Here is a 72,089-nt window from a genome sequence, read left to right as displayed (position 1 = left end):
TTAACATAGACTGTAGAGGTCTCTATGAATAGGAATTCCTAAGAATTTGATACCCTGTGAGGGCCAGGCAAAGGGAAAGTTGGACTGGATGGAATCCTGTATGGATTTGGGGAGGGAGACATCCAGGGCCTCAGACTTCGCTGTATTGATTTTAAAATTTGACCATGTAACAAAGTGATCTATTTCAGCCATAACAGCCTGCTGATGGATATATGTGATTGACATCATCAGCAAATGCAGAGCACTTGTACTCGGTGCCTCCCACCTCAATCCACCTAATATTGGGGTTATGGCGAATTGATGAGAGCAGGTGCTCCGTCACTAGGATGTATAAGAGAGGGGACAGAGGACATCCCTACCTTGTCCCATTGGTGATTATGAAAGGTGATGAAAATGTTCTGACGCCCCCCATGGGCCTTGGGACACCCGGATCCAGACCCTTTTTGGTGGATGCTGGTGGCTGTAGTCTCCGTGGCGGCGACCCGGTTCCATGGATCAGGGCGGTCAAACCAGTGGCGGAACTATTTATGTGGTTTTGATGTTTAAACGTCCGACTACGCCACCCGTGGATTGCGGTCAGAGTGAACCGCCGCTGCAGGGCAGACCGCTGAGGCTGGTGTTGTGGGTGCAGCAAAGTGTAGCATAACTCCCAACGGGAGGAGTATAGCCTCAGGGCAGTGTATGTGGAGGGTGGGGGTGATGGTGCAGGGCAGCAGCAGTAACGACACGGAGTCAGTGATGCAGTCCAGGGCCTTTACTCACAGTTCTTATTATCCAGACCACTTCTGCAGGTAACGGCTGCCCACGTCGTACTGTGCTCACCAGGTGAGGGGCTCAGACAACTCCCAGATAAATTTGGAGTGCTTCACAGGAACCCCTTTGTGTGTCCTTTGTCTGGCCTTTCTTACCAACCCTTCTGTCCGGCTGCCTCGGGCCTCCTCTTGGTAAACTTGGCGCCAGTTTCCCTGACCCTATGTGCTGCCCTCCTAGCGGGTGTAGCGAGGGGCTGCGCCTCATAAAATGTCACAGCCTCCGATTTCTAGCTGAGGGTCGTTTCCCGCCTCCACTAGTTTCGGGGACCTGTCTCCCCCTTTGGCCTGACCCCTGCACGCAGGTGGATTCGGGCGTGCGGTGGCGTCTCGACTGTCCACACCCCTGAGATCCCTTCATTCCTCGTTCCTGGAGCCTTCTTTGCTCCTCTTCCTTCCTTCTCCCTCTTCCAGGCCTGGGCCTCTGTTACTAGGCCCGCCTCTGGAGCAGAGCTCATGCAGAGCCCCTGCTCCCTGGCACTTCTGCTCAGACTTCTCTGCACTGAACTAAGATGGTGCCCACCTTTTATACTCCCTTCTCAATGCACCCAGGAACTGCTTCCTCCCTGCTCCTGCACTACAGGGTTCCCCTTCCTCAGTGTTCCCTCCCCCCACTCCAGCCAGGGACAGGGACTGTCGTGCCCATCTCAGGGGCATATTGGTCGCCCTGCCCCACGGCAATGTGGTGTAATGCATGCAGGTGTCGGGGTCCTAACCCACACTCCATCCTTACCTGAGAGTGAGATATCACACCTCTGGGTGAGGTGCAATACCTCTGCAGCAACCGAGCCCTCAGGGTGCTACAGTTCCATTTATCTTCAGCCTAGGTGACGCATTGCGATACAGGGCCGTGATTTTGGCTATAAAAGGGTCCCCTAGACCCCTACCCCAAGCTATTTAAGAGAATAATATATGGCATGCCAGGAGACTCTATGGAATGTTTTCTCAGCATCCAACAAGTGTATCTAATTACAAATTTTTAACTGCATCTAGCCAAGGAAATACTTTGTGCCTAGTAGCAGTGTCTGCTAGTCAGCGGATTATCCCGGCTGTTAAGCAAGCTACACCACCTGTAGTTTGGACACTTAATTTTTTCAAAGGAAATGCTTCGGGACCACGGGATACTCAGTGAAGAGCATCAGGAGGCACCCCAAGGCATAGGGGCTGGGACTGGCGGTAGGACACCTTGCGGTGGACAGCCGAGCTTGATCCTTATAAAAGCTTTTTAACTGCAGCAGCTTTAGTGGACGCTACTGGAGCTGGAATTACTCGTCTGCTGGCATGAGACTTACCCTTCAATAGTTCCTTGTAAAAGGATTTAAAGTGTATTCATTCAAATTTGAGAGACAATATAAATTATAAAGCTTAGAGCTGCCTCCACCACAGGGGGGCTCGCTCGACCCACCAGCGGACAGGCACCAGTATTGGGAGAGGGGGGCTGGCCGTCAGGGTCCACCGCGGCTCTGGCACAAACGGAGGTGGCAGGGGCAGGAACGGATTGGCCGTGTTGGCTTCTCACTTTTTGGATTTTGGAAGGGCATGACATGCCTATATCTGTGTCTCCCCCTCCTTTTACTCCTCCACCTCTTTTCTTTTCGCATGACTATATGTACTTGTCACTTTTCCATGTGTTAGTTATGTCTTCTGAGAAGTTTGTCAGCTTTTGGACTCCTTTGAAGGTGTTTTCTATGTGTTTCTATGTGTTTTTGTTTGCCTGCCATTGGTTTTAACGGTGTTCGAAGGTGTTCGATGAACAGTTCGACGAACAGTTCGGCGAACACAAGGGTGTTCGACGAACCGAACCGAACTCGAACACTACGGGGGTGGCTCAACACTAGTTAGGAGGTGTGCAGGATCTCTTCTGCGCAGTTAGAAAGCTTGTGGCATGACCAGACAGGCTTTGGATGCAGGTGGAGGACCGAGAGGATGTTGAGGAGGCAGAAGCAGTGGAGGAACTTTGACATAAAGAGGATTGACGCACAACTCGTGGGGACAGCAAGACTTGGACAGCAGCCCCTTGTCCTGCTGTCACCATAGTTACCCAGTGCCCAGTCAGTGACATGTAACGCCCCTGTCCATGCCTACTCGTCCAAGTGTCTGTGGTGAAATGCACCCTGTCACACACAGAGTTTCTCAAAGAAACGGTGAAGTTGTGTGCGACATGCTGGTGGAGCGCATGCACACCTTTCTTTGAGAAGTAGTGCCGACTGGGCATCTGGTACTGGGGCACTGCGACGGACATAAGGTCTCGAAAATCCTCTGTGTCCACCAGGCGGAAAGGCAGCATTTCTGTAGCCTAGAGCTTGCAGATGGTGAAATTCAACCTCTTAGCTTTCTCATGGCTAGGAGGAAATGGTCTTTTACTTGTCCACATCTGAGGGACTGAGGGCTGGCTGTTTTGCTTAGACGGGGTTGATAAGGGTGTCCCCGGCAAACTGCCGGTCTGTGAGGAAGATGAAGGCGGACATGTTAGGTTGCCTTGATCCAAAGGTGGTGCTATCAATGTCGGACAGCACTCAACACCAGCTGGTGTTACCACCTCCAAAGAAAATGATGACCTGCCAATCACGCTGGCTGTTGCGGGTAAAGAGGTGGCAGGTCTGCGTCCCAAAACAGTTGTGACTGCTGTCCCCCCAGCCACCGAGGATGAAGAATCCGCAGATGCACAAGATGGGGCAGACGGTGGTTGGCCTGGCCGGCTAGGCCGCATTGTAGCACAGTGAGCTTCCCACTGCAACTTATGCTTCATGTCCATGTGCCGGTTCATGCATGAAGTACTCAAACTATGTATTTTTTGGCCTCTACTTAGCTTTTGTTGACAAATGTTACAGATAACACGAGTTGGGTCATCTTTATCAATCTGAAAAAATGCCCAGGCTATGCAAGGCTTAGCACCCATGCGACCTGAAGAGCCACCACGACTTGTGGTCAGAGGCAGAGTTGTGTATGAGGATGCAGTTGTTGACGTGCTTCCAGTACTACGTCTCTGTCCAGGAAGGCGCAACCTGACCTCGTCGTCACTAGAGATGAGCGTTGTTCTACTCGAACTGTTCGCCAATCTCAAATTCGAGCTGTTTTGGGCGGTGTTCGAGCCGTTCGGCGAACACGAACAATTTGAGAAAAATTCGGCTGTTCGAGGTTATGTTCGATAACTGTTCGTGCACCAAAATCATAACTGGATTTTTTCTCAGTAATGATGAAAATTAATGTTAATACGCAGTTTGAGTGTACAGCGGGGTGGGGGGAGGGGCAGGGGATGGATCTCTGCAGGAACAATGAAGATCTCCATTTTTTTTTCTCTTTCCCGCATTAACAGTGGGGAGGTGCAATCTGTCAGCCTATCAGCAGCGCACACACGGAGCGAAGTGCTTTTTTTCACACAAGCAAGGGCATGTGTCATTGGCAGTGTATGTCACATGTCCTTGCCCTATAAGACCAAGCCATTTTCCCCGTCGCCACCATTTTCTCACTGCTGCAGCTGCTTGTTAGACGGCACCGCTGTTGCTGTGTGCGCTATACCTTGTTAATTTCAAGCCAATTTTCGCACAAATATACAGATAGCTTGGGAGTAGGAAATAGTTGTGATTGCAGTCCTTTTAAGGACTAGGTTACAGCATTTCCTACGACTTTTATCAGGGAGGTCTGTGCTCTTAAATAGATAGGTTGTGGGAGTAAAGACTAATTGTAATTGGAGTCCTTTTCAGGACTAGGTTACATGAGTTCCTATCAGTTTTTGCCAGGCAGGTCTGTGCCAGTGCTGTGTAAGTTTTTTTCACAGCATTTGGCTGAATCTAGCAAAGCTAATCCTTTTTGGCCTATTGCAGAGTGTGTTAGTCAGTGGAGTAGCCTATCTGTGTTGCAAGATATACCACCTGTGTATAGAAAACCAATTTTTTTACTGCACCTAGTGAAGTAAAATCTTTTGGGCATAGCATCATTCTATTAGTCCATCTATACTGACCTCCATCAGGTTGCAAATTAAAACTAATTTTTATCTGCATCTACAGTACCTCTGAAAAAATATTTGGGCTTCTAGCAGTGTGTGGGACTTGTTCTATTAGTCCATCTATACTGACCTCCATCAGGTTGCAAACTGAATATATTTTTTTCTGCATCTACCTCTGAAAAAATATTGGGCTTCTAGCTGTGTGTGGGTCTTGTTCTATTAATCCATCTATACTGACCTCCATCAGGTTGCAAACTGAATATAATTTTTTTCTGCATCTAGCTCTGAAAAAATATTTGGCCTTCTAGTAGTGTGTCGGACTTTCTCTATTAGTCCATCTATACTGACCTCCATCAGGTTGCAAATTAAAACTAATTTTTATCTGCATTTACAGTACCTCTGAAAAAATATTTGGGCTTCTAGCAGTGTGTGGGACTTGTTCTATTAGTCCATCTATACTGACCTCCATCAGGTTGCAAACTGAATATATTTTTTTCTGCATCTACCTCTGAAAAAATATTTGGCCTTCTAGTAGTGGGTCGGACTTTCTCTATTAGTCCATCTATACTGACCTCCATCAGGTTGCAAATTAAAAGTAATTTTTATCTGCATCTACAGTACCTCTGAAAAAATATTTGGGCTTCTAGCAGTGTGTGGGACTTGTTCTATTAGTCCATCTATACTGACCTCCATCAGGTTGCAAACTGAATATAGTTTTTTCTGCATCTACCTCTGAAAAAATATTGGGCTTCTAGCTGTGTGTGGGTCTTGTTCTATTAATCCATCTATATTGACCTCCATCAGGTTGCAAACTGAATATATTTTTTTCTGCATCTACCTCTGAAAAAATATTTGGCCTTCTAGTAGTGTGTCGGACTTTCACTATTAGTCCATCTATACTGACCTCCATCAGGTTGCAAATTAAAACTAATTTTTATCTGCATCTACAGTACCTCTGAAAAAATATTTGGGCTTCTAGCTGTGTGCGGGACTTGTTTATTAGTCCATCTATACTGACCTCCATCAGGTTGCAAACTGAATATATTTTTTTCTGCATCTACCTCTGAAAAAATATTTGGCCTTCTAGTAGTGTGTCGGACTTTCTCTATTAGTCCATCTATACTGACCTCCATCAGGTTGCAAATTAAAACTAATTTTTATCTGCATCTACAGTACCTCTGAAAAAATATTTGGGCTTCTAGCAGTGTGTGGGACTTGTTCTATTAGTCCATCTATACTGACCTCCATCAGGTTGAAAACTGAATATATTTTTTTCTGCATCTACCTCTGAAAAAATATTTGGCCTTCTAGTAGTGTGTCGGACTTTCTCTATTAGTCCATCTATACTGACCTCCATCAGGTTGCAAATTAAAACTAATTTTTATCTGCATCTACAGTACCTCTGAAAAAATATTTGGGCTTCTAGCAGTGTGTGGGACTTGTTCTATTAGTCCATCTATACTGACCTCCATCAGGTTGCAAACTGAATATATTTTTTTCTGCATCTACCTCTGAAAAAATATTTGGCCTTCTAGTAGTGTGTCGGACTTTCTCTATTAGTCCATCTATACTGACCTCCATCAGGTTGCAAATTAAAAGTAATTTTTATCTGCATCTACAGTACCTCTGAAAAAATATTTGGACTTCTAGCAGTGTGTGGGACTTGTTCTATTAGTCCATCTATACTGACCTCCATCAGGTTGCAAACTGAATATAGTTTTTTCTGCATCTACCTCTGAAAAAATATTGGGCTTCTAGCTGTGTGTGGGTCTTGTTCTATTAATCCATCTATATTGACCTCCATCAGGTTGCAAACTGAATATATTTTTTTCTGCATCTACCTCTGAAAAAATATTTGGCCTTCTAGTAGTGTGTCGGACTTTCTCTATTAGTCCATCTATACTGACCTCCATCAGGTTGCAAATTAAAACTAATTTTTATCTGCATCTACAGTACCTCTGAAAAAATATTTGGGCTTCTAGCAGTGTGTGGGACTTGTTCTATTAGTCCATCTATACTGACCTCCATCAGGTTGAAAACTGAATATATTTTTTTCTGCATCTACCTCTGAAAAAATATTTGGCCTTCTAGTAGTGTGTCGGACTTTCTCTATTAGTCCATCTATACTGACCTCCATCAGGTTGCAAATTAAAACTAATTTTTATCTGCATCTACAGTACCTCTGAAAAAATATTTGGGCTTCTAGCAGTGTGTGGGACTTGTTCTATTAGTCCATCTATACTGACCTCCATCAGGTTGCAAACTGAATATATTTTTTTCTGCATCTACCTCTGAAAATATATTGGGCTTCTAGCTGTGTGTGGGTCTTGTTCTATTAATCCATCTATACTGACCTCCAACAGGTTGCAAACTGAATATATTTTTTTCTGCATCTACCTCTGAAAAAATATTTGGCCTTCTAGTAGTGTGTCGGACTTTCTCTATTAGTCCATCTATACTGACCTCCATCAGGTTGCAAATTAAAACTAATTTTTATCTGCATCTACAGTACCTCTGAAAAAATATTTGGGCTTCTAGCAGTGTGTGGGACTTGTTCTATTAGTCCATCTATACTGACCTCCATCAGGTTGCAAACTGAATATAGTTTTTTCTGCATCTACCTCTGAAAAAATATTGGGCTTCTAGCTGTGTGTGGGTCTTGTTCTATTAATCCATCTATACTGACCTCCATCAGGTTGCAAACTGAAAATATTTTTTTCTGCATCTACCTCAGAAAAAATATTTGGCCTTCTAGTAGTGTGTCGGACTTTCTCTATTAGTCCATCTATACTGACCTCCATCAGGTTGCAAATTAAAACTAATTTTTATCTGCATCTACAGTACCTCTGAAAAAATATTTGGGCTTCTAGCTGTGTGCGGGACTTGTTGTATTAGTCCATCTATACTGACCTCCATCAGGTTGCAAACTGAATATATTTTTTTCTGCATCTACCTCTGAAAAAATATTTGGCCTTCTAGTAGTGTGTCGGACTTTCTCTATTAGTCCATCTATACTGACCTCCATCAGGTTGCAAATTAAAACTAATTTTTATCTGCATCTACAGTACCACTGAAAAAATATTTGGGCTTCTAGCAGTGTGTGGGACTTGTTCTATTAGTCCATCTATACTGACCTCCATCAGGTTGCAAACTGAATATATTTTTTTCTGCATCTACCTCTGAAAAAATATTTGGCCTTCTAGTAGTGTGTCGGACTTTCTCTATTAGTCCATCTATACTGACCTCCATCAGGTTGCAAATTAAAACTAATTTTTATCTGCATCTACAGTACCTCTGAAAAAATATTTGGGCTTCTAGCAGTGTGTGGGACTTGTTCTATTAGTCCATCTATACTGACCTCCATCAGGTTGCAAACTGAATATATTTTTTTCTGCATCTACCTCTGAAAAAATATTGGGCTTCTCGCTGTGTGTGGGTCTTGTTCTATTAATCCATCTATACTGACCTCCATCAGGTTGCAAACTGAATATAATTTTTTTCTGCATCTAGCTCTGAAAAAATATTTGGCCTTCCAGTAGTGTGTCGGACTTTCTCTATTAGTCCATCTATACTGACCTCCATCAGGTTGCAAATTAAAACTAATTTTTATCTGCATCTACAGTACCTCTGAAAAAATATTTGGGCTTCTAGCTGTGTGTGGGACTTGTTGTATTAGTCCATCTATACTGACCTCCATCAGGTTGCAAACTGAATATATTTTTTTCTGCATCTACCTCTGAAAAAATATTTGGCCTTCTAGTAGTGTGTCGGACTTTCTCTATTAGTCCATCTATACTGACCTCCATCAGGTTGCAAATTAAAAATAATTTTTATCTGCATCTACAGTACCTCTGAAAAAATATTTGGGCTTCTAGCTGTGTGCGGGACTTGTTGTATTAGTCCATCTATACTGACCTCCATCAGGTTGCAAACTGAATATATTTTTTTCTGCATCTACCTCTGAAAAAATATTTGGCCTTCTAGTAGTGTGTCGGAGTTTCTCTATTAGTCCATCTATACTGACCTCCATCAGGTTGCAAATTAAAACTAATTTTTATCTGCATCTACAGTACCTCTGAAGAAATATTTGGGCTTCTAGCAGTGTGTGGGACTTGTTCTATTAGTCCATCTATACTGACCTCCATCAGGTTGCAAACTGAATATATTTTTTTCTGCATCTACCTCTGAAAAAATATTTGGCCTTCTAGTAGTGTGTCGGACTTTCTCTATTAGTCCATCTATACTGATCTCCATCAGGTTGCAAATTAAAACTAATTTTTATCTGCATCTACAGTACCTCTGAAAAAATATTTGGGCTTCTAGCAGTGTGTGGGACTTGTTCTATTAGTCCATCTATACTGACCTCCATCAGGTTGCAAACTGAATATATTTTTTTCTGCATCTACCTCTGAAAAAATATTTGGCCTTCTAGTAGTGTGTCGGACTTTCTCTATTAGTCCATCTATACTGACCTCCATCAGGTTGCAAATTAAAACTAATTTTTATCTGCATCTACAGTACCTCTGAAAAATATTTGGGCTTCTAGCAGTGTTTGGGACTTGTTCTATTAGTCCATCTATACTGACCTCCATCAGGTTGCAAACTGAATATATTTTTTTCTGCATCTACCTCTGAAAAAATATTTGGCCTTCTAGTAGTGTGTCGGACTTTCTCTATTAGTCCATCTATACTGACCTCCATCAGGTTGCAAATTAAAACTAATTTTTATCTGCATCTACAGTACCTCTGAAAAAATATTTGGGCTTCTAGCAGTGTGTGGGACTTGTTCTATTAGTCCATCTATACTGACCTCCATCAGGTTGCAAACTGAATATATTTTTTTCTGCATCTACCTCTGAAAAAATATTGGGCTTCTCGCTGTGTGTGGGTCTTGTTCTATTAATCCATCTATACTGACCTCCATCAGGTTGCAAACTGAATATAATTTTTTTCTGCATCTAGCTCTGAAAAAATATTTGGCCTTCTAGTAGTGTGTCGGACTTTCTCTATTAGTCCATCTATACTGACCTCCATCAGGTTGCAAATTAAAACTAATTTTTATCTGCATCTACAGTACCTCTGAAAAAATATTTGGGCTTCTAGCTGTGTGTGGGACTTGTTGTATTAGTCCATCTATACTGACCTCCATCAGGTTGCAAACTGAATATATTTTTTTCTGCATCTACCTCTGAAAAAATATTTGGCCTTCTAGTAGTGTGTCGGACTTTCTCTATTAGTCCATCTATACTGACCTCCATCAGGTTGCAAATTAAAAATAATTTTTATCTGCATCTACAGTACCTCTGAAAAAATATTTGGGCTTCTAGCTGTGTGTGGGACTTGTTGTATTAGTCCATCTATACTGACCTCCATCAGGTTGCAAACTGAATATATTTTTTTCTGCATCTACCTCTGAAAAAATATTTGGCCTTCTAGTAGTGTGTCGGACTTTCTCTATTAGTCCATCTATACTGACCTCCATCAGGTTGCAAATTAAAAATAATTTTTATCTGCATCTACAGTACCTCTGAAAAAATATTTGGGCTTCTAGCTGTGTGCGGGACTTGTTGTATTAGTCCATCTATACTGATCTCCATCAGGTTGCAAACTGAATATATTTTTTTCTGCATCTACCTCTGAAAAAATATTTGGCCTTCTAGTAGTGTGTCGGAGTTTCTCTATTAGTCCATCTATACTGACCTCCATCAGGTTGCAAATTAAAACTAATTTTTATCTGCATCTACAGTACCTCTGAAAAAATATTTGGGCTTCTAGCAGTGTGTGGGACTTGTTCTATTAGTCCATCTATACTGACCTCCATCAGGTTGCAAACTGAATATATTTTTTTCTGCATCTACCTCTGAAAAAATATTTGGCCTTCTAGTAGTGTGTCGGACTTTCTCTATTAGTCCATCTATACTGACCTCCATCAGGTTGCAAATTAAAACTAATTTTTATCTGCATCTACAGTACCTCTGAAAAAATATTTGGGCTTCTAGCACTGTGTGGGACTTGTTCTATTAGTCCATCTATACTGACCTCCATCAGGTTGCAAACTGAATATATTTTTTTCTGCATCTACCTCTGAAAAAATATTGGGCTTCTCGCTGTGTGGGTCTTGTTCTATTAATCCATCTATACTGACCTCCATCAGGTTGCAAACTGAATATATTTTTTTCTGCATCTACCTCTGAAAAAATATTTGGCCTTCTAGTAGTGTGTCGGACTTTCTCTATTAGTCCATCTATACTGACCTCCATCAGGTTGCAAATTAAAAATAATTTTTATCTGCATCTACAGTACCTCTGAAAAAATATTTGGGCTTCTAGCTGTGTGCGGGACTTGTTGTATTAGTCCATCTATACTGACCTCCATCAGGTTGCAAACTGAATATATTTTTTTCTGCATCTACCTCTGAAAAAATATTTGGCCTTCTAGTAGTGTGTCGGAGTTTCTCTATTAGTCCATCTATACTGACCTCCATCAGGTTGCAAATTAAAACTAATTTTTATCTGCATCTACAGTACCTCTGAAAAAATATTTGGGCTTCTAGCAGTGTGTGGGACTTGTTCTATTAGTCCATCTATACTGACCTCCATCAGGTTGAAAACTGAATATATTTTTTTCTGCATCTACCTCTGAAAAAATATTTGGCCTTCTAGTAGTGTGTCGGACTTTCTCTATTAGTCCATCTATACTGACCTCCATCAGGTTGCAAATTAAAACTAATTTTTATCTGCATCTACAGTACCTCTGAAAAAATATTTGGGCTTCTAGCAGTGTGTGGGACTTGTTCTATTAGTCCATCTATACTGACCTCCATCAGGTTGCAAACTGAATATATTTTTTTCTGCATCTACCTCTGAAAATATATTGGGCTTCTAGCTGTGTGTGGGTCTTGTTCTATTAATCCATCTATACTGACCTCCAACAGGTTGCAAACTGAATATATTTTTTTCTGCATCTACCTCTGAAAAAATATTTGGCCTTCTAGTAGTGTGTCGGACTTTCTCTATTAGTCCATCTATACTGACCTCCATCAGGTTGCAAATTAAAACTAATTTTTATCTGCATCTACAGTACCTCTGAAAAAATATTTGGGCTTCTAGCAGTGTGTGGGACTTGTTCTATTAGTCCATCTATACTGACCTCCATCAGGTTGCAAACTGAATATAGTTTTTTCTGCATCTACCTCTGAAAAAATATTGGGCTTCTAGCTGTGTGTGGGTCTTGTTCTATTAATCCATCTATACTGACCTCCATCAGGTTGCAAACTGAAAATATTTTTTTCTGCATCTACCTCAGAAAAAATATTTGGCCTTCTAGTAGTGTGTCGGACTTTCTCTATTAGTCCATCTATACTGACCTCCATCAGGTTGCAAATTAAAACTAATTTTTATCTGCATCTACAGTACCTCTGAAAAAATATTTGGGCTTCTAGCTGTGTGCGGGACTTGTTGTATTAGTCCATCTATACTGACCTCCATCAGGTTGCAAACTGAATATATTTTTTTCTGCATCTACCTCTGAAAAAATATTTGGCCTTCTAGTAGTGTGTCGGACTTTCTCTATTAGTCCATCTATACTGACCTCCATCAGGTTGCAAATTAAAACTAATTTTTATCTGCATCTACAGTACCACTGAAAAAATATTTGGGCTTCTAGCAGTGTGTGGGACTTGTTCTATTAGTCCATCTATACTGACCTCCATCAGGTTGCAAACTGAATATATTTTTTTCTGCATCTACCTCTGAAAAAATATTTGGCCTTCTAGTAGTGTGTCGGACTTTCTCTATTAGTCCATCTATACTGACCTCCATCAGGTTGCAAATTAAAACTAATTTTTATCTGCATCTACAGTACCTCTGAAAAAATATTTGGGCTTCTAGCAGTGTGTGGGACTTGTTCTATTAGTCCATCTATACTGACCTCCATCAGGTTGCAAACTGAATATATTTTTTTCTGCATCTACCTCTGAAAAAATATTGGGCTTCTCGCTGTGTGTGGGTCTTGTTCTATTAATCCATCTATACTGACCTCCATCAGGTTGCAAACTGAATATAATTTTTTTCTGCATCTAGCTCTGAAAAAATATTTGGCCTTCCAGTAGTGTGTCGGACTTTCTCTATTAGTCCATCTATACTGACCTCCATCAGGTTGCAAATTAAAACTAATTTTTATCTGCATCTACAGTACCTCTGAAAAAATATTTGGGCTTCTAGCTGTGTGTGGGACTTGTTGTATTAGTCCATCTATACTGACCTCCATCAGGTTGCAAACTGAATATATTTTTTTCTGCATCTACCTCTGAAAAAATATTTGGCCTTCTAGTAGTGTGTCGGACTTTCTCTATTAGTCCATCTATACTGACCTCCATCAGGTTGCAAATTAAAAATAATTTTTATCTGCATCTACAGTACCTCTGAAAAAATATTTGGGCTTCTAGCTGTGTGCGGGACTTGTTGTATTAGTCCATCTATACTGACCTCCATCAGGTTGCAAACTGAATATATTTTTTTCTGCATCTACCTCTGAAAAAATATTTGGCCTTCTAGTAGTGTGTCGGAGTTTCTCTATTAGTCCATCTATACTGACCTCCATCAGGTTGCAAATTAAAACTAATTTTTATCTGCATCTACAGTACCTCTGAAGAAATATTTGGGCTTCTAGCAGTGTGTGGGACTTGTTCTATTAGTCCATCTATACTGACCTCCATCAGGTTGCAAACTGAATATATTTTTTTCTGCATCTACCTCTGAAAAAATATTTGGCCTTCTAGTAGTGTGTCGGACTTTCTCTATTAGTCCATCTATACTGATCTCCATCAGGTTGCAAATTAAAACTAATTTTTATCTGCATCTACAGTACCTCTGAAAAAATATTTGGGCTTCTAGCAGTGTGTGGGACTTGTTCTATTAGTCCATCTATACTGACCTCCATCAGGTTGCAAACTGAATATATTTTTTTCTGCATCTACCTCTGAAAAAATATTTGGCCTTCTAGTAGTGTGTCGGACTTTCTCTATTAGTCCATCTATACTGACCTCCATCAGGTTGCAAATTAAAACTAATTTTTATCTGCATCTACAGTACCTCTGAAAAATATTTGGGCTTCTAGCAGTGTTTGGGACTTGTTCTATTAGTCCATCTATACTGACCTCCATCAGGTTGCAAACTGAATATATTTTTTTCTGCATCTACCTCTGAAAAAATATTTGGCCTTCTAGTAGTGTGTCGGACTTTCTCTATTAGTCCATCTATACTGACCTCCATCAGGTTGCAAATTAAAACTAATTTTTATCTGCATCTACAGTACCTCTGAAAAAATATTTGGGCTTCTAGCAGTGTGTGGGACTTGTTCTATTAGTCCATCTATACTGACCTCCATCAGGTTGCAAACTGAATATATTTTTTTCTGCATCTACCTCTGAAAAAATATTGGGCTTCTCGCTGTGTGTGGGTCTTGTTCTATTAATCCATCTATACTGACCTCCATCAGGTTGCAAACTGAATATAATTTTTTTCTGCATCTAGCTCTGAAAAAATATTTGGCCTTCTAGTAGTGTGTCGGACTTTCTCTATTAGTCCATCTATACTGACCTCCATCAGGTTGCAAATTAAAACTAATTTTTATCTGCATCTACAGTACCTCTGAAAAAATATTTGGGCTTCTAGCTGTGTGTGGGACTTGTTGTATTAGTCCATCTATACTGACCTCCATCAGGTTGCAAACTGAATATATTTTTTTCTGCATCTACCTCTGAAAAAATATTTGGCCTTCTAGTAGTGTGTCGGACTTTCTCTATTAGTCCATCTATACTGACCTCCATCAGGTTGCAAATTAAAAATAATTTTTATCTGCATCTACAGTACCTCTGAAAAAATATTTGGGCTTCTAGCTGTGTGTGGGACTTGTTGTATTAGTCCATCTATACTGACCTCCATCAGGTTGCAAACTGAATATATTTTTTTCTGCATCTACCTCTGAAAAAATATTTGGCCTTCTAGTAGTGTGTCGGACTTTCTCTATTAGTCCATCTATACTGACCTCCATCAGGTTGCAAATTAAAAATAATTTTTATCTGCATCTACAGTACCTCTGAAAAAATATTTGGGCTTCTAGCTGTGTGCGGGACTTGTTGTATTAGTCCATCTATACTGATCTCCATCAGGTTGCAAACTGAATATATTTTTTTCTGCATCTACCTCTGAAAAAATATTTGGCCTTCTAGTAGTGTGTCGGAGTTTCTCTATTAGTCCATCTATACTGACCTCCATCAGGTTGCAAATTAAAACTAATTTTTATCTGCATCTACAGTACCTCTGAAAAAATATTTGGGCTTCTAGCAGTGTGTGGGACTTGTTCTATTAGTCCATCTATACTGACCTCCATCAGGTTGCAAACTGAATATATTTTTTTCTGCATCTACCTCTGAAAAAATATTTGGCCTTCTAGTAGTGTGTCGGACTTTCTCTATTAGTCCATCTATACTGACCTCCATCAGGTTGCAAATTAAAACTAATTTTTATCTGCATCTACAGTACCTCTGAAAAAATATTTGGGCTTCTAGCACTGTGTGGGACTTGTTCTATTAGTCCATCTATACTGACCTCCATCAGGTTGCAAACTGAATATATTTTTTTCTGCATCTACCTCTGAAAAAATATTGGGCTTCTCGCTGTGTGGGTCTTGTTCTATTAATCCATCTATACTGACCTCCATCAGGTTGCAAACTGAATATATTTTTTTCTGCATCTACCTCTGAAAAAATATTTGGCCTTCTAGTAGTGTGTCGGACTTTCTCTATTAGTCCATCTATACTGACCTCCATCAGGTTGCAAATTAAAAATAATTTTTATCTGCATCTACAGTACCTCTGAAAAAATATTTGGGCTTCTAGCTGTGTGCGGGACTTGTTGTATTAGTCCATCTATACTGACCTCCATCAGGTTGCAAACTGAATATATTTTTTTCTGCATCTACCTCTGAAAAAATATTTGGCCTTCTAGTAGTGTGTCGGAGTTTCTCTATTAGTCCATCTATACTGACCTCCATCAGGTTGCAAATTAAAACTAATTTTTATCTGCATCTACAGTACCTCTGAAAAAATATTTGGGCTTCTAGCAGTGTGTGGGACTTGTTCTATTAGTCCATCTATACTGACCTCCATCAGGTTGCAAACTGAATATATTTTTTTCTGCATCTACCTCTGAAAAAATATTTGGCCTTCTAGTAGTGTGTCGGACTTTCTCTATTAGTCCATCTATACTGACCTCCATCAGGTTGCAAATTAAAACTAATTTTTATCTGCATCTACAGTACCTCTGAAAAAATATTTGGGCTTCTAGCAGTGTGTGGGACTTGTTCTATTAGTCCATCTATACTGACCTCCATCAGGTTGCAAACTGAATATATTTTTTTCTGCATCTACCTCTGAAAAAATATTTGGCCTTCTAGTAGTGTGTCGGACTTTCTCTATTAGTCCATCTATACTGACCTCCATCAGGTTGCAAATTAAAACTAATTTTTATCTGCATCTACAGTACCTCTGAAAAAATATTTGGGCTTCTAGCAGTGTTTGGGACTTGTTCTATTAGTCCATCTATACTGACCTCCATCAGGTTGCAAACTGAATATATTTTTTTCTGCATCTACCTCTGAAAAAATATTTGGCCTTCTAGTAGTGTGTCGGACTTTCTCTATTAGTCCATCTATACTGACCTCCATCAGGTTGCAAATTAAAACTAATTTTTATCTGCATCTACAGTACCTCTGAAAAAATATTTGGGCTTCTAGCAGTGTGTGGGACTTGTTCTATTAGTCCATCTATACTGACCTCCATCAGGTTGCAAACTGAATATATTTTTTTCTGCATCTACCTCTGAAAAAATATTGGGCTTCTCGCTGTGTGTGGGTCTTGTTCTATTAATCCATCTATACTGACCTCCATCAGGTTGCAAACTGAATATAATTTTTTTCTGCATCTAGCTCTGAAAAAATATTTGGCCTTCTAGTAGTGTGTCGGACTTTCTCTATTAGTCCATCTATACTGACCTCCATCAGGTTGCAAATTAAAACTAATTTTTATCTGCATCTACAGTACCTCTGAAAAAATATTTGGGCTTCTAGCTGTGTGTGGGACTTGTTGTATTAGTCCATCTATACTGACCTCCATCAGGTTGCAAACTGAATATATTTTTTTCTGCATCTACCTCTGAAAAAATATTTGGCCTTCTAGTAGTGTGTCGGACTTTCTCTATTAGTCCATCTATACTGACCTCCATCAGGTTGCAAATTAAAAATAATTTTTATCTGCATCTACAGTACCTCTGAAAAAATATTTGGGCTTCTAGCTGTGTGCGGGACTTGTTGTATTAGTCCATCTATACTGATCTCCATCAGGTTGCAAACTGAATATATTTTTTTCTGCATCTACCTCTGAAAAAATATTTGGCCTTCTAGTAGTGTGTCGGAGTTTCTCTATTAGTCCATCTATACTGACCTCCATCAGGTTGCAAATTAAAACTAATTTTTATCTGCATCTACAGTACCTCTGAAAAAATATTTGGGCTTCTAGCAGTGTGTGGGACTTGTTCTATTAGTCCATCTATACTGACCTCCATCAGGTTGCAAACTGAATATATTTTTTTCTGCATCTACCTCTGAAAAAATATTGGGCTTCTCGCTGTGTGTGGGTCTTGTTCTATTAGTCCATCTATACTGACCTCCATCAGGTTGCAAATTAAAACTAATTTTTATCTGCATCTACAGTACCTCTGAAAAAATATTTGGGCTTCTAGCAGTGTGTGGGACTTGTTCTATTAGTCCATCTATACTGACCTCCATCAGGTTGCAAACTGAATATATTTTTTTCTGCATCTACCTCTGAAAAAATATTTGGCCTTCTAGTAGTGTGTCGGACTTTCTCTATTAGTCCATCTATACTGACCTCCATCAGGTTGCAAATTAAAACTAATTTTTATCTGCATCTACAGTACCTCTGAAAAAATATTTGGGCTTCTAGCACTGTGTGGGACTTGTTCTATTAGTCCATCTATACTGACCTCCATCAGGTTGCAAACTGAATATATTTTTTTCTGCATCTACCTCTGAAAAAATATTGGGCTTCTCGCTGTGTGGGTCTTGTTCTATTAATCCATCTATACTAACCTCCATCAGGTTACAAACTGAATATATTTTTTTCTGCATCTACCTCTGAAAAAATATTTGGCCTTCTAGTAGTGTGTCGGACTTTCTCTATTAGTCCATCTATACTGACCTCCATCAGGTTGCAAATTAAAACTAATTTTTATCTGCATCTACAGTACCTCTGAAAAAATATTTGGGCTTCTAGCTGTGTGTGGGACTTGTTCTATTAGTCCATCTATACTGACCTCCATCAGGTTGCAAGCTGAATATATTTTTTTCTGCATCTACCTCTGAAAAAGTATTGGGCTTCTAGCTGTGTGTGGGTCTTGTTCTATTAATCCATCTATACTGACCTCCATCAGGTTGCAAACTGAATATATTTTTTTCTGCATCTACCTCTGAAAAAATATTTGGCCTTCTAGTAGTGTGTCGGACTTTCTCTATTAGTCCATCTATACTGACCTCCATCAGGTTGCAAATTAAAACTAATTTTTATCTGCATCTACAGTACCTCTGAAAAAATATTTGGGCTTCTAGCAGTGTGTGAGACTTGTTCTATTAGTCCATCTATACTGACCTCCATCAGGTTGCAAACTGAATATAGTTTTTTCTGCATCTACCTCTGAAAAAATATTGGGCTTCTAGCTGTGTGTGGGTCTTGTTCTATTAATCCATCTATACTGACCTCCATCAGGTTGCAAACTGAATATATTTTTTTCTGCATCTACCTCTGAAAAAATATTTGGCCTTCTAGTAGTGTGTCGGACTTTCTCTATTAGTCCATCTATACTGACCTCCATCAGGTTGCAAATTAAAACTAATTTTTATCTGCATCTACAGTACCTCTGAAAAAATATTTGGGCTTCTAGCAGTGTGTGGGACTTGTTCTATTAGTCCATCTATACTGACCTCCATCAGGTTGCAAACTGAATATATTTTTTTCTGCATCTACCTCTGAAAAAATATTTGGCCTTCTAGTAGTGTGTCGGACTTTCTCTATTAGTCCATCTATACTGACCTCCATCAGGTTGCAAATTAAAACTAATTTTTATCTGCATCTACAGTACCTCTGAAAAAATATTTGGGCTTCTAGCAGTGTGTGGGACTTGTTCTATTAGTCCATCTATACTGACCTCCATCAGGTTGCAAACTGAATATATTTTTTTCTGCATCTACCTCTGAAAAAATATTGGGCTTCTAGCTGTGTGTGGGTCTTGTTCTATTAATCCATCTATACTGACCTCCATCAGGTTGCAAACTGAATATATTTTTTTCTGCATCTACCTCTGAAAAAATATTTGGCCTTCTAGTAGTGTGTCGGACTTTCTCTATTAGTCCATCTATACTGACCTCCATCAGGTTGCAAATTAAAACTAATTTTTATCTGCATCTACAGTACCTCTGAAAAAATATTTGAGCTTCTAGCAGTGTGTGGGACTTGTTCTATTAGTCCATCTATACTGACCTCCATCAGGTTGCAAACTGAATATATTTTTTTCTGCATCTACCTCTGAAAAAATATTTGGCCTTCTAGTAGTGTGTCGGACTTTCTCTATTAGTCCATCTATACTGACCTCCATCAGGTTGCAAATTAAAACTAATTTTTATCTGCATCTACAGTACCTCTGAAAAAATATTTGGGCTTCTAGCTGTGTGTGGGACTTGTTGTATTAGTCCATCTATACTGACCTCCATCAGGTTGCAAACTGAATATATTTTTTTCTGCATCTACCTCTGAAAAAATATTTGGCCTTCTAGTAGTGTGTCGGACTTTCTCTATTAGTCCATCTATACTGACCTCCATCAGGTTGCAAATTAAAAATAATTTTTATCTGCATCTACAGTACCTCTGAAAAAATATTTGGGCTTCTAGCTGTGTGCGGGACTTGTTGTATTAGTCCATCTATACTGACCTCCATCAGGTTGCAAACTGAATATATTTTTTTCTGCATCTACCTCTGAAAAAATATTTGGCCTTCTAGTAGTGTGTCGGACTTTCTCTATTAGTCCATCTATACTGACCTCCATCAGGTTGCAAATTCAAAATAATTTTTTTCTGCATCTAACCCAGCCAATAGTTTTGGCCTAATACCACAGTTTGGCCACTCAGCTCTGCTCGGTTACCATCCATTGTTTTTTTGTGCAAACAACTCCAGAGTTGTGAATTAGTTAACCACCAAAATGAGTGGAAAAAGGCCTGCTGCTGGTGGAAAGGGGAATAGGCGTGTTGGGAAGGGGAAAAAAGGTTGTGTCCGTGGGGTAGGTGTTAAAGCAACAGTAACATCTGCAGAAGAAAGACCATCTTCCAGCCAAACTAAAATGTCTACTTCTTTTAGCGGACAATGTGATAAGATCCCTTTCTTACGGCCACGCCAATCGCTACAAATTCCAGATGAGGCACAAAAACAGCAGGTGCTTCAACGGATATCAAGTGCTCCTTTAAGTGGGCTCTCCTCCACATCAACTTCAACATCACAAATACTCCAGTCCTCAAAGGTGTCACCCAAATCGCACTTGCTTCCTCACAGCTCCCAAATCTCCAGCTGCCCGTCTGAGTATGAGGTAGAACAGATGGTTGAGTCTGCAGAGCTGTTTACTCATACTATAGCCTGGGAATCAGAGGTCGACTCCAGCGCTTCTGTGAATCCAGACGAGGAAATGATCTGCACTGATGCCCAGAATCTTTATGAGTCGGATCCAGGACCAGACGCAGAAGGTTCTGACCATAATGTAGACCCTCATTCCCAAACTGTAACTCCTGTTGGTGGAGACAATGAGGAAGACGATGATAAGACTCAAATACCTGATTGGAGCGACAACTTTAGTTTTTTGTCAGGGCAGGAACAGGTTGGCTCTGAGGACGACGGGTGTGATAACGCACAGGGTGATGATGATGAGGTCGGAGATCCCACTTACTGTCAACCCACAGTCAGCCAAGAGATGAGGTCAGCAGAGGAGGTGGAGGAAGATGCTAGTGACGACGAGGTCAGGTTGCGCCTTCCTGGACAGAGACGTAGTACTGGAAGCACGTCAACAACTGCATCCTCAAACACAACTCTGCCTCTCACCACAAGTCGTGGTGGCTCTTCAGGTCGCATGGGTGCTAAGCCTTGCATAGCCTGGGCATTTTTTCAGATCGATAAAGATGACCCAACTCGTGTTATCTGTAACATTTGTCAGCAAAAGCTAAGTAGAGGCCAAAAAATACATAGTTTGAGTACTTCATGCATGAACCGGCACATGGACATGAAGCATAAGTTGCAGTGGGAAGCTCAGTGTGCTACAATGTGGCCTAGCCAGCCGGGCCAACCACCGTCTGCCATATCTTGTGCATCCGCGGCCTCTTCATCCTCTGTGACTGGGGGGACAGCAGTCACACCTGTTTTGGGGCGCAGACCTGCCACCTCTTTACCCGCAACAGCCAGCGTGATTGGCAGGTCATCATTTTCTTTGGAGGTGGTAACACCAGCTGGTGTTGAGCGCTGTCCGACATCGATAGCACCACCTTTGGATGAAGGCAACCTAACATGTCCGCCTGCATCTTCCTCACAGACCGGCAGTTTGCCGGGGACACCCTTATCAACCCCGTCTAAGCACAATAGCCAGCCCTCGGTCCCTCAGATGTGGACAAGTAAAAGACCATTTCCTCCTAGCCATGAGAAAGCTAAGAGGTTGAATTTCACCATCTGCAAGCTCTTGGCTACAGAAATGCTGCCTTTCCGCCTGGTGGACACAGAGGATTTTCGAGACCTTATGTCCGTCGCAGTGCCCCAGTACCAGATGCCCAGTCGGCACTACTTCTCAAAGAAAGGTGTGCCTGCGCTCCACCAGCATGTCGCACACAACATCACCGCTTCTTTGAGAAACTCTGTGTGTGACAGGGTGCATTTCACCACAGACACTTGGACGAGTAGGCATGGACAGGGGCGTTACATGTCGCTGACTGGGCACTGGGTAACTATGGTGACAGCAGGACAAGGGGCTGCTGTCCAAGTCTTGCCGTCCCCACGAGTTGTGCGTCAATCCTCTTTATGTCAAAGTTCCTCCACTGCTTCTGCCTCCTCAACCTCCTCTCGGTCTTCCACCTGCACCCAAAGCCTGTCTGGTCATGCCACAAGCTTTCTAACTGCGCAGAAGGGATCCTGCACACCTCCTTACTATGCTGGCAGTAGGGCTCAACGTCATCAGGCGGTTTTTACATTGAAAGGTCTGGGAAATGTGAGTCACACAGCTGAGGAGTTGTGGTCAGCTCTGGAGAACCAATTTCATGAATGGTTGTCTCCACTGGACCTGAAACCAGGGAAGGCCGTGTGCGACAATGCTGCAAACCTGGGTGCGGCCCTTCGCCGGGGCAATGTCACACACGTGCCTTGTATGGCTCACGTGTTGAACCTGGTTGTCCAGCAATTTTTAGCCCACTATCCTAGACTAGATGGCCTTCTGCAGAGGGCACGGTCGCTGTGTGCTCACTTCCGCCGTTCGCATCCCGCAGCTCAGCGACTTACATCTCTACAGAAGTCGTTGGGCCTGCCACTTCACCGGCTAAAATGCGATGTGCCTACCCGGTGGAATTCAACTCTGCACATGTTGCAGCGACTGTGGCAGCACCGACAAGCCCTGGTGCAATACGTTTTGACGTATAGCCTGGGCCAACGAGATTCAGAGGTGGGGCAAATCACGCTGGAGGAGTGGTCTCAGATCAGGGACCTATGCACCCTTCTGCACAGTTTTGAAATGGCGACGAAGATGTTTAGTGCTGACGATGCCATTATCAGCATGACTATTCCGGTGATTTACATGCTGGAGCACATGTTAAACAGAATTCGGAGTCAGGTGGTGGCACAAGAGGAGGTGGAGGAAGTAGAGGAGGAGGAGTTTTATGCGGAAGGGCTAACATCTGCAAGGTCCAGAAGGTCGGCAGCACCAAGGCGGCAGGCATGTGAGGGTGGGGGAGATGGTTTTACCAGGGCGCATGGTAGAAGCCAAACTAGTGAGGAAGGTGCAGGAGCCCAGGAAGAAGTGGAGGACGAACTGATGGAAGACTCATCAGATGAGGGAGACCTTGATCACATTTCTGTTGTGCGAGGTTGGGGGGAGAGGACAGAGGAAGGAAGCATGATTGTTACCTCGCCATCAACACAACAGGGACTTGGTGCTCCTGGATGCGCAACACACATGAGTGCCTTCTTGCTGCACTACCTGCAACATGACCCTCGAATTGTGAGAATTAGAAATAATCCTGACTACTGGGTTGCCACACTGTTAGATCCCCGGTACAAAAGTAAATTTGCAGAAATTATTCCTGCCATAGAAAGGGATGCACGCATGCAGGAGTATCAGCAGAGACTGTTGCAGAATCTTACATGTGCTTTTCCACAAAATACCAGTGGTGCACGTAGTGAATCTCACAGTTCCAACTTGCCAACCGTGGGACCGTCAAGTGTTCAGCACTCAAACCGTAACAGAACCACAGTATCTGCTGGTAACATCAATTTTGCGGAATCATTTCACCACTTTTTTAGCCCATCCTTTGCAAGGCCACAGGAGACAAGAAGTCTGACACATAGTCAACGCCTAGAGACGATGGTACAGGAGTATCTCCAAGTAAACATTGAAGCCACGACTGTGTCACTGGACCCTTGCTCTTTTTGGGCTTCCAATCTGGATAAATGGCCGGAGCTAGCCACTTACGCCTTGGAGATCTTGTCATGCCCCGCAGCCAGCGTTCTGTCTGAACGTGTGTTCAGCGCTGCTGGTGGTGTGCTGACAGATAAGCGCACGCGGCTCTCCACTGATAATGTAGACAGACTCACGTTTATAAACATGAACAAATCATGGATCCGAAACGACTTTTCTACCCCTGTGTCATCCTGGGGAGAGTAAAAGCTTGATGATTGGTTAAAATCACCCTACCAAACGTTTTAAGCTTTCAAATTACTAATCATGTTTATCTGTATCTTGACTGGAAAATAATTTGGGCTTTGTAGCAGTGTGCAGCACTGATCCTATTAGGCCATCTATAATAAGCTCCACCAGATTTAAAATTAAAAATAATTTTTAGCTGCATCTAGCCCGGAAAATAATTTTGGGGCTCCGAGATGCGCAAGACACATAAGTGCCTTCTTGCTGCACTACCTGCAGCATGACCTTCATATTGTCAGAATTCGAAGTAATCATGACTACTGGGTTGCCACACTCTTAGATCCCCCAAACTTTTCGATCAACCTTTTCATTTTAATAAAGACCAAAAAAATGGTCATTTTTGAAATTATAAGCATTAGCAGGTTGTTAGAAACTGAAATCAAACAGTTTTCAACTCAAAACTTTATTCTAGGTGATGTTACATTTTCACATAGGACCCCTTGTTCGAAAGGAGCTTCTGAACTCTCTCGTCCATTGAATTTGTCAGGTTTTGGATGGTTTCTGCTTCAATTGTTGTGCATGAGGACAGAATACCCTCCCAGAGCTGTTGCTTAGATGTGAACTGCCTCCCGCCATCATAGACACTCCTTTTAATGATGCTCCAAAGGTTCTGAATGGGGTAGAGGTCAGGGGAGCATGGGGGTCACACCATAAGTTTGTCCCCTTTTATGCCCATATCAGCCAGAGATGCAGATGTTTTATGTGCAGCATGAGATGGTGCATTATCATGCAGAAAAATGATCTTGCTGTGAAATACACGGTTCTTCTTCTTGAACCATGGCAGGAAGTGCTGTTTGAGAAAATCCACATACATTATGGAGTTCATCTTTAGCGCCTTCAGGGATCCTAAAGGGGCCGACAATCTCTCTCCCCATGATTCCAGCCCAAAACATTACTCCACCTCCTCCTTGTTGGCGCTGTAGCCGTGTTTGCGTGGGGTGTCCATCAACCAGCCATCCTCCACTCCATCCATCTGGACCATCGAGCGCTGCACGGCACTCATCCGTGAACAAAACAGTTTTGAAATCAGTCTTCATGTAATGTTTGGCCCACTGGAGCCGTTTCTGCTTGTGTGAAGTGGATATAGGAGGTCGACAGGATGGCGTATGCACAGCTGCAAACCTCTGAAGGACCCTGCATCTTGTTGTTCGGGGGACGTTGGAGGCACAAGCAGCTTCAAAAACTTGTCTGCTGCTATGACAAGGCTTTTTTGCCGCTGCTCTTTCAACCTGACGTAATTGCCTGTAGGAAAGAGTCCTCAATTTGCCCTTATCAGCACGCACACGTGTGTACTGTGAATCAGCTACATACTTCTTGATTGCCAAGACACTTCATCCTGATCATCGCACAATGTTGATTGTAGTCATGCCTTGACCTAAACACTCCACAATTTGTTGCTTCTCAGCAGCCGACACATCCTTTTTCTTTCCCATTTTGGCAGAAAATGTAGGCTGCTTAATAATGTGAGAGAGCCTTCTTAAGTAGTCTTGCCTTTCATTGGACACACCTGCCAAACTAATTAGCACAGGTGTCTGCAATTGCTTACAGTGATATAAAGAGCCCTGACACACATCACCATCAATGAGTTTAACTGACAAACAAACAAATTCTTCCCTTATCACTCCTAAACACTTTTTGCATATTAATTTGGAACGCGGTGTACATGTGCTTTTCCACAAAACACCAGCGGTTCACGTAGTGAATCTTACAGTTCTAACTTGCCAACCGTGGTCTGTATGGAATTGTTCAATAAAGGGCCCAAAATTAAGATAACATAGATGGGAGAGGTCTCTATGAATAGGAATTCCTAAGTATTTGATACCCTGTGAGGGCCAGGCAAAGGGAAAGTTGGACTGGATGGAATCCTATATGGATTTGGGGAGGGAGACATCGAGGGCCTCAGACTTCGCTGCATTGATTTTAAAATTTTACCATGTAACAAAGTGATCTATTTCAGCCATAACAGCATGGATGGATATATGTGATTGAGTGATATATACTAGGACATCATCAGCAAATAGAGAGCACTTGTACTCGGTGCCTCCCACCTCAATCCACCTAATATTGGGGTTATGGCGAATTGATGAGAGCAGGTGCTCCGTCACTAGGATGTATAAGAGAGGGGACAGAGGACATCCCTGCCTTGTCGTTTTGGTGATTGTGAAAGGTGATGAAAATGTTCTGACGCACCCCCTGGGCCTTGGGACACCCGGAGCCGGACCCTTTTTGGTGGATGCTGGTGGTTGTAGTCTTCGTGGCGGCGACCCGGTTCCGTGGCTCAGGGCGGTCAAACCAGTGGCGGAACTATTTATGTGGTTTTGATGTTTAAATGTCCGACTACGCCACCCGTGGATTGCGGTCAGAGTGAACCGCCGCTACAGGGCAGACCGCTGAGGCTGGTGTTGTGGGTGCAGCAGAGCGTAGCATAACTCCCCACGGGAGGAGTATAGCCTCAGGGCAGTGTATGCGGAGGATGGGGGTGATGGTGCAGGGCAGCAGCAGTAACGACACGGAGTCAGTGATGCAGTCCAGGGCCTTTACTCACAGTTCTTATTATCCAGACCACGTCTGCAGGTAACGGCTGCCCACGTCGTACTGTGCTCACCAGGTGAGGGGCTCAGACAACTCCCAGATAACTTTGGAGCACTTCACAGGACCCCCTTTGTGTGTCCTTTGTCTGGCCTTTCTTACCAACACTTCTGTCCGGCTGCCTCGGGCCTCCTCTTGGTAAACTTGGCGCCAGTTTCCCTGACCCTATGTGGTGCCTTCCTAGCGGGTGTAGCGAGGGGCTGCGCCACATAAAATGTCAGAGCCTCCGGTTTCTAGCTGAGGGTCGTTTCCTGCCTCCACTAGTTCGGGGACCGGTCTCCCCCTTTGGCCTGACCCCTGCACGCAGGTGGATTCGGGCGTGCGGTGGCGACTCGCCCGTCCGCACCCCTGGGATCCCTTCATTCCTCGTTCCTGGAGCCTTCTCCGCTCCTCTTCCTTCCTTCTCCCTCTTCCAGGCCTGGGCCTCTGTTACTAGGCCCGCCTCCGGAGCAGAGCTCATGCAGAGCCCCTGCTCCCTGCCACTTCTGCTCAGACTTCTCTGCACTGAACTAAGATTGTGCCCACCTTTTATACTCCCTTCTCAATGCACCCAGGAACTGCTTCCTCCCTGCTCCTGCACTACAGGGTTCCCCTTCCTCAGTGTTCCCTCCCCCCACTCCAGCCAGGGACAGGGACTGTCGTGCCCATCTCAGGGGCATATTGGTCGCCCTGCCCCACGGCAATGTGGTGTAATGTATGCAGGTGTCGGGTCCTGATCCACACTCCATCCTTACCTGAGAGTGAGATATCACACCTCTGGGTGAGGTGCAATACGTCTGTAGCAACCGAGCCCTCAGGGTGCTACAGTTCCATTTATCTTCAGCCTAGGTGACGTATTGCGATACAGGGCCGTGATTTTGGCTATAAAAGGGTCCCCTAGACCCCTACCCCAAGCTTTTTAAGAGAATCATATATGGCGTGCCAGGAGACTCTATGGAATGCTTTCTCAGCATCCAACGAGAGTATCTAATTACAAATTTTTAACTGCATCTAGCCCAGGAAATACTTTGTGCCTAGTAGCAGTGTCTGCTAGTCAGCGGATTATCCCGGCTGTTAAGCAAGCTACACCACCTGTAGTTTAGACACTTAATTTTTTCAAAGGAAATGCTTCGGGACCATGGGATACTCAGTGAAGAGCATCAGGAGGCACCCCAAGGCATAGGGGATGGGACTGGCAGTAGGATGCCTTGCGGTGGACAGCCGAGCTCGATCCTTATAAAAGCTTTTTAACTGCAGCAGCTTTAGTGGACGCTACTGGAGCTGGAATTACGCAGCTGCTGGCATGAGACTTGCCCTCCAATAGATCCTTGTAAATGGATTTAAAGTGTATTCATTCAAATTAGAGAGACAATTTAAATTAAAAAGCTTAGAGCTGCCTCCACCACAGGGGGGCTCGCTCGACCCACCAGCGGACAGGCACCAGTATTGGGAGAGGGGGGCTGGCCATCAGGGTTCACCGCGGCTCTGGCACAAACCCGGCGACACGGAGGTGGCACGAGCAGGAGCGGACTGGCCGTGTCGGCTTCTCACTTTTTGGATTTTAGAAGGGCATGACATGCCTATATCTGTGTCTCCCCCTCCTTTTACTCCTCCACCTCTTTTATTTTCGCATGACTATATGTACTTGTCACTTTTCCATGTGTTAGTTGTGTCTTCTGAGCAGTTTGTCAGCTTTTGGACACCTTTGAAGGTGTTTTCTATGTGTTTCTATGTGTTTTTGTTTGCCTGCCATTGGTTTTAACGGTGTTCGAAGGTGTTCGACGAACAGTTCGACGAACAGTTCGGCGAACACACGGGTGTTCGACGAACCGAACCGAACTCGAACACTACGGGGGTGGCTCAACACTAGTCGTCACTAGCATCCTCCTCCACCTCCTCTGCTGACCTCATCTCTTGGCTGACTGTGGGTTGACAGTAAGTGGGATCTCCAACCTCATCATCATCACCCTATGTGTTATCACACCCGTCGTCCTCAGAGCCAACCTGTTCCTGCCCTGACAAATAACTAAAGTTGTCGCTCCAATCAGGTATTTGAGCCTCATCATCATCTTCCTCATTGTCTCCACCAACAGGAGTTACAGTTTGGGAATGAGGGTCTACATTATGGTCAGAACCTTCTGCGTCTGGTCCTGGATCCGACTCATAAAGATTCTGGCCATCAGTGCAGATCATTTCCTCGTCTGGATTCACAGAATCTCTGGAGCCGACCTCTGATTCCCAGGCTATAGTATGAGTTAACAGCTCTGCAGACTCAACCATCTGTTCTACCTCATACTCAGATGTGCAGCTGGCGATTTGGGAGCTGTGAGGAAGCAAGTGCGATTGGGGTGACACCTCTGAGGACTGGAGTATTTGTGATGTTGAAGTTGATGTGGAGGAGAGCCCACTTAAAGGAGCACTTGATTTTCGCTGAAGCACCTGCTGTTTTTGTGCCTCATATGGAATTTGTAGCGATTGACGTGACCGTATGAAAGGGATCTTATCACATTGTCCGCTAAAAGAAGTACACATTTTAGTTTTGCTGGAAGATGGTCTTTCTTCTGCAGATTTTACTGTTGCTTTAACACCTACTCCACGGACACAACCTTTTTTCCCCTTCCCAACACGCCTATTCCCATTTCCACCAGCAGCAGGCCTTTTTCCACTCATTTTGGTGGTTAACTAATTCACAACTCTGAAGTTGTTTGCACAAAAAAACAATGGATGGGAACCGAGCAGAGTTGAGTGGCCAAACTGTGGTGTTAGGCCAAAACTATTGTCTGGGTTAGATGCAGAAAAAAATTATATTCAGTTTGCAACCTGATGGAGGCCAGTATAGATGGACTAATAGAACAAGTCCCACACACTGCTAGAAGCCCAAATATTTTTTCAGAGGTAGATGCTGAAAAAAATTATATTCAATTTGCAACCTGATGGAGGTCAGTATAGATGGACTAATAGAACAAGTCCCACACACTGCTAGAAGGCCAAATATTTTTTCAGAGCTAGATGCAGAAAAAAATGATATTCAATTTGCAACCTGATGGAGGTCAGTATAGATGGACTAATAGAACAAGTCCCACACACTGCTAGAAGGCCAAATATATTTTCAGAGCTAGATGCAGATAAAAATTATTTTGAATTTGCAACCTGATGGAGGTCAGTATAGATGGACTAATAGAACAAGTCCCACACACTGCTAGAAGGCCAAATATTTTTTCAGAGGTAGATGCAGAAAAAAAATTATATTCAGTTTGCAACCTGATGGAGGTCAGTGTAGATGGACTAATAGAACAAGTCCCACACACTGCTAGAAGCCCAAATATTTTTTCAGAGGTAGATGCTGAAAAAAATTATATTCAGTTTCCAAACTGATGGAGGTCAGTATAGATGGACTAATAGAACAAGTCCCACACACTGCTAGAAGCCCAAATATTTTTTCAGAGCTAGATGCAGAAAAAAATTATATTCAATTTGCAACCTGATGGAGGTCAGTATAGATGGACTAATAGATCAAGTCCCACACACGGCTAGAATGCCAAATATTTTTTCAGAGCTAGATGCAGATAAAAATTATTTTGAATTTGCAACCTGATGGAGGTCAGTATACATGGACTAATAGAACAAGTCCCACACACTGCTAGAAGGCCAAATATTTTTTCAGAGCTAGATGCAGAAAAAAATTATATTCAATTTGCAACGTGATGTAGGTCAGTATAGATGGACTAATAGAACAAGTCCCACACACAGCTAGAAGCCCAAATATTTTTTCAGAGGTAGATGCAGAAAAAAAATATATTCAGTTTGCAACCTGATGGAGGTCAGTATAGATGGACAAATAGAAAAAGTCCCTCACAATGCTAGAAGGCCAAATATTTTTTCAGAGCTAGATGCAGAAAAAAATTATATTCAATTTGCAACCTGATGGAGGTCAGTATAGATGGACTAATAGATCAAGTCCCACACACTGCTAGAAGGCCAAACATTTTTTCAGAGCTAGATGCAGAAACAAATTATATTCAGTTTGCAACCTGATGGAGATCAGTATAGATGGACTAATAGAATAAGTCCCAAGCACTGCTAGAAGCCCAAATATTTTTTCAGAGGTAGATGCAGAAAAAAATTATATTCAGTTTGTAACCTGATGGAGGTCAGTATAGATGGACTAATAGAACAAGTCCCACACACTGCTAGAAGCCCAAATATTTTTTCAGAGCTAGATCACTGCAAGAAGCCCAAATATTTTTTCAGATCTAGACGCAGAAAAAAATTATATTCAATTTGCAACCTGATGGAGGTCAGTATAGATCGACTAATAGAACAAGTCCCACACACTGCTAGAAGGCCAAATATTTTTTCAGAGCTAGATGCAGAAAAATATTATATTCAATTTGCATCGTGATGGAGGTCAGTATAGATGGACTAATAGAACAAGTCCCACACACTGCTAGAAGCCCAAATATTTTTTCAGAGCTAGATGCAGAAAAAAATTATATTCAATTTGCAACCTGATGGAGGTCAGTATAGATCGACTAATAGAACAAGTCCCACACACTGCTAGAAGCCCAAATATTTTTTCAGAGCTAGATGCAGAAAAAAATTATATTCAATTTGCAACCTGATGGAGGTCAGTATAGTTTGACTAATAGAACAAGTCCCACACACTGCTAGAAGGCCAAATATTTTTTCAGAGCTAGATGCAGAAAAATATTATATTCAATTTGCATCGTGATGGAGGTCAGTATAGATGGACTAATAGAACAAGTCCCACACACTGCTAGAAGCCCAAATATTTTTTCAGAGCTAGATGCAGAAAAAAATTATATTCAATTTGCAACCTGATGGAGGTCAGTATAGATGGACTAATAGAACAAGTCCCACACACGCCTAGAAGGCCAAATATTTTTTCAGAGCTAGATGCAGATAAAAATTATTTTGAATTTGCAACCTGATGGAGGTCAGTATAGATGGACTAATAGAACAAGTCCCACACACTGCTAGAAGGCCAAATATTTTTTCAGAGCTAGATGCAGAAAAAAATATATTCAATTTGAAACATGATGGAGCTCAGTATAGGTGGACTAATAGAACAAGTCCCACACATAGCTAGAAGCCCAAATATTTTTTCAGAGGTAGATGCAGAAAAAAATTATATTCAGTTTGCAACCTGATGGAGGTCAGTATAGATGGACTAATAGAACAAGTCCCACACACAGCTAGAAGGCCAAATATTTTTTCAGAGGTAGATGCAGAAAAAAATTATATTCAATTTGCAACCTTATGGAGGTCATTATAGATGGACTAATAGAATGATGCTATGCCCAAAAGGTTTTACTTCACTAGGTGCAGTAAAACAATTGGTATTCTATACACAAGTGGTGTAGCTTGCAAAACAGATAGGCTACTCCACTGACTAACACACTCTGCAATAGGCCAAAAAGGATTAGCTTTTCTAGATTTAGCCAAATGCTGTGAAAAAAACTTGCACAGCACTGGCACAGACCTGCCTGGCAAAAACTGCTAGGAACTGATGTAACTTAATCCTGAAAAGGACTACAATTACAATTAGTCTTTACTCCCACAACCTATCTATTTAAGAGCACAGACCTGCCTGATAAAAGTCGTAGGAAATGCTGTAAGCTAGTCCTTAAAAGGACTGCAATCACAACTATTCCCTACTCCCAAGCTATCTGTAGATTTGTGCGAAAATTGCCTTGAAATTAACAAGGTATAGCGCACACAGCAACAGCGGTGCCGTCTAACACGCAGCTGCAGCAGTGAGAAAATGGTGGCGCCGGGGAAAATGGCTGGGTCTTATAGGGCAAGGACATGTGACATACACTGCCAATGACACATGCCCTTGCTTGTGTGAAAAAAAGCACTTCGCTCCGTGTGTGCACTGCTGATAGGCTGACAGATTGCACCTCCCCACTGTAAATGCGGGAAAGAGAAAAAAAAATGGAGATCTTCATTATTCCTGCAGAGACCCATCCCCTGCCCCTCCCCCCGCCCCGCTGTACACTCAAACTGCGTATTAACTTTAATTTTCATCATTACTGAGAAAAAATCCAGTTATGATTTTGGTGCACGAACAGTTATCAAACATAACCTCGAACAGACGAATTTTTTTCAAATCGTTCGTGGTCGCCGAACGACTCGAACACCGCCCAAAACAGCTCGAATTTGAGATTGGCGAACAGTTCGAGTCGAACAACGCTCATCTCTACACATGAGTGCCTTCTTGCTGCACTACCTGCGACATGACCCTCGAATTGTGAGAATTAGAAATAATCCTGACTACTGGGTTGCCACACTGTTAGATCCCCGGTACAAAAGTAAATTTGCAGAAATTATTCCTGCCATAGAAAGAGATGCACGCATGCAGGAGTATCAGCAGAGACTGTTGCAGAATCTTACATGTGCTTTTCCACAAAACACTAGTGGTGCACGTAGTGAATCTCACAGTTCCAACTTGCCAACCGTGTGATCGTCGAGTGTTCAGCACTCAAAACGTAACAGAAACACAGTATCTGCTGGTAACATCAATTTTGCGGAATCATTTCACCACTTTTTTAGCCCATCCTTTGCAAGGCCACAGGAGACAAGAAGTCAAAAACATAGTCAATGCCTAGAGGCGATGGTACAGGAGTATCTCCAAGTAAACATTGAAGCCATGACTGTGTCACTGGACCCTTGCTCTTTTTGGCCTTCCAATCTGGATAAATGGCCGGAGCTCACCACTTACGCCTTGGAGATCTTGTCATGCCCTGCAGCCAGCGTTCTCTCTGAACGTGTGTTCAGCGCTGCTGGTGGTGTGCTGACAGATAAGCGCACACGGCTCTCCACTGATAATGTAGACAGACTCACGTTCATAAGGATAAACAAATCATGGATCGGAAATGACTTTTCTACCCCTGTGTCATCCTGGGGAGAGTAAAAGCTTGATGATTTGTTAAAATCACCTCACCAACTGTTTTAAGCTTTCAAATTACTAATCATGTTTATCTGTATCTTGGCTGGAAATAATTTGGGCCTTGTAGCAGTGTGCAGTACTGATTCCATTAGGCCATCTATACTAAACTCCACCAGATTTAAAATTACTAATCATGTTTATCTGTATCTTGGCTTGAAAATAATTTGGGCCTTGTAGCAGTTTACAGTACTGATTCTATTAGGCCATCTTTACTAAACTCCACCAGATTTAAAATTACTAATCATGTTTATCTGTATCTTGGCTGGAAAATAATTTGGGCCTTGTAGCAGTTTTCAGTACTGATTCTATTAGGCCATCTATACTAAGCTCCACCAGCTTTCAAATTAATAATAATTTTTAGCTGCATCTAGCCTGGAAAATAATTTTGGGGCTCCTAGATGCGCAAGACACATGAGTGCCTTCTTGCTGCACTACCTGCAACATGACCCTCAGATTGTCAGAATTTGAAATAGTCCTGACTACTGGGTTGCCACACTCTTAGATCCCCCACACTCTTCGATCAACCTTTTCATTTTAATAAAGAACAAAAAAATGGTCATTTTTGAAATTATAAGCATTAGCAGGTAATTAGAAACTGAAATCAAACATTTTTCAACTCAAAACTTTATTCTAGGTGATGTTACATTTGCACATAGGACCCCTTGTTCGAAAGGAGCTTCTGAACTCTCTCGTCCATTGAATTTGTCAGGTTTTGGATGGTTTCTGCTTCAATTGTTTTGAATGAGGACAGAATACCCTCCCAGAGCTGTTGCTTAGATGTGAACTGCTTCCCGCCATCATAGACACTCCTTTTGATGATGTGCAGAGGTTCTCAATGGGGTTGAGGTCAGGTGAGCATGGGGGTCACACCATAAGTTTGTCCCCTTTTATGCCCATATCAGCCAGAGATGCAGATGTGTTATGTGCAGCATGAGACGGTGCATTATCATGCATGAAAATGATCTTTCTGCGGAATACACTGTTCTTCTTCTTGAACCATGGCAGGAAGTGCTGCTTGAGAAACTCCACATACATTATGGAGTTCATATTTACCCCTTCAGGGATCCTAAAGGGGCCGACAATCTCTCTCCCAATGATTCCAGCCCAAAACATTGCTCAACATCCTCCTTGTTGGCGCCATAGCCGTGTTTGCATGGGGTGTCCATCAACCAGCCATCCTCCACTCCATCCATCTGGACCATCGAGCGTTGCACGGCACTCATCGGTGAACAAAACAGTTTTGATGTCAGTCTTCATGAAAGACCCTGCATCTTGTTGTTCGGGGGACGGTGGAGGCACCAGCCGCTTCAAAAACTTGTCTGCTGCTTTGACAAGACTTTTTTGCCGCTGCTCTTTTAACCTGACGTAATTGCTTGTAGGAAAGAGTCCTCAATTTTCCCTTATCAACACGCACACGTGTGAACTGTGAATCAGCTACATACTTCTTGATTGTGCGATGATCAGGATGAAGTGTCTTGGCAATGTTGATTGTAGTCATGCCTTGACCTAAACACTCCACAATTTGTTGCTTCTCAGCAGCCGACACATCCTTTTTCTTTCCCATTTTGGAAGAAAATGTAGGCTGCTTAATAATGTGGGACAGCCTTCTTAAGTAGTCTTGCCTTTCATTGGACACACCTGCCAAACTAATTAGCACAGGTGTCTGCAATTGCTTACAGTGATATAAAGAGCCCTGACACACATCACCATCAATGAGTTTAACTGACAAACAAACAAATTCTTACCTTATAACTCCTAAACACTTTTTGCATAATAATTTGGAACACAGTGTACATGTGCTTTTCCAAAAAACACCAGTGGTTCACGTAGTGAATATTAGAGTTCTAACTTGCCAACCGTGGTCTGGATGGAGTTGTTCAATAAAGGGCCCAAAATTAAGATAACATAGACGGGAGAGGTCTCTATGAATAGGAATTCCTAAGTATTTGATATACTGTGAGGGCCAGGCAAAGGGAAAGTTGGACTGGATGGAATCCTGTATGGATTTGGGGAGGGAGACATTGAGGGCCTCAGACTTCGCTGCATTGACTTTAAAATTTTACCATGTAACAAAGTGATCTATTTTAGCCATAACAGCAGGGATGCATATATGTGATTGAGTGATATATACTAGGACATCATCAGCAAATAGAGAGCACTTGTACTCGGTGCCTCCCACCTCAATCCACCTAATATTGGGGTTATGGCGAATTGATGAGAGCAGGTGCTCAGTCACTAGGATGCATAAGAGAGGGGACAGAGGACATCCCTGCCTTGTCCCATTGGTGATTATGAAAGGTGATGAAAATGTTCTGACGTGCCTCCTGGGCCTTGGGACACCCGGAGCAGGACCATTTTTGGTGGATGCTGGTGGTTGTAGTCTCCGTGGTGGCGACCCGGTTCCGTGGCTCAGGGCGGTCAAACCAGTGGCGGAACTTTTTATGTGGTTTTGATGTTTAAACATCCGACTACGCCACCCGTGGATTGCGGTCAGAGTGAACCGCCGCTGCAGGGCAGACCGCTGAGGCTGGTGTTGTGGGTGCAGCAGAGCGTAGCATAACTCCCCACGGGAGGAGTATAGCCTCAGGGCAGTGTATGCGGAGGATGGGGGTGATGGTGCAGGGCAGCAGCAGTAACGACACGGAGTCAGTGATGCAGTCCAGGGCCTTTACTCACAGATATTATTATCCAGACCACTTCTGCAGGTAACGGCTGCCCACGTCGTACTGTGCTCACCAGGTGAGGGGCTCAGACAACTCCCAGATAACTTTGGAGCGCTTCACAGGACCCCCTTTGTGTGTCCTTTGTCTGGCCTTTCTTACCAACCCTTCTGTCCGGCTGCCTCAGGCCTCCTCTTGGTAAACTTGGCGCCAGTTTCCCTGACACTATGTGGTGCCTTCCTAGCGGGTGTAGCGAGGGGCTGCACCTCATAAAATGTCACAGCCTCCGGTTTCTAGCTGAGGGTCGTTTCCCACCTCCACTAGTTTCGGGGACCGGTCTCCCCCTTTGGCCTGACCCCTCCACGCAGGTGGATTCGGGCGTGCGGTGGCGACTCGCCCGTCCCCACCCCTGGGATCCCTTCGTTCCTCGTTCCTGGAGCCTTCTCCGCTCCTCTTCCTTCCTTCTCCCTCTTCCAGGCCTAGACCTCTGTTACTAGGCCTGCCTCCAGAGCAGAGCTCATGCAGAGCCCCTGCTCCCTGTCACTTCTGCTCAGACTTCTCTGCACTGAACTAAGATGGTGCCCACCTTTTATACTCCCTTCTCAATGCACCCAGGAACTGCTTCCTCCCTGCTCCTGCACTACAGGGTTCCCCTTCCTCAGTGTTCCCTCCCCCCACTCCAGCCAGGGACAGGGACTGTCGTGCCCATCTCAGGGGCATATTGGTCGCCCTGCCCCACGGCAATGCGGTGTAATGCATGCAGGTGTCGGGTCCTGATCCACACTCCATCCTTACCCGAGAGTGAAATATCACACCTCTGGGTGAGGTGCAATACCTCTGTAGCAACCGAGCCCTCAGGGTGCTACAGTTCCATTTATCTTCAGCCTAGGTGACATATTGCGATACAGGGCCATGATTTTGGCAATAAAAGTGTCCCCTAGACCCCTACCCCAAGCTTTTCAAGAGAATAATATATGGCGTGCCAGGAGACTCTATGGAATGTTTCTCAGCATCCACCCAGAGTATCTAATTACAAATTTTTAACTGCATCTTGCCCAGGAAATACTTTGTGCCTAGTAGCAGTGTCTGCTAGTCAGCGGATTATCCCGGCTGTTAAGCAAGCTACACCACCTGTAGTTTGGACACTTAATTTTTTCAAAGGAAATGCTTCGGGACCACGGAATACTCAGTGAAGAGCATCAGGAGGCACCCCAAGGCATAGGGGCTGGGACTGGCGGTAGGATGCCTTGCGGTGGACAGCCGAGCTCGATCCTTATAAAAGCTTTTTAACTGCAGCAGCTTTAGTGGATGCTACTGGAGCTGGAATTACGCGGCTGCTGGCATGAGACTTGCCCTCCAATAGATCCTTGTAAAAGGATTTAAAGTGTATTCATTCAAATTAGAGAGACAATTTAAATTAAAAAGCTTAGAGCTGCCTCCACCACAGGGGAACTCGCTCGACCCACCAGCGGAGAGGCACCAGTATTGGGAGAGGGGGGCTGGCCGTCAGGGTCCACCGCAGCTCTGGCACAAACCCGGTGACACGGAGGTCGCACGGGCAGGAACGGACTGGCCGTGTCGGCTTCTCACTTTTTGGATTTTAGAAGGGCATGACATGCCTATATCTGTGTCTCCCCCTCCTTTTACTCCTCCACCTCTTTTCTTTTCGCATGACTATATGTACTTGTCACTTTTCCATGTGTTAGTTATGTCTTCTGAGCAGTTTGTCAGCTTTTGGACACCTTTGAAGGTGTTTTCTATGTGTTTCTATGTGTTTTTGTTTGCCTGCCATTGGTTTTAACGGTGTTCGAAGGTGTTCGACGAACAGTTCGACGAACAGTTCGGCGAACATACGGGTGTTCGACGAACCGAACCGAACTCGAACACTACGGGGGTGGCTCAACACTAGTCTCTAAGCTGGATACATGGCCAGAGCTTAGCCAGTATGCATTGGAGGTGCTGGCTTGCCCTGCTGCTAGTGTATTATCGGAAAGTATCTTTAGTGCCGCAGGTGGTGTACTAACAGACCGTCGCATGCGACTATCCTCCGATAACTTTGACCGGCTTACTTTTCTGAAAATGAACAAGGCCTGGATCTCGCATGAATTTGCCAGTCCTCTTCCAGAATAAATAATTGGTTGGCAACAGTATCCAGGTCTCCTGTTGTGTTCATGTTTCTACCACCTGAACAGTAATCCCTGGGCTCCAACACCGCCAGTTGCTGCTCAGAAGTGCTGTGTGCACAGTCAACGCTTGGTTCAGTGTTATTGGGGTTCAGTAACGTCAGCTGATCCCCAGCTGTGTGTCCGGCAAATTCTCCTGCTCTGTCCACATCCACTCTACTACTAATTTAAAACTTGCTCCAATTATACCTCTTGTTCCTCTCTGTTTTCAGTATTATCCCTGAGCTCCAACACTGCCAGTTGCTGCTCAGAAGTGCCGTCTGCACAGTCAACACTTTGTTCAGTGTTATTGGGGTTCAGTAACGTCAGCTGATCCCCAGCTGTGTGTCCTGCAAATTCTCCTGCTCTGTCCACATCCACTCTACTACTAATTTAAAACTTGCTCCAATTACACCTCTGGCTCCTCTCTGTTTTCAATATTATCCCTGAGCTCCAGCACCGCCAGTTGCTGCTCCGAAGTGCCGTCTGCACAGTCAACGCTTGCTCCAGTGTTATTGGGGTTCAGTAACGTCAGCTGATCCCCAGCTGTGTGTCCAGCAAATTCTCCTGCTCTGTCCACATCCACTCTTCTACTAATTTAAAACTTGCTCCAATTAGGCCTCCGGCTCCACTCTTTTTTCAGTATTTACCCTGAGCTTCAACACCGCCAGTTGCCGCTCAGAAGTGCCGTCTGCACAGTCAACACTTGCTGCCGTGTTATTGGGGTTCAGTAACATCAGCTGATCCCCAGCTGTGTGTCCGGCAATATCCCCTGCTCTGTCCACATTCTCACTACTACTACAGATTTAAAACTTGCTCCAATTAGGCCTCCGGCTTCACTCTTTTTTCAGTATTTACCCTGGGTTACAGCACTGCCAGCTGCTTCCCGGCAGTGTCTTTGGCACAGCTACTCCCTCCTGCCCAGCCTGGTTCCAGCATGCCAGCTGTTTCTGGGTAGTGTCAACGTCACTTTGCCTCCAATACGTTGTCCTGTCGCATTGCGGTCGGGTTTGCCGACTCTATGGTGCCTGCAGTTTAGGTGGCTCCTATGTGGGCTGTGGGATCTGGCAATGAAGGCTTGTTCCATAGTGCCAATAGGACAAGCACCCCCTGTAGGACTGTGGGTTTTGGTAACTCAGGCCGACTTGCGGCCTAACAACTTTTTTTTTTATGTGTACCTTCTGCTACCCATCCGGGTTCCAGTACTGTCAGCTGGTTCGGGGAAGTTCCTTTGGCTTAGGTGCCTCCTTCTCGGTATCCAAGTTCCACCAACGTCTGCTGGTCCTTTGTAGTGATTTCTGGCACAGGTACCTCCTGCTTAGTAACCGGGTTCCAGTACTGTCAGCTGGTCCTCGGTTATTCCATTGGCTCTTGTACCTTATACTACCCATCCAGGTTCCAGTTCCGTCAGCTGGTTCTCGGCAGTGCCTTTGGCTTAGGTGCCTCCATCTCGGTATCCGAGTTCCACCAATGTCTGCTGGTCCTTGGTAGTGCTTTCTGGCACAGGTACCTCCTGCTTAGTAACTGGGTTCCACTACCGTCAGCTGGTCTTCAGTAGTTCCATTGGCTCTTGTACCTTCTGCTACCCATCCGGGTTCCATTACCACCAGCTGGTTCTCGGCAGTGCCTTTGGCTTAGGTGCCTCCTTCTCGGTATCCAAGTTCCAACAACGTCTGCTGGTCCTTGGTAGTGCTTTCTGGCACAGGTACCTCCTGCTTAGTAACCGGGTTCCAGTACCGTCAGCTGGTCCTCCGTAGTTCCATTGGCTCCAATACCTTCTGCTACCCATCCGGGTTTCAGTACCGTCAGCTGGTTCTCGGCAGTTCCTCAGCCTTCTTGTACCTTCTGCTACATTTCCAAGTTCAAGCTTTTTGAAATGGTTTTTGGTAATCACTCTGGATCTCCCTGACAACGCCCCTGAAGACGAAGACCCTGAAGACCACCCCGAAGAAGACTAGGACCCCAACGACGACGACCCTGAAGACGAGGACCCTGAAGACCACCTCGAAGAAAACGAGGACCCTGAAGACGACGATCCTGAAGACGAGGACCCTGAAGACCACCCAAAAGAAGACGAGGACCCCGAAGACAACAACCCTGAAGACGACGACCCTGAAGATCACCCCAAAGATGACGACCCTGAAGACAACGACCCTGAAGACCACCCCGAAGAAGACGAGGACCCTGAAGATGACGACCCTGAAGATGACGACCCTGAAGACCACCCCGAAGAAGACCAAGAAGATGACCCTGAAGAAGATGACCAAGAGGACAAAGAGCAAGAAGACAACCACCAAGATACAGAAGAACAAGAGACAGAAAACCAAGAAGCAGAAGAACAAGAAGCTGCAGAACAAAACCAGAAGAATATTAAGCATAAGACTAAAAATCAGAGCAAAAGATATTATCTAAATTATAAGCAGAAGAAGGCTAAGCAGTGTATGGGGATGAGTCCGTTCCTCCTCGTGGTGCCCCTGGAAAAGACCTGCTGCTGCAGGCCAAACTGAACGCAGACAAATCCTGTTGTAAATCTTTTGTGACAGGCAGAACGGAAGGTGTAATCTTCAAACTTTTATAGATAACAACTACAGGAATGCCTGTCACAAATAAGAATATGATGAAGAAGAAGAATATGAAGAAGATGAAGAAGTAGAATATGAAGAAGAATAATAGTTGAATAAGAAGAATATGAAGAATGTAAAAAAAAAGAATAATAGGAAGAAGGTGAAGAAGAAGAAGATGAAGAAGGTGAAGAAGAAGTTGATGAAAAAGATGCTGCTGCTGAGGATGATGAAAGAGAAAGTGTGGGAGAAGTAAAAATGAAGGTGAAGAGCATGGAAGTAGTGAAACATAAAAATCTGACAAAATATAAAAAAGCTTAACATAGTCAATATTTTTGTAACTCAGAACGTCTTAAAAAAAATATTAATTCCTGCTATTCAATTTGATTGGGCTAAACCTCTATGCCTTTAATGTCTCCTCCACCTCCCCCAATACATTCTACATTATTCTTAGTTGTTTTCCTTCATGTAGAATTAACCTACAAGGAAAGAAAGGGTTTATTTTCATTCCGATATTTGACTTGCATTGGTTTGCGGTATCGGTATCACCGATATCCAATATTTTTTGGGTATCGGTCCGATCCAATCCGATCCGATATTTCCCGATATCGGAATGTATCGCTCAACACTACTCATCACTAATAGTGTTCTAGTGGGCACCTTTATTTGTCTGAAAGTTTGTTTTGCATGTTTGAGTTTAGCATACATTTTAGACAAAAGTATAACATTTAGTTTGTTTATAAACTTTGCTAATAAAACAAATTTTAGTTTCAAAATCTCCCACCCTTGACAAAAAAAAACCTTGATCCTAAATAAAGAAGTAGCGATGCCAATACAGTACATGCATGTAATATAAGTTGATGTAACATCCAGCAGTTTGTTGTAGCAATTTTGATTGGTAAATGCAACTACTTAAACAATTACAAACCAAAACAAATGTTCACAAGTTTAAAAGTCCAGTGGTAGGCTGTGACACAGTAACTTCCTAATTGCTAGGGGTCCAACAGGTGTACCAGGGCCAGCTCCAGGTTTTTGTGGGCCCTGGGCGAAAGAGTCTCAGTGGGCCCCTTTAACACATACCACGATTCATGATGCACAGATGTGCAGAGAAATATATGTATATAGTACAATGCCAAAGATTTCACTTCTTACATTACATGAGCAATATCTATTGTAAATTCTACAATATCTCGGAAACTGGCAAATCCTTGTAGCGCACAGTGCAGACCGGACAGTATAGTCTTCCATACAGTATTATGGGCACCACATAGTCCTCTATGCAGTATTATGGTCCCCATATATTGCTCCATACAGAATAATGGACCCCATATAACGCTCCATTCAGAATACTGGCCCCCATATAACACTCAATACAGAATACTGGCCCCCATATAACGCTCCATACAGAATACTGGTCCCCATATCACACTCCATACAGAATGCTGGCCCCCAAATAAAGCTCCATACAGGATATTGGCCCCCAAATAACGCTCCATACAGGATACTGGCCCCCATATAACTCTCCATACAGAATACTGGCCCCGATATAACGCTCCAGACAGAATACTGGCCCCGATATAACGATCCATACAGAGTACGGACCCCCATATAATGCTCCATGCAGGCTATGCCCCCATATAATGCCCCATGCAGGCTGTCCCCCCCACATAATGCCCCATGCAGACTGTCACTCCCCCCCATATAATGCCCCATGTAGGATGTCATCACCCCCTCATATAATGCCCCATGCAGGATGTCATCACCCCCACATATTATGCCCCATGCAGGATGTCACTTATCCCCATATAATGCCCCATGCATGTTGTCATCACCCCCCATATAATGCCCCATACAGGATGTCATCACCCCCCATATAATGCCCCATGCAGGATGTCATCACCCCCCATATAATGCCCCATGCCTCCATACATTAAAAAAAAAATCAAATACTTACCTCACTTCTCCTCACCTGCTGCCGCTGCTCAGCTCCGGACTCCTCAGCGTCGCCGGCATCTTCCCGCTCTGCACTGTAACAGCTCAGGAGAGGGCGTGGGGGAAATACGTCATCACGCCCTCTGACCTGACAGGTCACAGTGCAGCAGCCGTGGAAGACACCGGAGCAGCTGCGGAGGCACGGGGAGAGGTTAGTATTGTGCCGGGGCCCTGAGCAAGTGGGGGGTGCGGGTGTTGGCACCGCTCTCCTCCGCTCACAGGTCCCATAGTGTGCCAGGGTGCCCAACAAGTGGGCAAGTGGGCCCTCCATCCTGCTCAGGGCCCCGGCACTTACCCGATGCTGGCGCCAGGCCTGGTGACTTCCAGCGTTCCAAAGAAACTGAAGCGCCTTGACTGAATGGAGCAGGGGTCAATCATGTGCATTACTTCTCCATTCATTTTAAATGGAAGTGCTGGAGATTGCCAAGCGCAGTGTTGGCTGAACTTTGGTGCTCCTGTTCGAATGAATAGAGAGGCTGTGATACTTACCACCTGTACTTTCTGCAGTCAGGGCTCTACAGAGCTTTGCTTATCAGAATCAGTGGTGACCACGGCAGTCAGACTCCCAGTGATCGGGATTCTTTGGATAAATGAAAACTTACAATTTTTAAAATACCCCTTAAACACTGTATTGTTTTTTTTGTTTCTTTTAATTTTTTTCTTTTTTTTCTTTTTTTAATTCTTATTATTTTTTTTTACAGTGACAAAATAAAAAGTAATTTAATGAAACCTAAAATGCTAGATTGCGAAGTTGCTACACATAGGCTCTTGTCTGGTAACAAACATGCCGCAAGTGCAGTGTAGTCTTGAAGTGTAAAGTATCTAGAATAGAAAATTAAAACGGGTATTCCAAAAATAAAAGTACGTTTTTGATAGTGAAGGTGAAGGAAAATAAAGACCACATGCCTTTGCAAAATACGATGGGACCAGAAAATGTAGGTAGAATTTTTTCCCACAAGAAAGGACCTGAATCTGGCCCATGTATTAAGGCAGCATTTATACGCATTTAATATAAGACTTGTAGCAACGGTGAAAACATAAAAAATTATTTTAAATATTATGCACACTTTCGTAGGTAAAATTTGTGTTTAAATTACATAAATTACAGGATCAGGGTATGTGCACACATTCAGGATTTGAAGCTGAAATTTCCTGTGCATTTTTGCCTCTCCCTGGCAGAAAAAACGCATGCGGTTTTTACATGTGTTTTTGACACATTTTTTGAAATATTTTTGTACATCAATGAATGCTTTTTGGAGCTAAATAAAATTATTTGGTGGGACATTGCTTATACCCTTTGATTACCATAGAACTGGGCTGAGTATATTGGTTCATTTAAATGATTAAAGAATGTGTCTGCTGTAATTCAAATAAAGTGCTTACACTGTATCTGTGTATTTATTTAACTCTCTACTTTAATTAAGTTTGGTCATGAAAATGTCTGATTGACACCTTGACGTAACCAAACAAAAGAGCTAGGTGTAAGCTAGTCCCATTCACCCAATCATTAGCAATTCTATTCATGCAATTTATGCAACTGCTGTGAGCTGTTAATTTTAGCCTGGGAAGGTGCCATTAGGCAAACATTTTCCCTGGCCCTAATTAACATTTCACAGCTGGTTCTTTAGCCACTACATCCCCCAATCAGCACTCAGCAGTGCTTTGGACACAACGTTGTAACATCCCTGGTGGCATGCTTGCATGGTGCACCACCTCCCACCATGCAAGACTACAATCTTATCTGTTAGTCCATTCTGCACTTTTTGCTCCAGTACCTGCTGTGTCCATGTCTCTTGACTGATTGCTTTGGGCGTCGGCGCAGATTTCTGCTTGTGTCGTATAGCTACTGTGTGCACAGTCCTAATGCATCCCCAGCCTATTGCTGTGAGTCACTGGATACTTAAACCCCCTCCACTCAGTAGGAGGTGCCTGAGCAACACTTTCACTCAGTTTGTCTTTTGCAACTGAGTTGCCAGGTCCTGTCCTGTAGCTAGTCTGTTCTGCCACCCTGGGGGCTGAGTACCCAGGGCCGCTACCTGCACCTCTGACTTTTAGTCTGTTTCCGCCACCCTGGGGGCTGAGTTCCCAGGCTCGTTCCTGTATCTTGTTCCTGGTTCAGATCCTGTCTGAACAGTGTCCTAGTCCGTTACCTGTTTGTCTCTATGTCTGCAGCTTCCCCTTTTCCTGCAGAATCTGAACCTGCACCTAACTCCTACTCGTTGTCTCTGTACTTCTGTTTGTGAGTTTTGTGCCCACTCGCTACTTCATTGCAAGTACCTTGTGTGTATCTGGTTCTGCTCATTCTGTTTCCCTGCCTCCGTATCTTACTGTTGTGTTCCAGCTATCTTCTTGTGTTTCCAGTCTGTTCCATGTGAACAGAGCCCTGTCCTGTCTACCGCATCTGCGGGTTGTGCTTTGCTCTGCTTGTTTACTGCACCTGCGGTTTTGCTCTGCTTTGCTTGTTCACCACATCTGCGGGTTTTGCTCTGCTTTGCTTGTTTACCGCACTTGCGGTTTTGCTCTGCTTTGCTTGTTCACCGCATCTGCAGGTTTTGCTCTGCTTTGCTTGTTCACCGCATCTGCGGGTTTTGCTCTGCTTTGCTTGTTCACTGCATCTGCGTTTTTGCTCCGTTCTGCTTTGCTCTGCTTGTTTACTGCACCTGCGGTTTTGCTCTGCTTTGCTTGTTCACCGCATCTGCGGGTTTTGCTCTGCTTTGCTTGTTTACCGCACTTGCGGTTTTGCTCTGCTTTGCTTGTTCACCGCATCTGCAGGTTTTGCTCTGCTTTGCTTGTTCACCGCATCTGCGGTTTTGCTTTGCTCTGCTTGTTCACCGCATCAGTGGGTTTTGCTCTGCTTTGCTTGTTCACCGCATCTGCGGTTTTGCTTTGCTCTGCTTGTTCACCGCATCTGCGGGTTTTGCTCTGCTCTGCTTGTTTACCGCACCTGCGGTTTTGCTCTGCTTTGCTTGTTCACTGCATCTGCGTTTTTGCTCCGTTCTGCTTGTCTACCACACCTGCGGCTCCGTTCCTGTATCCCAGTCTGTACTGGTCCCTATCCTGCCTATGTTCCTGCCTGCCAGTACCCGCCTCTCTGCATGTCAGCCGTGCCTGCCTGTGCCCACCTGTCTGCACGCCAGCCGTGTCTGCCAGTGCCCACCTGTCTGCATACCAGCTGTGCCTGTCAATATCCATCTGTCTGCATACCAGCCGTGCTTGCCAGTATCCACCTGTCTACATGCCAGTCTAACATGCCTGTTCCTGCATTCCCCAGTGTGGGTTAACAGCTGTGACCGGGGTCTGACCTGGAGTAACACCTGGTCCCTCTGCTCGGTTCCTCCCTGGTTGACGGAGTCGACTGAGCCGCCTTGCGACCTTGGTCGGACTGGGTTGATACTTAGTTACGCCCCTCCAGGCACTCCTCGGTTCATGGTCCAGTGGGATCACTAATCACGCTCACGCCAGTCAGTCCGGGCACGAGCGTAACAAACGTATTTATGTTGAGTCCAAAACGCGGTGTTCTAATGCCGCACTTTTGTTGACGGTACATGTGAATCCACTGCATATAATGACACTTCAATCGGTCAAAATCTGCAGCAGAGACTAGCGTGTCGCTACAGAAATTGACATGCTGTGGGTGAGTTTGGGTATGTTGCCACAGTCAGGAGCCACTGCAGGTTTGACGCAGCGTGTTTATAAAGTGTCAAACCCGCAGCATCTAGATGTTCTAGCATAGTGGATGGGATCTCTAGAATTCCCATGTCCACTATGCGTGCATCAGAGGCTGCAAATCACCCATGGACACTGACATGCAGCGCATATTTCAGGATCGCAGCATGTCAAATTCTCTTGTGGAGTTGCTAGTCTGTGCAACAGAAATTTGACCGCTAGAAAGTATTGAATGTGGTAAATACGCATGGCTCAGTGAACACATCTGGATTTACCTGTGTTCAATAGAATGCAAAATTTTGGAAGCAGAAAAAATTTATGTCCAAAGCGCTGCTATGTCTGGATCGTGGGCAAAGAGTCTAAAATTAAAAAAAGAAATGGCGTGGGCTCACGCGTCATTTTTATAACCAGCAGAGGGAAAACCGTCAGCTGAGGGCTGATATTAGTAGCCATTAGCCAAAAATGTTCCCTGGCTATTAATATCAGTCCACAGCTGTTTGTTTTGCCTTTGCTGGCTAGATTACAGAGGGACCCCAGAAAAAAATTGGCGTGGGGTCCCCCTATAAAATCTAACCAGCGAAGGCTAAACTAGACAGCTGCTGGCTGATATTGATAGCCAGTGAAGAGGCCATGGATGCTAGCCCCCTCCGCGGCTATTAATATCACCCCTCAGCAGTCCCATAAATGTGCCAAATCTGGTGCTTAGCCTCTCTCTTCCCACTGCCCTGTAGCAGTGGCGAGTGGGGTAATGTGTTTGGGGTTCACGTCAGCCTTGTGTTAATGGCTGACGTGAAGCCCGGGTTAGTAATGGAGTGCGTCTATAAGACGCCCCCATTACTAACCGCATAGTAAAATAGTTGCCACCTTTTCAATATAAGACACGGCCAGAATAAAGTATTTTAATGAAATAAAACACACACGGTTCTACATTTTTTTTATTGCACGTCTCCGCTAAGCCTGTCACGCGCTGTCTAGCACTGAGTATCTGCAGTCTATTCTAGATGCCGCTGTAACTTTAACTGTGTTATTTCCTCTAGTACTTCATGAGTTAATGCCAGTTCTATTGCCCTGTCCTGGTGGATGTGAGTTAATGTGAGTTAATGTGTGAGTTTAATCCTCCTAGCCCCTACACAGTGAAAAAGGCCTTGATCTCCTGAAAAAAACATAAAAAGCCAAACAAACATATCCCTCACCTGTCCGCCATCAATATACATGCTGCTGCAGGAGGTCACTGGGGTTTTTCAGCTGAAGTTCAGCTGATCAGCCCCAGTAAGCTAACCACCATGGAAACATTCTTGCAAATAATGGTCACATGTCCATCAGCTGATTGCTGCCTCCACTTATCAGCTGATGGTCACGTGACCATCAGCTGATCGCTGTTGGCGCTTATCAGCTGTTGGTCACATGACCATCAGCTGATTTATGACGTCACTGCAGGTCCTAGCAGCTCGGTACACTGTGTGGTGCGAGCCACCGAGGAGACAGCATTGCCGCCTGGCACCAGGAGGACACCAGGGGCCACCGGACAGGTGAGTATAAAGGTTTATTGTTTTATTTTTACTTTTTTATTTTTTTACTACTGTGGGCACGCGGGCTGGGACTAGCAGAAAGTTGCTCCTCCCATCCACACTGCTCTTGCTGTTATCAGCCACAGCAGCGGTGGGAAAAGAGGAGGAGCAGCCTCCTCTGCCGACCAGGGTACCACCTGCAGCGCGATTCTGCGGCGATTTCGCGCCTATTGATTTTCATTGAAATGCAGCAATTCACAGGTATAGAGATTCTACCTGCGGGTTTGCTGCGATTCAATACAAGTCAATGGGTGCGAATTCGCTGGGGAATCACGTTAGAAATGGTAATGCTGTGGATTTTACCACAATGATAATCCAGAGTGGAAATTTCCGCATCATGTGCGCAGCACATGCGGATTACCATTGCTATACATGGCAGACCTATTAATATGCGGTTTTAATGCGTTTCTGCAGCGGAACCACCTCAGAAACGCATAGAAACTGCATCGTGTGCACATAGTCTCATGTAGTTTTCTTCAAAAATAAGATGGAAAAATAAACTTTAAGTAGAATAATGTTTTAATAGCAAGCACATGCATCTGGATGCCATATTCATTGTATCCATCTATTAATTGACTATTGAAGTAATGAAACAGGCTCAAATAATTATTTTAAACTACGTGCATACTTTGGTAGGTGAACACTTCAGTTTAAGTTTTAGAATTAAGAAGATTTATTTTTAAAAGAAAAGTGGAGTGTCCCAAAACACTGGAATTACAATTAATTTACAGAGAGAAACATTGAAATTAGAATTTGGATGTACCGTAGTTGCAAAATCTGCAATGAGGGGTTTAATACTACCCTTACTTACTCTAACTAAGCAGCTATTAATGTGCTGTTGCAACAGTATATCACATATCTATTAATGTATAGTCACAAACTGAGCGGTAATAATGAGTCGCTACAACAGTTCACTGCATATCACTTAACCCCTTTACCCCCGAGGGTGGTTTGCACGTTAATGACCAGGCCAATTTTTACAATTCTGACCACTGTCAGTTTATGAGGTAATAACTCTGGAACGCTTCAACAGATCCCCCTGATTCTGTGATTGTTTTTTTGTGACATTTTGTTCTTCATGATAGTGGCAAAATTTATTAGATATGACCGGTGTTTATTTGTGAAAAAAATCGGAAATTTGATGAAAATTTTGAAAATTTTGCAATTTCCAAAATTTGAATTTTTATGCCCTTAAATCAGAGAGATATGTCACACAGAATAGTCAAAAAATAACATTTCCCACATATCTACATTACATCAGCACTATTTTGGAACCAACATTTTTTTTTGTAAGGGAGTAGTGATGAGCGAGCATGCTCACTGCTCGTGATCCTTGGCGCTCACTGAGTATTTCCGGGGTTGCTCGGCGGGAGCTTGGGTCTCCTCCCTGCTTGTTTGGCACTCTTTATAGAGCCAATGAACATGCAGGAATTGCCTGCCAGTCACTGTAGTGCCGTAGCCATGTTGTTTGTGGCATTACAGTGATTGGCTGGCCGCACAGCGTCATCAGGTCACAATCACTCCAGAATCAGACAGTGTAGGGAGAGGTGCTGCTGAGCTAGGGAGAGATTTGATTATTTCTAGTTAGTGTAGGTGTTCCAAACTATATTACAGACACATATCCATCTCAACAAACAGTCCTTCTGAGGACTAATCCATCTGCAGAGATATCAGGCAAGCAATGTATATAGGCAGGCAGGCAGGGTATATAGCAGACTGCAGTGCATATAGGACAAGAGGCTCCATTCCAGTGCTGTCTGCTGCTGCTGCTGTTATATTTCTAGAAATAGGCCCAGGTCTCAGGGTGCCAGGAATAATCTTTTTTTGTATCTTAATCCTCATTATTTGCTTAAAAAGCAATCCAGAGCACACTGCTGTTCTGCGCCATTTGCTTGTTGGCACTGCAGAATACAGCCAGGTCCTTTCCATATTACAGCTCTAAAAATCCAGCAATTTAAAATTGTCCGTCACAAAGATCACATAAAATTGCGCTGAAAATACTGCCATTTCTGGCATCCATTAAAAATTTGTTTCAGTGTGTCAGTGAAGCAATTGACACCAGTTTGCTGTATAAAATAGTTAATTACAGGCCAGGTACTTAAAACTGTGGTTTGTCCGTCACACGGATGAAATATACGTTTACAGAAAATACTGTCATTTCTGGCCTTCATTAAATAGTTTATTCATTGTGTAAGCAAACTTTTTCACACTGGTTTGCTGTTCACAATAGTTACCTACAGGACAGGTATTTAAAACTGTGGTTTCTCCGTCACACGGATAACTTATAACTTCGCTGCAAATTCAGCCATTTGTACTGAGTGTGGAAGTTATTGTCCTCCATTTAAAATGGGCAAGGCGCGTGGCAAAGGACGGGGAACTGGACGTGATGGTGATCGTGATGGTGCATGCACCCACATCTTCTCTCCAGACCTTCCTGTTCCTATTCCTAGGGGACCACAGCACACCACTATTGAACCCAGAGCTGTGTCAATAAGTTGTTGGTTGGAAAACGGATAATGCTTCCAGTCACTTTGCCACTACCACCACCACCCTGTCTTCCACAAGGTCAAGTCTCAGTAGCCGTGAGTCTGGACTGCATATTCCTCACCCTGATCCTCCTTCCTCCCACCATGCTGAGTACCCGGAGACAACTGATCCCACACTTGGACACTCCGAAGAGCTGTTCACTTTTCCATTTATAGATTCGATCATCTCGCCCAGTCCACTTGAAGCGGGGCAAGAGGAGATCGCATGTAGCGATTCCCAAATATTTGAGCAGCCATGGTCACACGAAGGTGACGGTGGAAAAGTGTCACAAGAGGTAGATGATTATGAGACTCAATTGCCAGAAAGTCTTTAGGCGGACCAGGGTGCGGAAGTGGAAGGCGAGGTGGTGGATGATAAAGTAACTGATCCAACCTGGCAGAAGGACATGCAGAGCGAGGACAGTAACACACAGTGGGAGTGAGACGGAGCACTCCAACAGGCAGGAAGAAGCAGTGTGGTGGCTGCAGACAGAAGGCAGGCAACTGTTCCCCGTAACACCAACACAAAGGAAGTTGCCACTACAACTGTTAGAACTTCCCGAGTCTGGTTAAGTTAAGTTAAGTGGCTTAAGTTAAAGGGAACACTTAAACAACAGAATATAACTCCAAGTAAATCAAACTTCTGTGAAATCAAACTGTCCACTTAGGAAGCAACACTGATTGACAATCAATTTCACATGCTGTTGTGCAAATGGAATAGACAATAGATGGAAATTATTGGCAATTATCAAGACACCCTCAATAAAGGAGTGGTTCTGCAGGTAGGGACCACAGACCACATCTCAGTACCAATGCTTTCTGGCTGATGTTTTGGTCACTTTTGAATGTTGGTTGTGCTTTCACACTCGTGGTAGCATGAGACGGACTCTACAACTCACAGAAGTTGCTCAGGTAATGCAGCTCATCCTGGATAGCACATCAATGTGAGCTGTGGCAAGAAGATTTGCTGTGTCTGTCAGCGTAGTGTCCAGAGGCTGGAGGCGCTACCAGAAGACAGGCCAGTACACCAGGAGACATGGAGGGGGCCGTAGAAGGGCAACAACCCAACAGTAGGACCGCTACTTCTGCCTTTGTGCAAGAAGGAACAGAAAGAGCACTGCCAGAGCCGTGCAAAATGACCTCCAGCAGGCCACAAATGTGCATGTGTCTGCACAAATGGTTAGTGTACACATGAGAGAGACACAACTTCAATCCAGCAAAGGCAGGGGAACACTGTCAAAGTTCTGGGAGAAGTTTCTTAGCCCCTCCCATCGCACAGGCCCTGAGGTGCGGGGTACTCTCACAAGGAATACAAAGTTTGGGAATATGCTTAGGGAGAGCGTCTGTTCCAACATAGCGGTCCCAACACTATTCAGGTAATTTACTTATGCCCGATATGGGTAGGCTCAAGTGACCTCATCGTGGGAACATTCTCAAGAATATTCCCACCAGTACAGGTGCTGAGCTCACCGGGGCTGATCAGCTGATCTTCAGCTGATGAACCCCAGTTACCTCACTCCTGCAGCAGCATGTACACTGACAGGAGTGATTTTACACTCCTGTCAGTATACATTGCTGTCTTCTACAGCAGTGACATCAGAGATTGTTGGTGTAACTGCTGTAGAAATGACCCGGATTGCCGAGGGACAATCGTTGGCGGTAATCATGGACTGCGTTGTGACAGCGGACAGGTGAGGGATATGGTGGTTTTTATTTTTTTCAGAAGATTGAGAGATTCGGGGATTGAGAGTGTAATAAAAAAGTTTTTTAAAACCGTGTGTTATTTATTTCATTAAAACACTTTATTCTGGCCATGTATTTATTGAGTATGCGGCAATAACTTTACTACGTGGTTAGCATTGGGGGCGTCTTATAGACACCCTCCATTACTAACCTGGGCTTCACGTCACCCACTAATACAAGGCTGACGTGAACCCCAACCCCATTACCCCACTCACCACTGCTACAGGGCAGTGGGAAGAGCGGAAGCTAAGCACCAGATTTGGTGCATCTTATGGATGCAACATTTATGGGACTGCCGAATGGTGATATAAATAGCCGTGGAGGGGGCTAGTATTCATGGCTCCTTCACTGACTATTAATATCAGCCCGCAGCTATCTATTTAGCCTTTTCTGGTTCAATTTTATAAGGGGACCACGCGGCAATTTTTTTCTGGGGTTCCTCTGTAATCTAGCCAGTAAAGGCTAAGCAAACAGTTGTGGGCTGATATTAATAGCCAGGGAACATTGTTGGCTAATGGCCCCTTTCCTGGCTATTAATATAAGCCCCCAGAGGTCGGCTTTCCCTCTGTTGATTATAAAAATTACGAGGGCACCCACACCATTTTTTTTTAAAATTTTAGTCTCTGTGCCCACGATCCGGATTTAGTTTTTTGCTGCGTCCAAAACATTGCATTTCATTGAACGCAGCTAAATCCACATGTACTGAATCATGCATATTTACCGCATTCTATACTTTTTAGTGGTCAAATTTCTGTTGCGGAGACTAGCGACTCTGCAAGAGTATTTGACATGCTGGGGTCCTGAAAGACGCACCGCATGTCAGTGTCCACGGATAATTCGCAGCCTCTGATGCACGCATAGTGAACATGGGATTTCTAGAGATCCCATTCACTATGCTATCACTTCTGAACGCTGCAGGTTTGAAGCTGTATAAACACGCAGCGTCAAACCTGCATCGGCTCTTGACTGTGGCCACGTACCCAAACTCAATCGCAGCATGTCAATTTCTGTAGCGACACGCTAGTGTCCTCTGCAGACTTTGACAGATTGACGTGCCATTAAATGCGGTGGATTCACATGTACCGACAACAAAAAAGTGCGGCATTGGAACACTGCGTTTTTGACTCAGCAAAATACGATGTGTCCAAAGCACTGCTGAGTGCTGATCAGGGGGACGTAGCGGCTAATGAAACAGATGTGAGCTGTTAATAATAGCCAGGGAACATGTTTGCCTAATGGCACCTTCCTAGGCTAAAAATAGCAGCTCACAGATGCCCCAGAAATTACATGAATGGAAATGCTAATAACATTGGGAGAATGGGATTAGCTGACACCTAGCTCTTTTGTTTTGTGATGAAAAGGTATCAATCAGACCCTTTCATCACCAAACCTAATTAAAGTAAAGAGCTAAATAAACACACAGACACAAAGCAAACACTTTATTTGAAATACAGCAGACACATTCTTTAATCATTTAAATTAACCAATATACTCACCCCAGTTCTGATGGTAATCCAAGGCTTTAAGCAATGTCCTTCCAAATAACTTTATTTAGCTTCAAAAAGCAAAAATGCTTCAAAAACTGCATCAAAAATGCAGCAAAATCGCAGCAAAACCGAGCATTTTTTCCGCATGCATTTTTCCTGCCAAGAAGATGCAGAAACACTCAGGAAATTTCTGCTTCAAATCCTGAACTTGCGCACATAGCCTTAATGTTTTATGAATACTATCTTGAACTATACAACATTTTCTAATCATTTTTTTAGACTCTTGGATAGTGGAGTGAAGAAAAATGAATTATTCACTTTAAGGTTAACCACTTTGCGCCAGAGCCTGTTTTTGCCTTCGTGACCGGGCCAATTTTTTCAATTCTGACCACTGCCAGTTTATGAAGTAATTACTCTGGAACGCTTCAACGTATTCCCCTGATTCTGAGATTGTTTTTTCGTGACATATTGTACTTCATGATAGTGGTAAAATTTCTTCGATATAACTTGTGTTTATTTGTAAAAAAATCGGAAATTTGGTGAAAATTTTGAAAATTTTGCAATTTTCAAACTTTGAATTTTCATGCCCTTAAATCAGAGAGATATGTCACACAAAATAGTTAACAAATAACATTTCCCACATGTCTACTTTACATCAGCACAATTTTGGAACCAAAATTTTTTTTTGTTAGGGAGCTATAAGGGTTAAAAGTTGACCAGCGATTTCTCATTTTTCCAACAAAATTTACAAAAACATTTTTTTAGGGACCACATCATATTTGGAGTCACTTTGAGGGGTCTTTATGACACAAAATACCCAAAAGTGACACCATTCTAAAAACTGCACCCCTCAAGGTGCTCAAAACCACATTCAAGAACTTTATTAACCCTTCAGGTGCTTCACAGGAATTTTTGGAATATGGAAGAAAAAAATTAACATTTAACTTTTTTCACAAAAATGTTACTTTAGACCCAATTTTATTTATTTTTACAGAGGTAACATGAAAAAATGGACCCCAAATTTTTTTGTGCAATTTCTCTTGAGCGTGCTGATACCCCATATGTGAGGGAAAACCACTGTTTGGGTGCACGGCAGGGTTCGGAAGGGAAGGAGCGCCATTAGACTTTTTGAATGTAAAATTTGTCTGAATAATTAGCAGACGCTATGTTGCGTTTGGAGACCTCCTGATGTGCCTAAACAGTGGAAACCCCCCACAAGTGACACCATTTTGGAAACTAGACCCCTTAGGGAACTTATCTAGATGTGTGGTGAGCACCTTGAACCCCAAGGTGCTTCACAGAAGTTTATAATATTGAGCTGTAAAAATAAAATTTTCACATTTTTCCCACAAAACCGTTTTTCATCCCTTAATTTTGCATTATCATAAGGGTAATAGGATAAATTGCACCATGAAATTTTTCATGTAATTTCTCCTGAACACTCTGATACCTCATATGTGGAGGCAAATTACTGTTTGGGCACATGGCAGGGTTTGAAAGGGAAGGAGCGCCATTTGACTTTTTGAATGTAAAATTTGTTTGAATAATTAGCGGACGCCATGTCACATTTGGGGAGCCCCTAATGTGCCTAAACAGTGGAAACCCCCCACAAGTGCCACCATTTTGGAAACTAGACCCCTTAGGGAACTTATCTAGATGTGTGGTGAGCACCTTGCACCCCCAGCTGCTTCACAGAAGTTTATAATATTGAGCCGTAAAAATAAAATTTTCCCATTTTTCCCTCAAAAAATGTTTTTCATTCCCTAATTTTGTATTATCATAAGGGTAACAGGATAAATTGCACCATGAAATTTGTTGTGCAATTTCTCCTGAACACGCCGATACCCCATATGTGGAGGCAAATTACTGTTTGGGCACATGGCAGGGTTTGAAAGGGAAGGAGCGCCATTTGACTTTTTGAATGTAAAATTTGTTTGAATAATTAGCGGACGCCATGTCACATTTGGGGAGCCCCTAATGTGCCTAAACAGTGGAAACCTCCCACAAGTGCCACCATCTTGGAAACTAGACCCCTTAGGGAACTTATCTAGATGTGTGGTGAGCACCTTGCACCCCAAGCTGCTTCACAGAAGTTTATAATATTGAGCCGTAAAAATAAAATTTTCACATTTTTCCCTCAAAAAATGTTTTTCATTCCCTAATTTTGTACAGTCATGGCCAAAAGTATTGAGAATGAGACAAATAGTAATTTTTCCAAAGTTTACTGCTTCATTTTGTAATGGCAATTTGCATATACTCCTGAATGTCAAAGAGTGATCAGCTTAACAGCAATTACTGTACTTGCAAAGTCAATATTTGCCCAGAAAATGAACTTTAACCCCCAAAACACATTTAAACATCATTGCAGTCCTGCCTTAAAAGGAGCAGCTAACATCGTTTTAGTGATTGATCCATTAACACAGGTGTGGGTGTTGATGAGGACAGGGCTGGCGATCAATCAGTCATGATTAAGTAAGAATGACATCACTGGACACTTTAAAAGGAGGCTGGTTCTTGGTTTCTCTTCAGTTAACCATGGTTATCTCTAAAGAAACACGTGCAGCCATCATTGCACTGCACAAAAATGGCCTAACAGGGAAGAGTATCGCAGCTACAAAGATTGCACCTCAGTCAACAATCTATCGCATCTTCAAGAACTTCAAGGAGAGAGCTTCCATTGTTGTCAAAAAGGCTCCAGGGCACCCAAGAAAGACCAGCAAGCGCCAGGACCGTATCTTAAAACTGTTTCAGCTGCGGGATCGGACTACCAGCAGTGCCGAGCTTGCTCAGGAATGGCAGCAGGCTGGTGTGAGTGCTTCTGCACGCACTGTGAGGCGGAGACTCTTTGAGCAAGGGCTGGTTTCAAGGAGGGCAGCAAAGAAGCCACTTCTCTCCAGAAAAAACATCAGGGACCGACTGATATTCTGCAAAAGGTACAGGGAGTGGACTGCTGAGGACTGGGGCAAAGTCATTTTCTCTGATGAATCCCCTTTTCGATTGTTTGGGACATCTGGAAAACAGCTTATTCGGAGAAGAAGAGGTGAGCGCTACCACCAGTCTTGTCTCATGCCAACTGTAAAGCATCCTGAAACCATTCATGTGTGGGGTTGCTTCTCAGCCAAGGGAATCGGCTCACTCACAGTCTTGCCTAAAAACACAGCCATGAATAAAGAATGGTACCAGAATGTCCTCCAAGAGCAACTTCTCCCAACCGTCCAAGAGCAGTTTGGCGCCCAACAATGCCTTTTCCAGCATAATGGAGCACCTTGCCATAAAGCAAAGGTGATAACTAAATGGCTCATGGAACAAAACATAGAGATTTTGGGTCCATGGCCTGGAAACTCCCCAGATCTTAATCCCATTGAGAACTTGTGGTCAATCATCAAGAGACGGGTGGACAAACAAAAACCAACAAATTCTGGCAAAATGCAAGCATTGATTATGCAAGAATGGACTGCTATCAGTCAGGATTTGGTCCAAAAGTTGATTGAGAGCATGCCAGGGAGAATTACAGAGGTCTTGAAGAAGAAGGGGCAACACTGCAAATATTGACTTGCTGCATTAACTCATTCTAACTGTCAATATAACCTATTGGTACTCATAATATGATTGCAATTATATTTCTGTATGTGATATAAACATCAGACAAACACTAATAAAAACCAGAGGCCAGCAGATCATGTGAAAATATAATTTTGGTGTCATTCTCAATACTTTTGGCCATGACTGTATTATCATAAGGGTAACAGGATAAATTGCACCATGAAATTTGTTGTGCAATTTCTCCTGAACACGCCGATACCCCATATATGGAGGCAAATTACTGTTTGGGCACATGGCAGGGTTTGAAAGGGAAGGAGCGCCATTTGACTTTTTGAATGTAAAATTTGTTTGAATAATTAGCGGACGCCATGTCACATTTGGGGAGCCCCTAATGTGCCTAAACAGTGGAAACCCCCCACAAGTGCCACCATTTTGGAAACTAGACCCGTTAGGGAACTTATCTAGATGTGTGGTGAGCACCTTGCACCCCCAGCTGCTTCACAGAAGTTTATAATATTGAGCCATAAAAATAAAATTTTCCCATTTTTCCCTCAAAAAATGTTTTTCATTCCCTAATTTTGTATTATCATAAGGGTAACAGGATAAATTGCACCATGAAATTTGTTGTGCAATTTCTCCTGAACACGCCGATACCCCATATGTGGAGGCAAATTACTGTTTGGGCACATGGCAGGGTTTGAAAGGGAAGGAGCGCCATTTGACTTTTTGAATGTAAAATTTGTTTGAATAATTAGCGGACGCCATGTCACATTTGGGGAGCCCCTAATGTGCCTAAACAGTGGTATCCCCCCACAAGTGCCACCATTTTGGAAACTATACCCCTTAGGGAACTTATCTAGATGTGTGGTGAGCACCTTGCACCCCCAGCTGCTTCACAGAAGTTTATAATATTGAGCCGTAAAAATAAAACTTTCACATTTTTCCCATAAAAAATGTTTTTCATTCCCTAATTTTGCATTATCATAAGGGTAACAGGATAAATTGCACCATGAAATTTGTTGTGCAATTTCTCCTGAGTACGCCGATACCCCATATGTGGGGGAAAACCACTGCTTTGGTGTACGGCAGGGTTCGGAAGAGAAAGAAGCGCTATGTTGGCTGGGATAGGCAGCAGACACCATGTCACATTTGAAGAGTCGCTGACATGCCAAAACAGCAGAAACCCCCACAAGTGACCCCATTTTGTAATCTACACCTCTCAAGGAATTCATCTAGGGAAGTAATGAGCATTTTTTAATTTTTAAATTTATACCATTGGGCAGTGAAAAAGCATAATTATATTTTTACCACAAAAAAATGTTTTACCCTCAGATTTTACATTTTCACACAGGGCAATGGGTAAAAATGGTGCCGAAATGTGTCACTCAATTTCTTCTAAAAGTGGCAATACCCCATATGTGGCTGTATCGTACCGCTCAGCCATATGGCGAGATCTGGGGGGACGGAGTGCTATTTGACAATTGGAGAACAAATTATTGTAGAATGCCTATTTGGATTTGGGAGCACAAAATTTTCTGAATTTCTTTTGGGGGGCAAGGACCATTTTGCTTTTCCAGAGCCTTTCTGCTACCAGTAACTTAGAAGTCCCTTATATTTTTAACAGATGATGGACCTGAGTGGGGACTAGCTTTTTTGAGGACTGAGTTGAAGCTTTTATTGGGAACATTTTACGTAACATTTATCCGGCGCTCTAGGCTGAGCACTTACATCGGGGTTTCCATCTAAATTTCCAAGTGATGTAATTCAGATGAAACCCCTCCAGGATCCATTCACTATAATGAGGCAGCAGAGTTACTCTGGACTCCGTCTGGCCTCTGTTTAGTGGTGTCCTTTTTTTCAGAAGTGCACAAAACTGTGGCCAACCGCACTTTTATGCACGCCTAAAACAAATGACACCGTGGGATCCCAGGCTAGACGGCGTCCACAGTGGCCTATATCTGCCTCATTACAGGAAATCTTCCATCATGGGTTCTGGCTGAATCACGTATTTCAGAGATTTACACGGAAACTCTGGTGTAAGTGCTCAGCGCAGAGCGCAGGATAAATGTGGGCAGAGCCTTACTGGGATCTTTGGGAGACATAATAAACAAATCAGTAGCAGGTGAATAATATTTGTTTTATTTATTTTTTATGCCGTTCCTAGTGTGATATAACTGATTAGATTACTTTATTCTTCGGGTCGGTGCGATTACAGAGATACCAGATTTATATCGGGTTTTTATGTTTGGCAGCTGTCACACACTAAAATACGCTTTTTTTGCAAAATCTAGTTTTTGCATCACCATATTTTGAGAGCTATAATTTTTCCATATTTCGGCCGATAGAGTCATGTGATGGCTTGTTTTTTGCGGGACGAGTTGACATTTTTATTGGTACCATTTTTGGGTATGTGACATTTTTTGATCGCTTTCTATTCCGTTTCTTGGGAGGTAAAGTTAACAAAAACAAACACTTCAGGAATTGTTTTTTGAGTTTTTTTTTATGCCGTTCTGCGTGTGGTAAAAGTGATCAGGCAGCGTTATTGTTCGGGTCAGTACGTTTACAGCGATACTACACTTACTGTATTTTTTTTATGTTTTGGCGCTTTTACACAATAAAACAATTTTATAGAAAAAAAAATATTTTTTTTGCATTGCTTTATTCTGAGCGCTATAACTTTTTTATTTTTCAGCTGATGGAGCTGTATGGCGGCTTTTTTTTGCGGAACAAGATGAAGTTTTCAGTGGTACCATTTTTATTTCTATTCTGCTTTTTGATCGCATTTTTTTCCACTTTTTGTTTGGTGATATGATGAAAAAGCATTTTTTTTGCTCCGTTTTTTATTTATTTTTATTACGGTGTGCACAGAAGGAGTTAATTAGTGTGACAGTTTTATAGCTCGGGTTGTTTCGGACGCGGCGATACCAAATATGTGTACTTTTTTTGGTTTTGTAATAATATGCGGATTTATTGGTTTATTATTTTATTTATTTATTTTTATTTATTTTGTGATTTTTTTTTTTAATAGTTTAAAAACTTTTTTTTAACTTTTTTTTACATTTTTACTTAGTCCCTGTATGGGACATTAATTTTTATTTTTCTGATCACTGATCTCATGTAATGTAATAGACATATATTACATTACATGAGATCTTCACTGACTGTTTCAGTCTCCTGTCTGGAATCAGCTACATACAGGCTGAAGCCAGACAGGAAGGACACCATATATGGCAGAGCTGGAGGCGGTCATGTGACCTCCAGCTGCCATAGCAACCCCAGGTCCTCAAACGAAACGGAGGTCTTCGGAGGTAAGAAAGACGACCCCCTCTCCTCTTGCTGTCTCCTATATGCCGCAATCACTATAGATCGCAGCATATAGAAGACAGCAAAGGGTTAACATCACTGGGACCTGATCTAATCAGGTCCCGATGATGTACCCTGTCAGAGCTAACGCTCTGCACCGGAATCGCAGTGCTTGCAGGACCCTGGGGGTCCTGAGCACTGCGAGACCACCCACCGTTTTTAAACGTCGGCGCTTCACAGAGCCCGGCAAGCGCCGACGTTTATCTACAGTGGGCGGTCGGGAACCGGTTAAATAAATAGCACAGCGTTATCTTTTGGAACAGTATGATCACAGTGATACCATGTTTATTTATATTTCAATTCTATTGCACATTAAAAATTATTTTGTACAAATAAAAATTTGTTTCTGCATCCCCACATTCTGAGACCTATAAAATTTATATTTTATGTCAAAAGTGTCAAAAGGCCATGTTTTCTATACGATTAGATGATGTTTTCAGTAATACCATTTATTTTTTAGATCTGACTTTATCATTTTTTAATCTGTCTTTTGTCTGTCAGTATGATCAAAATGTCCTATTTTTGTAAACAGTTACTATTGGTGCTAGCACCAATCGCATCCATTACAGTAGGTTGTAAGCTATGATTTATAGCTGACACTCTCTGGTGATTTTGCCTTGATCTGCTTGTGAACTGGTAAAATCATTGTGCCGGACATGTATAATGGTTTGCGGGAATGAACATTCCTCTGTGCCATACATATACGGGGTTAAAATCAACCATATCTATTATCTATCTCTTAAATTTTAAATTCTTCAATTAGAGTCGTTAGATTCAGGTTCCTGACATAAGGAATGTATTTTGAAACATAGTTTACTTATATATATATATATATATATATATATATATATTACATTTACAGTAATTCTCAGGCACTAAAATTTCAAAAGTGGATTTTAGTACAAGACTGCTTCCTCGTATTTCTAGATCAATACCATCATATGGGTTTCTATTAATTCATATAAGTGCACAGCACTTTGATATTTTTGAATCCACTTTGAGTGTATGGTGCTTTGGAAGAGTTTGTTCTAAACTAGATCTAAAGATATGTGAAGACACCATTAGCTGTCTCAGTCATACATTTATATTAAATATGTGTGGTAGCCAGCAGTTACCAATATGCTTTTACATAAAATACATTTCAGAAGAAGGAAAAAAATATATAGTAAATGGCCTTAACCCCTTAAGGACCAAACCACTTTGTAGGTTAATGACCAGGCCTAATTTTTTACATCTGACCAGTGTCACTTTATGAGGTAATAACTCTGGAACGCTTCAACGGATCCCAGTGATTCTGTTTTTTAATGACATATTGTACTTCATGATAGTGGTAAAATTTGTTCGATATGACTTGCATTTATTTTGCAGAAATTTTCAAACTTTTAAATCTTATGCCCTTAAACTAGAGAGTTATGTCACAAAAAATAGTTAATAAATAACATTTACCACATGTGTACATCAGCACAATTTTTGAAACATTTTTTTGTTAGGAAGCTAGAAGGGTTAAAAGTTGATCAACAATTTCAAATTTTTCTGACAAAATGTCCAAAACCTTTTTTTTAGGGACCACATCACATATGAAGTGACTTTGGGGGCCTATATGACAGAAAATATCCAAAGTGACACCATTCTATAAACTGCAACCCTGAAAGTCCTCAAAACCACATTCAAGAAGTTTATTAACCCTTCAGGTGCTTCACAGGAATTATTGCAATGTGGAAGGAAAAAATTAACATTTTACTTTTTCTCACAAAAAAATTACTTTAATCTCAATTTTTTTATTTTCACAAGGCTAAAAGGAGAAATTAAACCTCAAAATGTGTTGTGCAATTTCTTCTGAGTATGCCAATACCCATATGTAGGGGCAAACTTCCGATTTGGGTGCACAACAGTGCTCGGAAGGGAAGGCACACCATTTGACTTTTTAAACCCAAAAATAGCTGGAATCGAGAGCGGACACCATGTCGCATTTGTAGAGTCACTGATGTGCATAAACAGTGGAAATACCTCATAAGTGACACTATTTTGGAAACTAGACTCCTTGAGGAATGTATCCAGATATGTGGTGAGCACCTTGGACCACCAAGTGCTTCGCAGAAGTTTATAACATAGCGCCATGAAAATAAAAAATCAAGTCCTTCCCACAAAAATATTATTTTAGCCACAATTTTTTTTATTTTCACAATGGTAGCAGGAGAATATTAACAGTAAAATTTGTTGTGCAATTTCTCCTGAGTGCCAATGTCCCATATGTGGTAGAAAACTACTTTCGAGGCACAGTGCAAAGCTCAGAAGGGAAGAAGCGCCATATTAGGGTTCAGATTTTGCTAGAATGTCACATTGGCAAAGCCTGAGGTGCCAGAACAGCAGAACCCTCCATAAGTGAACTCATTTTACAAACTACAATGAATTCATCTAGGGGTGCAGTGAGCATGTTGACATCACATGTGGGTCTCAGAAATGTACATCGTTGGGTGGTGAAGAAAGCATAATTACATTTTTACAGCTAAAATGTTGTTTTAGCCTAACATTTTTTATTTTTATAAGGGCTAATATGTAAAAATGGGCTTCACAATTTGTTGTGCAATTTCTCTTAATTGTGCTAATACCCTACATGTAATCAGAAACTACATTTCAGGCACAGTGGAAAGCTCAGAAGGGATGGAGCCCATGTTCTAGTGCAGATTTTACTGCTATGGTTTGTGCCATGACCCACTGGGTGAGCCCCAAAGGTGCAAGAACAGCAAAATCCCGCATAAGTAACTTCATTTTACAAACTACACCTCTAAACAAATTCATCTAGGGGTGCAGTGATCATATTAACATGACGGGTGTGTCACAGTACTATTACAGGAATACCTCATTTATGTTATTTTTTATATTTGGCTCTTTTACACAATAAAAGCTTTTATGGAAAAAATTATTATTTTTGAAAAGCTTTATTCTGAGAGCTATAACTTTTTTATTTTTGCACCAATGGCGCTCTATGGCTGCTTATTTTTTGCCGAACAAGATGACGTTTTCAGCAATACCAATTTTATTTACATTTGTCTTTTTATCGCATTTTATTCCACTTTTTTCCAGCGGTACGATTAAAAAGCATAGTTTTGCCACCTTTTTTTATGGCGTTCACTGAAGGAAATAACTAGTGTGACACTTTTATAAATAGAGTTGTTCCAGATACGGTGATACCAAATATGTGTACTTATTAGTGTAATTGTCACCGGTGTGTCAGATGTGACAGTCGCCCTGCAGTTGGATGCAAGAGATCTCTTTGTTTGGCATTACAGACAACTTTTTAGATCTGTCTCACTCTAGGACCCAGCGGCTACCTTCCTCTTGCTAATTAACACCCTGGCCTGTGTGTTTAAATACTTTCAGAGTACAAAAGGGAGGCAAAGGTGATATTCACATGTTTCCTTGTGTGAGCTTAGAGCTGGTGCAGTCTGCTTACTTCTTCTGTCCTGCTAAGAGGATGTGTGTGTATTCTCTCTGAAGTCAGCTCAAGGTAAGTTACTTTCCCCTGCATGTGTCTACCTTGTTGTCTTTAGTTGTTAGTGGGGACTGACTAGTGCTCACTCCCCCTTCCCTAGCCAGGGCCCAGGTCTAGGGAAATAGAGGGTTTTAGCTTCCTGTGCGGCAATTCGTAAGGAACCAATATAGGGACGATGGGGGAGACAGGGTGATATCAGATCAGCCTAGGTCTCCACTCCCCCTTTCCCTAGTGTCTGGGCACCCTTCCCTTCATCCATTAGTGTTGCACTTAGTCTTTCCCACACCTTGCGTGACAGTAATATTTTTTATTTGTTTTTTTCTCTTTTGTAGTTTTTTTTATATATTTTTACAATTATTTTTTACTTTTTTAACTTTTTTATTTAGTCCCTCTAAGGTAATTTCACTTTTTTCACATTTGTCGCAGGTATAATGTATTGCAATGCAGCAGCATTGCAATGCATTATACCTATACAGAAGCTTTTTACCACCCACTCATGATGTGCTATGTCTGTCATTAGTTGTAAAGGGGTTAATAAAAAAATAGCAGTAGTGTTTAGGTATTTTATCTGAGATGGTTCTTGTGATGAAGAAACTTTAAATGGCCCCTGCAGTCACGTTAAATAGGGATGATCTTCAGTGACCACTAAATAGTTGACGAAGCTATACAGTTTACATTTGGCCACTATTGGACCTGAGAATAGCTGATGGGGGTGTTACTTGTCAGTATTTGATATACTGCCAATTTGTCAAGTTTTCCCATCTACAAAGAATGTAATTTTTTTAGGTTCACTTCAACTGTGAGAGACAGAATCTTAAAAAAATCCCATTGTATGATGTTTACATAATTAATTTGCATTTTATTACATGAAATAAGTGTTTGATACAATAGAAAAACAGAACTTAACCCCTTCACGACATGCGCCGTACATGTACAGAACATGTTGTGTCCCCCCCTGTAGTGCTGAGCCCGTACTTTTCCAGGCACATGTCATCTGATCTATACAGCTGACATGTGCCCGCAACAGCCGGGGGTGGAATCGTAATCCACTCGTGGCTGTTAAACAGTTAAATGTCGCTGTCAATCTCTGACAGCGGCATCTAACTCGCGCTTTCGCGAAGAGCGTCATTAGCTCCGCCCATCAGTGAACCCGTCACATGATTGCGGGTCACTGATGGGTTGGCATGACAACCTGGGGTCTGGATGAGATCCTTGCGGTTGTCATAGCCGATCTGCCATGAGCGTAACCCAGTGGTCGGCGTTCATAGCAGATGAGCACTTTTTTTACACATAGCAGGGCTTCAGCCCTGCTATGTGTAACACTGGTGATCAGACAATCTCAGCTTCAAGTCTCCTAGGGAGACTATTGAAGCAAGTAAAAAGTAGAAAAAAATGTTTTTAAAAATATTAAAAAAATGAAAAATATATAAAAGTTTTAATCACCCCGCTTTCACCCCATTCAAAATTAAACAAAAAAAAAAATCTAATATACACATATTTGGTATCGCCGCGTTCAGAATTGCCTGATCTATCAATATAAAAAAAGAATTAATCAGATCCGTAAACAGAGTAATAAGAAAAAAAATCAAAATGCCAGAATTATGTATTTTTGGTAGCCCCAACATTGCAATAAAATGCAATAACGGGTGATCAAAAGATCATATCTACACCAAAATGGTATCAATAAAAAATGTCAGCTCGGGCACAAAAAATAAGCCCTCACCCGGCCCCAGATCCCAAAAAATTGAGATGCTACGGGTCTCGGAAAATGGAGCCATTTTGTTTTTTTTAACAAACTTTGGATTTTTTTTTCACCACTCAAATAAAAAAGAACCTTTACATGTTTGATATTTACAAACTCGTAATGACCTGGAGAATTATAGTGGCAGGTCAGTTTTAGCATACAGTGAACGTGGTAAAACGAAAAAAAACAACTGTGGAATTGCACTTTTTTTGCAATTTCACAGCACTTGGAAAATGGATAAAAAAATCCAATACACAATATGGTAAAACCAATGGTGCCATTCAAAAGTACAACTCGTCCCTCAAAAATAAGCCCTCACATGGCAATATTGACCGAAAAATAAAATAGTTATGGCTCTGGGAAGAAGGGGAGAAAAAAATGAAAATGCAAAAATGGAAGAGGGCTGTGGAGTGAAGGGGTTAATATTTGGTTTAGAAACCTTTGTCTGCAATTGCAGAGGTCAGACATTTCCTATAGTTCTTGACCAAGTTTGCACACTACAGTAGGGATTTTGGCCAACTCCCCAATACAGATCATCTCCAGATCTTTCAGGTTTCAGGGCTGCCACTGGACAACATTGAGCTTCAGCTCCTTCCAAAGATTTTCTATTGGGTTCAGATCTGGAGACTGGCTAGGCCACTCCAGCATCTTGAAATTCTTCTTACGGATCAACTCCTTACTTGCCCTGGCTGTGTGTTTCGGGTCATTGACATGCTGGAAAACCCAGCCACGACCCATCTTCAATGCTCTTACTGAGGGAAGGAGGTTATTGTGTAAAATCTCACAATACATGACCACATACAGTGCCTACAAGTAGTATTCAACCCCCTGCAGATTTAGCTGGTTTGATAAGATGCAAATAAGTTAGAGCCTTCAAACTGCAAATGAGAGTAGGTTTTATGAACAGAAGCATAAATCTTACAAACCAAAAAGTTATGTTGCTCAGTTGAATTTTATTAAATTTTAAACATAAAAGTGTGGGTCAATTATTATACAACCCCTATGTTTAATATTTTGTGGAATAACCCTTGTTTGCAATTACAGCTAATAATCGTCTTTTATAAGACCTGATCAGGCCGGCACAGGTCTGTGGAGTTATCTTGGCCCACTCCTCCATGCAGATCTTCTCCAAGTTATCTAGGTTCTTTGGGTGTCTCATGTGGACTTTATTCTTGAGCTCCTTCCACAAGTTTTCAATTGGGTTAAGGTCAGGAGACTGACTAGGCCACTCCAACACCTTGACTTTTTCCCTCTTGAACCAGGCCTTGGTTTTCTTGGCTGTGTGCTTTGGGTCGTTGTCTTGTTGGAAGATGAAATTACGACCCATCTTAAGATCCTTGATGGAGGAGCGGAGGTTCTTGGCCAAAATCTCCAGGTAGGCCATGCTATCCATCTTCCCATGGATGCGGACCAGATGGCCAGGCCCCTTGGCAGAGAAACAGCCCCACAGCATGATGCTGCCACCACCATACTTGACTGTAGGGATGTTATTCTTGGGGTCGTATGCAGTGCCATCCAGTCTCCAAACGTCACGTGTGTGGTTGGCACCAAAGATCTCGATCTTGGTCTCATCAGACCATAGAACCTTGAACCAGTCTGTCTCAGAGTCCTCCAAGTGATCATGAGCAAACTGTAGACGAGCCTTGACATAATGCTTTGAAAGTAAAGGTACCTTACGGGCTCGTCTGGAACGGAGACCATTGCGGTGGAGTACGTTACTTATGGTATTGACTGAAACCAATGTCCCCACTGCCATGAGATCTTCCCGGAGCTCCTTCCTTGTTGTCCTTGGGTTAGCCTTGACTCTTCGGACAAGCCTGGCCTCGGCACGGGAGGACACTTTCAAAGGCTGTCCTGGCCGTGGAAGGCTAACAATAGTTCCATAAGCCTTCCACTTACGGATGATGCTCCCAACACTGGAGACAGGTAGGCCCAACTCCTTGGAAAGGGTTTTGTACCCCTTGCCAGCCTTGTGACCCTCCACGATCTTGTCTCTGATGGCCTTGGAATGCTACTTTGTCTTTCCCATGTTGACCATGTCTGAGTGCTGTTCACAAGTTTGGGGAGGGTCTTAAATAGTCAGAAAAGGCTGGCAAAAGAGATCTTTAATCCACACATGTGAAGCTCATGGTGCCTGAACTACTTTTTAATACTTTTGGGGGACCAAACAGAATTCTTGTGGTTTGAGGGGTTGAATAATAAATGACACTCTGAATTAACTTTTAACATTTAAAAAAAAAAAAAAAAATTTGCTGCAGTGCATTTCCCACGTCCAGGCTGATCTACAGTACAAATGTCACAATGCCAAGTTAATTCCGCATGTGTCAACCAGCTAAATCTGCAGGGGGTTGAATACTACTTGTAGGCACTGTATATCCTCCCTTCAATGCGGTGCAGTCATCTTGTCTTCTTTGCAAATTAGCAACCTCAAGTATGATGTTTCCCCCATCATGATTCACAGTTGTGATGGTGTTCTTGGGATTGTACTCATCCTTCTTCTTCCTCCAAACACGGCGAATGGAGTTCATATCAAAAGTTCTATTTTTGTTTCATCTGACCAGATGACCTTCTCCCATACCTCCTCTGGATCATCCAGATGGTCATTGACAAACTTCAAGCGGGCCTGGACATGAGCAGGGGGACTTTAATCCATGATGGTGTAGTGAGTTACTAACTATAGTGTTGTTGACTGTGGTCCCAGCTCTCTTCAAGTCATTGACCAGGTCCTCTCTAGTAGTTCTGTACTGATTCCTGACCTTTCTCAGAATCATCCTTATTCCATGAGGTGAGTGCTTGCATGGAGCACCAGAAAGAGGAAGATTGGCAGTCATCTTGTGTTTCTTCCAATTTCTAATAATTATACCAGCAGTTGTTGCCTTTTCACCAAGCTGCTTGCCTATTGTCCTGTAGCCCATCCCAGCCTTGTGCAGGTGTACAATTTTGTCCCTGGTGTTCTTAGACAGATATTTGGTCTTTGCCACAGTGGAGAGGTTAGAGAGTGATTGATTGAGTGTGTGGACACTGGACAGGTGTTTTTTATAGAGGTAATGAGTTCAAACAGGTGGAATAAATACAGGTAATGAGTGCACAGTAGAAGGGCTTCTTATAGAAAAACTAACAGGTCTGTGAGAGTGAGAATTCTTGCTGGTTAGTAGGTGATCAAATACTAATTTAATGCAATAAAATGCAATTTAGTTATTTAAAAATTATACAATGTGATTTTCTGTTTTCTTATTTTTCGATTCTGCCTCTCACAGATGAAGTGTACCTACACAAAAATTACAGACATTTAAATTCTTTGTAGGTGGGAAAACTTGCAAAATCGTCAGTGTATCAAATACTTACTTTTCCTACTGTATATCATATTAATGAAAAATACTTTTAAATAGGATGGGACCACTGATTATTCAGAGATCTCGCCTTGTAACTGGTCCCCCTGACTGATGCCCCTGATTAGGCAGTCAGCTGGACAACTAAATAGACCTGGATTAGCTGAAATTGGAGGCGAGTGCACTGTCCACACATTGCTAAGCATCACTATTCAAAATTAGAATGGTGGCTGGCAAAAATTAGTGATGCAGGAACACTTAAAGGTAATTTTATTACAGTCATGAATAATGTACTTTAAAAAGTGCAGTACTATATTAAAAAGTTGTTTGCCTTATTTAAGCAATTCGATTTTTATATTTGGATGATTCTGGCTTTTATTTTCTCAACCCTTCTACTTATTATTGTGGATGTATTACTACATAGTGTAAACACCTCTGCAAATACAAAATCTGGTGGAGCATGGCACAAGTTTTCCTGTTGCATTTATAAGAAACCCAATTCTTCATACCTACAATACGCATTATGCACAAAACCTTTGCCACAGTACTTCTGAGAGACTAAGGAATAGAGATGAGCGGTGTTCGACTCGAACTGTTCGCCAATCTCAAATTCGAGCTGCTTTGGGTGGTGTTCGAGCCGTTCGGCGACCACGAACAATTTGTAAAAAATTCGGCTGTTCGAGGTTATGTTCGTTAACTGTTCGTGCACCAAAATCATAACTGGATTTTTTCTCAGTAATGCTGAAAATTAATGTTAATACGCAGCTTGAGTGTACAGCGGGGCATAAGGGAGGGGCAGGGGATGGATCTCTGCAAAAATAATGAAGATCTCCATTTTTTTTTCTCTTTCCCGCATTTACAGTGGGGAGGTGCAATCTGTCAGCCAATCAGCAGCGCACACACGGAGCGAACTGCTTTTTTTCACACAAGCAAGGGCATGTGTCATTGGCAATGTATGTCACATGTCCTTGCCCGATAAGACCCAGCCATTTTCCCCATCGCCACCATTTTCTCACTGCTGCAGCTGCGTGTTAGACGGCACCGCTGTTGCTGTGTGCGCTATACTTTGTTAATTTCAAGCCAATTTTCGCAAAAATCTACAGATAGCTTGTGAGTAGGGAATAGTTGTGATTGCAGTCCTTTTAAGGACTATGTTACATCATTTGCTATGACTTTTATCAGGCAGGTCTGTGCTCTTAAATAGATAGGTTGGGAGTAAAGACTAGTTGTAATTGCAGTCCTTTTCAGGGCTAGGTTACATCAGTTACTATCACTTTTATCAGGCAGGTCTGTGCTCTTAAATAGATAGGATGGGAGTAAAGACTAATTGTAATTGCAGTCCTTTTGAGGGCTAGGTTACATCAGTTCCTATCACTTTTTGCAAGGCAGGTCTGTTTTAGTGCTGTGCAAGTTTTTTTCACAGCATTTGGCTAAATCTAGCAAAGCAAATCCTTTTTGGCCTCTTGCAGTGTGTGTTAGTCAGTGGAGTAGCCTTTCTGTGTTGCAAGCTACACCACCTGTGTATAGAATACAAATTTTTTTACTGCACCTAGTGAAGTAAAACTTTTGGGCATAGCATCATTATATTAATCAATCTATACTAACCTCCACCAGGTTGCAAATTCAATATCATTTTTTTCTACATCTAGCTCTGAAAAAATATTTCAGCTTGTAGCAGTGTGTGGGACATGTTCTATTAGTCCATCTATACTAACCTCCACCAGGTTGCAAATTCAATATAATTTTTTTCTGCATCTAGCTCTGAAAAAATATTTCTGCTTGTAGCAATGTGTGGGACTTGTTCTATTAGTCCATCTATACTAACCTCCACCAGGTTGCAAATTCGAAATAATTTTTTTCTGCCTCTAGCTCTGAAAAAATATTTCGGCTTGTAGCAGTGTGTGGGACTTGTTCTATTAGTCCATCTATACTAACCTCCACCAGGTTGCAAATTCAATATATTTTTTTTCTGCATCTCAATATAATTTTTCTCTGCACCTAGCTCTGAAAAAATATTTTGGCTTGTAGCAGTGCGTGGGACTTGTTCTATTAGTCCATCTATACTAGCCTCCACCAGGTTGCAAATTCAATATAATTTTTTTCTGCATCTAGCACTGAAAAAATATTTTGGCTTGTAGCAGTGTGTGGGACTTGTTCTATTAGTCCATCTATGCTAATCTCCAACAGGTTGAAAATTTAATTTAATTTTTTTCTGCATCTAGCTCTGAAAAAAATATTTCGACTTGTAGCAGTGTGTGGGAGTTGTTCTATTAGTCCATCTATACTAACCTCCACCAGGTTGCAAATTCAATATAATTTTTCTCTGCATCTCAATCTAATTTTTCTCTGCCTCTAGCTCTGAAAAAATATTTCGGCTTGTAGCAGTGTGTGGGACTTGTTCTATTAGTCCATCTATACTAACCTCCACCAGGTTGCAAACTCAATATAATTTTTTTCTGCATCTAGCTCTGAAAAAATATTTCAGCTTGTAGCAGTGTGTGGGACTTGTTCTATTAGTCCATCTATACTAACCTCCACCAGGTTGCAAATTTAATATTATTTTTTTCTGAATCTAGCTCTGAAAATATATTTCGGCTTGTAGCAGTGTGTGGGACTTGTTCTATTAGTCCATCTATACTAACCTCCACCAGGTTGCAAATTCAATATTATTTTTCTCTGCATCTAGCTCTGAAAAAATATTTCAGCTTGTAGCAGTGTGTGGGACTTGTTCTATTAGTCCATCTATACTAACCTCCACCAGGTTGCAAATTCAAAATAATTTTTATCTGCATCTAGCTCTGAAAAATTATTTCGGCTTGTAGCAGTGTGTGGGACCTGTTCTATTAGTCCATCTATACTAACCTCCATCAGGTTGCAAATTCAAAG

The sequence above is a fragment of the Phyllobates terribilis genome, unplaced genomic scaffold, assembly GCF_046119375.1.
Source record: "Phyllobates terribilis strain yellow unplaced genomic scaffold, ASM4611937v1 Scaffold_2__4_contigs__length_985480577, whole genome shotgun sequence".
Lineage (NCBI taxonomy): Eukaryota > Metazoa > Chordata > Amphibia > Anura > Dendrobatidae > Phyllobates > Phyllobates terribilis.
Note: the sequence above shows the minus strand (reverse complement) of the source record.